The 72,089-nt window shown below is 30.1% G+C and overlaps 2 protein-coding genes across 3 annotated transcripts; both read left to right on the forward strand.

Moving 5' to 3' along the window:
- Positions 1-14,768: 14,768 nt before the first annotated feature.
- LOC126842869 (uncharacterized) lies at positions 14,769-52,140 on the forward strand. 2 transcript variants are annotated; one of them, XM_050580083.1, is made up of 10 exons: positions 14,769-14,899; positions 41,193-41,355; positions 44,008-44,125; positions 44,562-44,659; positions 46,795-46,926; positions 49,105-49,312; positions 49,974-50,121; positions 50,188-50,326; positions 50,591-50,789; positions 51,729-52,140. In XM_050580083.1, exons 1-10 carry the CDS (start codon positions 14,874-14,876, stop codon positions 51,878-51,880), a joined length of 1,383 nt encoding a protein of 460 aa, XP_050436040.1. In that variant the 5' UTR covers positions 14,769-14,873; the 3' UTR covers positions 51,881-52,140. The 2 variants fall into 2 exon arrangements, with proteins under 2 accessions (XP_050436040.1, XP_050436031.1); XM_050580074.1 differs by lacking the exon at positions 14,769-14,899 and adding an exon at positions 34,821-35,283 and having other exon boundaries at positions 51,729-52,138.
- A 4,733-nt stretch (positions 52,141-56,873) lies between these two features.
- On the forward strand, positions 56,874-59,294 carry LOC126841220 (farnesol dehydrogenase-like). Its single transcript, XM_050577555.1, has 6 exons — positions 56,874-56,962; positions 57,043-57,066; positions 58,163-58,303; positions 58,545-58,725; positions 58,945-59,074; positions 59,156-59,294. Exons 1-6 carry the CDS (start codon positions 56,927-56,929, stop codon positions 59,292-59,294), a joined length of 651 nt encoding a protein of 216 aa, XP_050433512.1. The 5' UTR covers positions 56,874-56,926.
- Positions 59,295-72,089: the final 12,795 nt, after the last annotated feature.

The following is a 72,089-nucleotide window of genomic DNA, read 5'->3' on the forward strand; positions in this document are numbered from 1 at the left end:
ATATTTAACTTGGTTACATATTCGTCCATTTTAAAGCAACAAAATGTGTATCTATATACACATGTGTATCTATATAGCTCTTTTGAATATCGAAAATCGTTAACGCGCCCAAACTCTGATCAAAAAGGTAGTGAGTAAAGCATCGGTGTACTTTGAAAACTTCAGATATATTACTAGAACTTTTAGCATTTATCTGTGCAGTTAAAGTTTATAGTTCTCTGATGTAAACTGTCGAAAAAGTTTAATAATTATTCTCATAGCATTTTTTGTTCAACTAAATAAAAATGTATGAGCTCAAAATTTTAAATACTATCACCCTGTATACTTATTTAGAAAAAATAGTTTTTTTTTTTAATAAAAGAATTCGGTAGCTAAAGCATTTGTACAAATAAGAAAAATTACATCGACAACAGTAGCAGAAAGGAAAAAAACACAAAAACTATTTCGTTTATCAACTTGCATAAAATTTCTGTTTATAGATAGGGTAGACTTTTTTTCTCCATTTCTTTGTTCTTTGTGTTTTGAGCAGATTTTTAATCTGAAAATTAAATTGAAGATAGATCTACAATAACGGGTCTTAGTCACTCATCGGGCTTTGCAGTCTGCAGTTGTATCAATCAAGTTGTTAAGAATGTAAACACATTGAATTTAATAAGTGGTACTACATACTATTATTACTTAACCCCCCCCCCCCCCCAATGATAAAATGGTTTTAAACGAATTCGCTATTCAGACTAATGTCACGTCATGGAAACGTATCTAATAAACGCGAGTATTGTATTCATAAGTTGGTCTTTTAAATAAAAAAAACATCCTATCGGTTAAACAAAAATGTAGAAACAATTTTATGAAATTAATTTTTAAGTCTTCTTGTGTTTGCTGTACAGAGCAAACGTCGAAAGTACAATGTAGGAAACTGTTATCTTCTTCGGTAAACTCGGCCACTAGGACCATCCCGACATACATCCTTGCCTCCAATTTTCCCTATCCGATGCCTGTATCTTCCAATCTACCCCTCCTCCTAACGCTTTCACATCATTTCTTACTACGTCCTCCCATCTCAGACGTGGTCTTCCCAGCGGTCTTTTCCCAGTAGGGTTTTCTTCTAGTACTATGCGTATGAGTGGGTTTTGGCTACGCCAAGCATGCCCAGCCCACAGCAATCTTTTGTACTTTATTGTTTCGAGTATACTGGGTTTATGGAAGAGCGTTTCTAATTCATCGTTTTTTCTTATTCTCCACTCACCACTTAGCATGTCCTTTACTGGTCCAAAAATCTTTCTCAGTATTTTTCTTTCCAGAACTAAGAGTTTTCTTTCATCACTTTTCTTTAATGGCCATGTCTCAGCTCCATAGGTAATTACAGATCGTATTAATGTGATGTATAATTGTACTTTTAAATCCCTTGAAAGTGATCTTGATCCCAGTAATTTCGCAAGACCATAGAGGCATTTATTTCCTGACTGAATTCTTGCCCCTATTTCTATTTCAATTTCATTTCTCTCTGAAAGTTTAGACCCTAGGTACTTGAATTGCTTAGTTCTATTGAAATTTCGGTTGTTAATGTTAAGAGTTGGATATAGTCTTATGGTGTCTCGTCTTCCTACTACCATATATTCCGTTTTGTCCTCATTAATATGAAGTCCAACTTTCAGTGCTGCTTTCTCCAGCCGATTTAATAAAGATTTTAGTCCGTCTTGTGATTCCTCCATGATCACCAGATCATCTGCATAAGCCAGTAGTCCTATGGACGATTTCTGAAATTTGACTCCCTCTTGCGGTGTAATATTCATCTCCCTTATTACTTTCTCTACTACTATATTAAATAAGATTGGTGACATAGCGTCTCCCTGTCTTAAACCTGATTTAACTGGTATTGGGTCTATAGTTATGTTTCCAACCTTAACTTTGACAAATGTTTCCAAAATGCTTATCTCAACCAGTTTTATAAGCTTGTCCTGAAAGTGGAATTTCCTCAAGATATTGATTAGGCTTTCTCTGTGTATACTATCATATGCCTTCTTAAAATCTATGAAAAGGACATGTATTTCTCTATCGAACTCCCAGGTTTATTGATATATTTGTCTTAAAATAAATATCTGGTCTGTGGTCGACCTTCCTGGCCTGAAACCACATTGGTAATTGCCAATAACTTGTTCCGACTTTTCTTTTATCTTTGATAATAGGCAATTGGAGAACATTTTATAAGCCACATTTAAGAGGGCTATCCCACGATAGTTGTTGCAGTCTTGTTTACTTCCTTTTTTATGTATTGGACAAATCACCGCTGTCTTCCACTCGTCAGGCATTTTTTCTGTTGTCCAAACCTCATGAATTACCTTCCATAACCATAATACCATTTCTTCTCCCCCTTTCTTTAGAAGCTCTGACTGAATGTTATCTTCCCTGGGAGATTTATTGTTTTTTAGTATATTTATCTGTGACTTTATTTCCTCCAGGGTAGGTTCTTCACATCCCTGTTCTTCTCGGATTTCCTGATTAAAATAGAAGATTTCATTCGGTTCTTCACAGTTCAATAGCTTTTCAAAGTACTCACCCCATTTCTTTGCCAGCTCTTCACTTGTAGTTATCAGGGAGCCATCATCATCCCTTAGAAATCTTTCTTTCTTTTTGTATCCACCTCTGAGGTCATTCACTCGCTTATACATATCCCTAGTTCTATGAGCTTTATAGTCGAGTTCTGCCGTTTCTAATATATTTTGAACGTATTTTCTCTTTTCACATCTCAGTATCTTGCTGGCTTCCTTTTGGCGAGTTCTAAACCTTCTCAACATTACTTCGTCGTTGGTGTCCATTAACCATTCTTGTCTTGCCCGTTTTCTTCTTTGCACTGCTTCTTCACATATCCTATTGAACCACGGTTTTACCTTTGACACTTTTTTTCCTAACACCTTCGTTGCTGCTTCACTTACACGGAAACTGTTATACAAAATATAAAAGATTTTATACTTTTGACAAGCACATTAATTGAATGCTCATAAAGGTACAAAGATAATGTTAAAATCAAATCTTGTATATATTTTAAAACAAATGCAACTAATTACAGAATTAATAGTTGAGACTACGATTATTTTGTATAGTCTTTAGTTTACTAATGGTTTTCATAAGCATACCTGTAAGGTATTACCTAATCTTGGTTATTAGGCTTAAGGGTACCTATATTTATTATTTGTATTGATCCCTCCGTGTTACCATAATACTTAATTAATTTCCAGAAAATCCGGATGAAGATACCGGTATGTATTCGTTAAGATAAATGAGTAATTTAAAATTTAAGCTATGTTCTTGATTATTAATGCGTATGTTTCTAATAGTTGGATAAATTAATTCATTTAATTTTACTGCTTTATAGATAGTGATGACAATCCCTACACAGATGACTGGATGGAGGGACGTATGTACACGATTAGATAAATAAACAAATAATAATTCATGTGGGCACAATTATTGCCAAATTTTATTTTTTATATAATTATTTTCTCTAAACGATTAGCCTAAGTCCGCGCTATGGTTTCTTCATATTATTGTCTTGTTTATTATTGATTTCATTGCACGATTATTTATTGTACTGTGGTCCCTTTGTATTACAATATCTTCAATCATTTTCAGGAGCCACAGATCATGATGCCGGTATGTACAAGTTACCATAAATTATTAAGAAACAATTATACGAAATGAGTGTATTATCCTTAATGATTAACCCTATCTAAGGTAAAAGATAGAATAATTTACCTAGTTAATGAGGACCACGTTCAGACTGTCTATTTTTTGTATATTTTGACTAATAGTTTCTATAATCATGCCTATAATTAATTCATTATTTTGTACTACAATAACCTTATATTCATTTTATTGTTTTCAAAAATACGAAGTGGATGAAGGTTCAGCATACGTAGGTCTTCTAGCTGGTATGTATACGTTTGAAATTATAAATAAAAAATTACTTATACAAAATATGTACAAAATATATGTCAACAATTCATATTTTTTTTTAATAATATAATTATATATTTTAATATATTAATTTATAATAATATGATAAAATGATATAAATTTTTTAAATAATAACCTTTTATGAATTGTATTATTTTCTAGGCCACGTAGTGGAGAGAAGTGGTTTCCACATATGTAGTCCTTCAAGTTCATCTACCGTTCGTTTATATTTTGACTAAAATTTATCACCATCAATCATCATAGGCGCAACGGGGGGGGGGGTGCTAGAGGGAGTTAAATACCCCCAGACTCAAAATAGCACCTCCTAAAAATTCAAACCCCAATTCTAGATTTGCACACATCAAATTTTAATAATACTAATATTAACAATACTCAGTTAAAATTGTTTATTTTAGAATATTTTTCTTCTCAGATATATTATCTAATGGTTTGAAGATAATAATTATGTTTAGTTAGGTACACATATAATTGTAGCAACCCTTAAAATGTAGGCCTAGTTAGCCTATGATCATCATGTATCTATTATGTACCTAAACATGTTGATTGGGCTCAACTGTACATTTATTTTTGTATTGGTCTCTTTTGCTTATTATAACATTATTAATTTACAGTATACTTAAATGGTACGTATGTACATATACGTTTACAAAATAATATATAACATTTTCCATAGTATTTGTATTCTTTTAATAGTATTTGTATTTCTATAATTTATAACATTAACATATACATATTATATATAATAAATAATAATATTATAATATAATATATTATATAATTTTCTAGACGATTCTCCTCATTCTTCTTCTGGTGTGTGTAATAAAATTCTCATTTTTTACATTACATAATAATTATACAATGATCTATCCAAAATTAATTTCATTAATCACTGTTTCTTTATTATTTTTACGTATAGCTCCAGTACCTTCAACTTCTGGTATGTATATCTACGTTTATGTAGCTAAGCAAATTTTAATTTTTGTTCATTTTTTTCAATTTTTGACAATATATATTTGTAGGGGTAATAAAAATTAATTTAAATTTTGTTTTTTTTTAATTTTATTATAAATATGTAGATAACTATACATTATTGTATCCAAAAATAGTTTGAATTTATTACTATTTCTTTCTTATTTTTATAGCTGCAGTACATTCTACTTCTGGTATATTTGTGCATTTTTTTTCAATTTTTGACAATATATAATAATAATGTTATTTTAATTATGCAATAATGTATCCAAAATTAGATCAATTAATTTTTATAAATTTAATATTTTTTAGCATTCCAAATAGAAAATGACGGTATGTATACGTTTACGTGGATAAGTAAATAATAATTTTCTTGAATTTTGTATTTTTTATATTATATAATTATTATACAATAACGTATCCAAAATTAGTTTTAATTTATTACTATTTCTTTCTTATTTTTATAGCTGCAGCACCTACTACTTCTGGTAAATAATCAAATAGTGTAATTACTAATTTTGGTGAATGTTTCATATTTTACTGTTTATAATTATACAAAAGTGTTTCCAAAATTAATTTCATTAATCACTATTTCTTTATTGCTTTATGGCAGCAGAACATACTACTTCTGGTATGAATACTCAAGTTCTCACTGGCTGAGGTTTTCTATTAGCTAAAGTATAGATTACTCTTTTTTAAAAATTGTTTTTGGATATTTTTATTAGGTGTTCATTGAGTAAATCTGACCTGGAAAATAAATTGAAAACTAATAAATAAATGTTTTTTCCAGGTTGCTGTAGTATTTGTAAAGGTAATAAAAATTAATTGAAATTTTGTTTTGTTTTTGTTTAATTATATTATAAATATATAAATAAACGACTATTAATTAACAATTTTAAGTCAATCCATGTTTTCCATGTAACAAGTAGAATAACTATTTTCGAATTCTGTTAGTTATCTCTTATTTTTTCCATTTAATTCCGTTTATGATTAAATAATATTAATAAATATTTATTGCATTATTGGGCTTATTTTTTTCTGACTTTTACAGCGTCATTGACGGCAATTTTAAATATTTTTTTTATATAAACATAGCCAAGCAGAATACTATTTAAACCGAACTATTTTTAAAAGAAAAGTTTTATCATTATCTGCAAAACATTATTTTCTTATGTTTTTATGTTGAATGATATTGCTCCAAAATCATCATGGGCCGAGTAAAACAAATTCGGTGTAGTCAGGTATTACGTTAGAATTTTGGGGCTATAACAACCTCTTCAATGCATGGCGATGCATTATTTCAATGGAAAACTAATCTCTTTGTTTATGACCGTCATCATCAGTTATTAAAACAAAATATATTGGTTTTAATTTCAGGTTGTCCAAAATGTGAGTATAATAAAAATAGTTTTTAAAATATGTATTGTACTTTTATCAAGTAAAATCATTTAATTTTTAAAAAAATATTAAAAGTCACATTAGTCGCTATAGATAAAGCTTAAAAATGATTACTAATAATGTAATAACTACATAAATGTCTGAGTATAGTCATAGAAGGTAGTTAGGGAATTCACTTTTTTCTATTGAAAATATTTTTTTAATGGTAGTTGATAAAAAAAAAAAAGAAAAAGCGATGGAACTTGGAACTAAATTGATTCAATATTTTTTTTTAGGCGCCATATTGTAAAAGATGTGAGTAATTAGTACAAATCTTTTTTCGTTAATATTTTTTTGTGTTTAATTTCATAGTTTTTAAATACAGAATGCTGGTCGGTAATTTATCTTCACTCAATTTTAAAATTAAAAATGTTTTTCTTAAATAAACAATTCGTAATATTATGACTATTTCATTTGTAGGGTATCCTCTATTTTTTTTTGCTTGTTAAGAGTTAAAATTATGTTTTTAATTTAATACAAATTATTTATGTTATAAAAAATGTATTATGAACTAACAGTATAAAATCAATTTTAACATCTTCCTTATGTAAAACATTTTATAAGATTACATTTGCATTAAAGTGTATTTGCGCTTAATATTGTAAAAAACGTCCTTGTTTATAATATTAAATTGTTGACTTAACATAATATCATACAATATTCATTCAATTGTGTTTTGATTCCTATTCAAGTTCAGAAAATTTTAGTGTTCAAGAGTGTTACCACTTTATAGTTCAAAACAGGATTTTCAGATATACTAATCTGAAGTAAAGTGTGATAATCTGTCGCAACAAGGCCTTCTTTTTAAAATATAATCCATCTACCTATACCTCACCTTAGGCAAAAATGAAATACTTTTACTTCTTCTCTTTAATTACTATTGAAACACTCTGAGAATTACAACATTTGATAAGAATTAATGGTACGATATTATATTTCCTTAAATATAAGTGGATTTTATATAACTATATTTCCTAAATGTAGAGAAAAACGTTTTTTTTTTATGTAAAGACATAAAGTATACGTACATAAATTAGAGATTAAATCTATTACATAACAAGAACCAAATCAATCAACTCACACACACACATCTAAAGCTTACAACCGTTTATTTCCTAGTTAAACGACAGTAGTCGTTGACAACACATAAAAAAAAAATTGTCTACGATATACTCTAATTATAGTGATATCAATAAATCCTGGAAACTTCCAAAAAAATTATAAAAAATCCAATCCCCAAGTGAGAAAGACATTTTTGGAGTTTTAGGACTATTAATCTGCTACATTTATATTATAAAACGCTGCACAAGGGTAAACATGATATTGTCAATTCACACTTTTAATTTATTTTAAAACGGTTCACTGTAATAACAAGGTGTCGCCATAAGATATTTGCCATTCACGCTTCGTCCAGATTATAAAAATAATTTTTAGTGTAGTACAAATTATTTACGTTTTAAAAAATATGAAAATTGCCTATACCTAACGCCTTAATAATACTACGAATAATACAAAATACTATAAGCCATAATTTATGTACTTTTATATTTTATAGTATCATAATATTGTTTCAATTCTAAACTCTTAAAAAACTACATATTTACAACAAATTTTGGTCGATTTATAAAACATAATATAATTGTTATTGGCAATATTGTGGATGCAAAATAGTCTTGTAAAATAGATTTTAATATTTAACTTTATAGTATAATTATAAGAACGTAAATAAAATATGTGATGGGCTACCTAACAATTTATAAATTAATAACAATGATTTTCAAAAACGTTTTTGACTTTTGATTAGTTTGTTTCTGTTGAATCTAAATCAGACGTTACTGTTGGTATATCTTTATTAATAGATTTGGGCACTGTGTCTGAGGTTTGGAGAGTCGTCGTTACAACTATTCTTTTGGCTTGACCAAAATTATTCGTTGAAGTCTTTGCTGTTACTCGTATTATGTAAGTTGATCCGGGTTTCATGTCGTTGATCTGTAAGTACATTTAACCGACTTCGTTTAAATAATACATTAAAATAAAAAAAAACTGTTGATTAGGTACAGTAACATCAAACTAGATGTTACAAGACGACAACAATTAGTGATCATTGCAAGTTTAATTTTATGTATATATTTTTTTATGGTTTACCGAGTAACTGTAAGTGTGGTTCTCTTCAGTGGCCGGTACTTCCATGACTGGTAAACTTGTACAACACGAACCGCCATCTACAGTGGATACTTCCTCGGCATTAATTACAAAGGAGTTTAGAACGCCGTTCAAAATATAAGGGATGTCCCATTGAAGCGTTACGGTTTGAGCTCCGACACGGGTTGTCCTAAGATTTCCTGGCTCGTTTGGAGCTATTTGGATTTAGGAGGAAAAAAGTGTGTAAAACTTAATATATACAGTACTCAAGTGTTAGAAGCCGTTAATATAATATACATACATCCGTCGATTGTATTAAAGTAAACCGGCGATGACGGTAATCCACCGGTCGGATAGTCCGTCGATTTTGCCCATAACTACAAAAATAATTTATCAACGGTCTTACATATTTTATACACTAATTTCCACCTAATATCAGCCGAGTACAATTATTATCATTACTTTGATTGTATATTCGGTATTTGGTGTCAAGTTGTCGACGGCTGAACAGTACAACGTGGCCCACGCTTTACATTTAAACGGTGCTGTTGTCGTTTGTCTTATATTATTCGGGTTTTGATCGATATCGTTGACTTGAATAGTAAATCCGTTTACTTCGGAATCGTTCGAGTACCTCCATCGTATACCGATTTCGTTGGATTTGTAGTTTTTCTTGAACACGGTTAGTTCTTCAACTGCCGGCAACACTGGAAAACCAGCAAGTGAATTACATTTACTACCTGGTAATACACAATATGTTCAACTGCGGAGAAACATACATTTCGGCTTGGTTTTAAATGGAACTGAAAGCATACAGTTCACGTTGAACCCTTTATTTGTTTTAATGAACACTTGGAGTTCATACGTTGTGTGGGGAATCAGATTAGTCAATTCAATAGAGGCATCTTTCGTCTCTTGAACTGTTTCAGTGGAATCCTTTAAATTCTAAGTATTTAAATTAAAATAAAATAATATATTCTAAAGAGTATAAGCAATTTTTTTTTTTATTGTTGAACGAAAATTGTAGAATAAGGGAAATTTTTAAAACATTGTAGCACCTACTTAACACTAAGAAGTATAAAAAACAATTTAAAAAAAGATACAAAAACAAATTTATTATACACTACTATAATTGATTTATTCTTTTTGGTTCAATGGCATATACACACTGCATCTACCATTTATTTATTTTTCAGACCTCAAGTATAACAATTTTAATTTGCGAATCCAGTTAAAAAAAACTATAATACCTTCAATATTAAATGGAAACCTGTTGGAAATCCGTTTAATTTATCACAGTTTTCATTGTCCACATACCATTGAATCAATGCTGTTTCATTAGTAACATATATGGAATGGCTGGTGTGAAGAGTGGGTGCTAAATTCGGTGCTGTATTTTTAAAAATAAAAAATAAGACAAGAATTAGGATAGACATTAGTTTATTTATATTTATCAAATAGATATATTTTTTTAATAAAGTTCTTGTATGTTCAAAAATAATATTACTTACTCGAAGATGCGGTTTTCACGAAGATTACATTTTCGTCATCGCCGTAAGTGTAACCTTCAGTAATCGGATGCACTTGTATAATGTACTGGGTATACGGTATTAAGTCCAATATAGTTTATTCCGTTTTATTGCTTATGACTACTGTGGTCCAATTGCTATTTATCGTATCGAGAGAACAACTATAATATCTATTGATCTGTAAATTAATTATTCCAGTACAATACTCGAAGGCGTGCCGCATAAGAAAATATTGAAATATTGTCGTTTAAAAGGCCTACTTTATAATTGAATGAGTAACTTATGGAAGCGTTTCTGTAGGCATCGTTTAATTCCCATGTCAAATGTACAATCGTGTCGGTATCGAGTAATTTAGCAGCCAGGTTTCGGATATGGATATACCCTGCAAATAAATATCACATTAAGAATATATGCAATATTTTGCATTCAAGTATACTGCAATCATACCGACCATGCACGTTTAATGTTTCATAGATTAGGTTTGACGGTTGAGCTGGTCCTTGGATTGTCATTGCCGTCACTTGAACAGCGTATGTATGCGCCGGCATTAGGTAGTTAAACAAGTATTCAAAGTTTTTTGTATACACCACTTCGGATTCGTTGTCGTACATTAATAATTTCACCATATATTCGTTGATTTCGCATTCATAAGTTTTGTTGGTATTAGGCTGTAATTGGTATTAAGTATTAACACACACACACACACATTGTTTGTTTCTGGGTCTTAATTAGTTATATTTTTCACATACACCGTTAAGTAATATTTACTACACCCACTAAACAAAAGTCTTATTGAAACTAACACTAAATAAACATTACTTTTATCCAAGTGACATTGATACAATCGGCACCTTTTGAAAGTTTTATTCCATAGTCCACGGTAATGGGAACTAAAACGAAATAAATACATAATATTATGATTCCATATCATATTCGGTTGTACGTGTGGTTTTCTTATGACATATAGCTTATATTGACAACGGTAAAACAGTCTAGGTTACTCGCTGTGTAAACATCTACACGACCTTTCACTAAATAATTACCGCATATTATTTGAGAAATAAAAGGAATAACCTAACCTTGACATTGTGGAGTTGTGTAGTCGATCATGCTTATATCCTCGACGTTAATATTACCGTCTTCCGTCATAACAACCACTCCAAAAGTGTACTTTGTTCCCAACAATAAACTGCCTATTCGGCGCACTGAGAAAGCAGACTGTCCGACTTCTTTGAACTCGGTGTACTTGAATCCCGACCAAACGTTATTTGTTGATTGCTTGTATTGAAGAAAAAAAAATTTAAGTAATTTTACTAGAAGTTTTTCATTATAAACCTCACTTCATATTTGCAATTTGTTGGGTTTTAAATTTTATTTTACATATAGCCAAGTACTTTATTACCTTGTAGACTATTTGGTACGACGAAACCATGCGTTTTTTACTGCCGCCTATATTGTCGCTTGCAAAACTTGTATTTAATTTAACAGACCGATAATCAGATGATACCAGCTGTGGTGGTTTTATTAGCCACGGATACTCTGTAAAAAACAATTGTCCATTATTTAATATATACTCCTACCTCTATTGGCAGCAAGTACAAGACTTACTTTCGGTACAGTCGGGTGGAATAAAATTTCTTTTGCAGTTGCCCGCACAAATCCCCGTATTTTGGCCGAGAATTGAGGTATGAGAATTGTTTTAATGATATAAAACATTACACTACAACGAAAGATTGAATGATAACAATCAAGCTGATTAATTATCGCAGGTATAACGTTATATTTATCGGAACACAAGTTTTTTTTACTATCGATCTGTATCAACATTGAACTCAATTATTAATCCATGAATGTTTAATTTAATGTCTAACATTTATTAAAATCACCGAAGGCTGATAACGGACTTTGAAATTAGCCCACTACGTTAGCTCCAGACTAAACACCTGCATTATTCTGCTAAAACAAATTAAATAGGTACTTCTAAATTCCATGAGTGCCATAAGACAACTGTATGTTCAAAAAATCGTACCAAACAAGATGGATTATAACTGACCAATAACAAATAAGATATTTAATAGGTACCTAAAATCGTTATAATAGACTTATTAAGAAACCTAGTTAACAGTTTGTGTATCGTATATAATATTATATTATGAAACGTTTACTTATGTGTTTATGGTTAATGGTAATTTTTTTGATTTATGTAAAATCATTTATGTTATAATTATTTGTACATTCTCATCTGAAACAGTTAAGTTATCTTAATAAATTCTTAAACATGCCTTTAAAAATGAAAATTCTCTCCATATTATACAGTAAAAAAAGTATACCCTAAAGCTTACACAAATCGACCGGAAAATAAATTGTAATGGTCGAAATTTACTAAAACCCATTTTTTTAAAAATATTGCCTATATAAAACCCCTTAAAACCGTCGGTGATCTTACAATAATAATGCTGACCGTTGTTTTGCCTAACCGTTCGTTTTTAAGGCGTTTATTTTTCTAACCAATGCCGCGCCGTTAAATGATTTAGATAACAAACGCTGGTTTCAAGACGCTGGCTTTAAAAAAACTATTAGAAAATTAACATTTTTGAACTTTAACACTCTCATCGTTGTCTTGTAATAGTCGGTTTTCGGTGACACATTTGTAAAATAAAATACATTTTGTAGATTTTATTTCTGAAAACATTTGTGTTTACGTTATTATAAAATTAATAAATATTTACTTGCATTTTTACTAATACTTATATAGTTATATGTATTTATGATGTTCCAGAGCTGTATCAACTTTTGAAACTTATACGGTAACTTTTTAGATTAAGATTAATTTGCTGAACATTTTGGTTGGTCTGTAACCCGTTTTGGATAAATACTTTTAAAGCTATTAAAAGTTATAACTCAAAACAAATTATCGGCCAGTAGAAATTTTCAGCAAATTTGTCTTAACTGAAAATGTTAAGCTAATAAATACGTTACCGTTAAAAAATCTTAAGTTTATATAGTTTTAACGCGTCATAACACATATGCGTTTATAATGTTGAAAAATATATCAAATTTGGACTAACTTATAATTTTGAAAGTATAATATAAAACATTTTCAAAAAAAGTCATATATCTTTTAAGATATTGACTTGGTCATATATAACCATGCCATTGTGTATTGTAGTTGGCACGCGTGATGTAAAAAAATCTTTTAAAAAAAACAATACAACCCTACTTGTGAAGGGGAGTTTCATTCGTCGGGTCGGGCAAGTTATGTAAGGGAATTTCAGTAGCGAAGGGGATAAAGTCATTTGGGAGATTCTGAAATACCCTTACAAGCATACCATAGTGATGCCAAACCAGGGTTTCCCAAAAATAACTCATTGGTACAAATTATGTACAGTATTACTAATAACGATTGTGATTTTTATATAGACATACCGTAGAACTTTTGATACTTGTTAAGTATAATATATTTAATAAATAAATTCAGTTATTAAAAAAAAAAAAACAATACATATTTATACTGTTTTATAATTCCAAGTAACAAGTTGTTGTTTGAAAAATATATGGAAAAACGTTACAATTTTGCAGTCGTTGGTGACGTTTGCGAATAAAATATTTTAGAAACAACTTTAAAATATGTTACCTGAATTAAGTTTATCAATAACATTAGTTTTACAGTATGAGAAATATTTGTTTTATAAAGCATTCGTGCTCAAATAAATATGACTGTCGCGTCGATTGCAAACAAAAACTTTAAAAAACAAATTTGTTTTTTGATTTTGTTTTTTTTGTCGGTTGCATATTCTAGAAAATACTGTCAAATGTATTTTGTTGATTTTTCAATTGAATATTGATACATTGAGTACATTCAGTTTAGATTCTATAATACTATTTTATTCGGTTGTAGTATTCGCCCACTTAACAGAACACTTTCACACGGTTGAAATGCATCTCTTTGTTGAGGAACAAAACGAGTAAACGAGTAAAATAATAAACATATCAAATGAACGAGTAAACATATCGAGTAGGCTAGTCGATAAAATGAGTAAACGAGTAGATAACTTTATTGAATAAGTCGAGTAAACCATACGTTAAAATGAGTAACCAAATCGAGTAAATTAAGCTAACAAAACGATTAGACAAGCAAACAAATAGAGTGAACATAACAATTATTCGAGTAAACAAATAGATCAAATGAGTAAACAAATTGACAAAAGAATAGACCAAAATATGAATAAAATACAAAGCAACGTTTTGCAATGGTAAGATTTTTGTCATATAAATGTAAATAAATGGATAAAACTATAAAAAAGGATGTAGATATCTCACTAAAAAAGCGTTATGCGCATTTTAAATCAACCCCCAAGGCATAAACCAAATTCACAATGAAAAAAATGGTTTTATTTCGTTTTTTTTTTGTTTTTTTTTTGTTTTATAAAAATCGTTAAAATCGCGGACATTGCGTGGTCAACGTTCAGGCATTTCATAAATAACACGATTAGTAATAATATTAGTCGTTTCGCGTGACTAATATAGCGTTACTATCGCCGGCCATGTAAACTTTAAGCGCTTTGGAAACCCTCTGGGCTTTGCTCCTACACCGAGGGCTTGCCATTGCCATAGCAACCCCGACCGCGTCTCCTTGCACATGCGTCTCGTGGCCGCTGCCGCCGTTTGCATTCAAAGGGCATAACCTATGCACGTTGTCAGTGCTGTGAAAAAACTCAAACGACAAGTTATGTAAAGCCCATAAGCCGGTTAAAAGTCCCCGATGAAGTGATTCAGTCAAGTTGTCACGAGGCGAAACGGTCGTGTACAAGTCTATCCGACATGTCGAACGGTCCGGCCAACATTCCGTAAGTACACTGGACCTTTTATTAAATGTATTATTACCGGACCGGTTAAAGTAAAGATGGAAATTTTAAATATTATTCCAAAGTTAACTTCAACAAGAGATCCTTATTCAATTTTCGTGTGTTTATTGTTGAATTGAAAATCGATCGCAGAACTGGGGTGTAGGATTTTTAGTTTTTCTTAAACACCATAGAAAAATAGACAACTCTGATTGGGGTTTTACAATTAGCATAGGGCTTTGTAGGCGATTTAAAAAAAAACCATTTTGACTTACTGGAGTTAAACCTATGGGCATATTAGGATTTAACCAAATTAAAAAAAAATGTTTTTACAAAGTAATAATTACTTATGTCCTGTTTTTTTTTTTATTATATCTAATTGCTCACCAATCATGTCGTTGTCAATTGATAAATGTCACCAATAAAAGCATAATGATAATGATTGAATGAGACAGATTTTGATCTTATTTGAAATTGTAAAGCTAATTTTAAACTGATTTCCAGCCATAAAACATTATGTTGAAATACAGAGTTTTAATTTCAAACGTGTGTTGTATTTGGAAGATATGAATAAGTGATTAAATGGGTCTAATAATTATAATATATTAATGATAGCTGTGCAGACAATTTACTTTACATGAAACGGTTGTCCAACCTATTTTGATTATTTTTAACAAGACCTAATCAAGGAACAACATTGGGCACCTGTCTATAATTTAATACGAAAATTGTACAAGTACTAGAATATACAAAAACAAAAATATTATACTTGACATTGGCTGTTTGTTTTTAAACGTTTCTAATTAGTTCCTATTTTTTAACGGCGATTGTCACAAAATTAATAATTATTATGACCGTCGAGACACGGTTGTATATACTGTTGTTGTACATTTTGCATCGTTGTTGGTTTTTTTTTTAATTGTACATTTTTTTTTAACAAATTAGCCTTTGGATTATCCTCTGCGTAGTTATAGCGTTGGCATGTCAAAGTTTCAAAATTTAGACTATCGAACACTCAAAAAAACTTTAAGACTAATTTCACACAAACATTCCGCGTTGAACAATTTAAAAACTGAATATTTGATAATCCATTTACAGTTCTCAAATCAATATTACAATGATAAAACTGACAGCCTGACAGCTCTGACGACTGACAACTTAATCTGTTTTATCAATTTTCATTTATCTGTTACATGTAATCGGTTTGTGTATGATCTCTTTACTTTGGACCCTAATTTTCCAAATGTATTCAATACAGTAATTTAATAAAGAAATTAAAGGCAACTTACGGGGCCCCGCATAAGTAAAAATTATTAAATTAGTCTTCTAACATTTATTTCAAGTGCAGTTTTTCAATGTTTATTTAAAAAAAAAACAAGGATGATATGAGGAGTGTATGTTTTTTATCTCATCGAGTTCCTTCATGTGCGTTTTGTAATTATTGTTTACCACGTTTCTAATCATTTATAAATAGGGGTTTTACGATGCTAAAAAACAACACAATAACTAAATAAAAAAACACATTAAAAAAATACAGTTTTGAGCAATAATTGTGTACATAAATTGTTAGTAAAATGTTTAAATTAGGAAAAATGAATCAGAATTGTAAACATATGAAACTATGGCTTAATTTACATAAGTGTTTTATTTTTCAGAAACATGTATCATTTTGTTGTATCATAAAAAAACATTGCCTTTTGCGTCATACTGGGATAAACCTATTTAAACATTCTGAATAACACTTGCTAAATAATTCTACGTGATCGGTTATTATTGATTTAGTTATAAGTTTTCATAAAAGATAAAAAAATAACACGTGTATCTTGGATTTTGGTAGAAAATTAAATTCAGAAATATAATAGAGGAATCGGTTTTGTTGACAATAATAATATCAAACACATAATTATTTTGATCCACTGCAATTCAGATCCGCATAAAGTCAATACCTAATGGCAGATATAATATGTAAACGGTATAAACAATCATTGATGTTTATTTATATTACACACTGTAAATTTGAAATCTTAACTCGTGAATAGGAGCACATATATTAACAGAAAACAACAAGGTAGAAGGTAGTTTATCATACCTTGAAAGTTCTGACGAACCAACAATACAATAACACACTTTTGAAATGCAATCGACATAAACTTTATTAATTTCGAATTGAGTAAATACTAATGCTTTAAACTGTTATCTTATAATTAAGTACAAGTATTGTTTTTTAGTAAAAATGGCAAACTAGAGTTACGACACCATGGGAAAAGTTATAATCTTAAAATCGTTTGTAAATAGCTATGAACGTAACAAAATATAATTAAAACGAGTTACACTATTTTTGTGTTATGTTCATATATTTCCAAAGTTTTACGCGAATGCGTCAAAACAGGAAAATCGAATGAATGGACACTCACGTGGACGTCGGAAAATATTGTTGAGATTTTTTCGACAAAAGCGTTTATGTATTTCCAGTTTTTTGTTTTATTCGCTATTGTCGTACGGGTTGCCGTCATACGGGTACCGTCGATCAGTAGCCGATAGTAAGCAGTAATGTATGGATCATCAGTAATGTACAGCCGTCTTACATCCTCTATAGCCTCCTTGACCGCCATGTAGACATTTCTATTCTGCGAACGGTCTTCGAATATTTTTACAAAGATGTCTGTCGTTTGACTATCGACACACTGGCAGAATTTCTTTAAGACTGAAACCATGTATTTGTCCTGCTCAACCGTGGACACGTTCAGATTGACTTCGAAATACTTCTCGATAAACGTTACCAATATCAGTCTGAGTATTTTCTTTATGCCGTTTTTAACATGCCACAGGTGTGTAATCTGTGAGCTTATCGTCGCGTCCAGTGCCATCGCGGTACCGTACATGCCAGTCAAATTTTTTTTTACAATGTTCCAATACGTTTCGCCAAAATATTCGGCAACGACATTTCGATTTTATCTAACTTGTCGAAATGAGTTAAAGATTCACAAGATATACGTTCCTTACCGTGGGTCGAAACTCCACGCTCTTTGTTGAAAGCCATTTGAAAACTCAGCAACTGTTTGTTTGCCGACACCAACACAAGCCGGTCTGCTTCCCTTAGGATTTGCACTTTGTTTATGTTGTTTAATTTTGCTGGCACGTCGTTAAATTCACCCATATTAGATTTCACAAACCACCGTAGGTACTCCTTAACGGCCTGATGGGCTCTGAACATGAAATGAGTATCTAGCGAATCGGCGTTACCTTCAGAGCGTGCGTCCAACAGCCTGTGCACTCTTTCCGTGTAAAACCACAACACCAATGGCATTTCCCTCAAGAGTTTACACAGTACCGGACACGAGGACGCACTATGAACGGTTGCTAACATTGAAAGGGCTTCGGCATCGAACAATATGTAGTCGTACACAGAAGTATGCTGAAGTTCATTGTTGGACCCGTACAGTAATGGTTCGGTTAGCTGCAAGTGTTGTAACGCAGACAAAGCATAGCTGCATTGGAGTCGTTTTTCTGAACTAATTACCGACTGGACTTCATGTTTCATACCCAACTTAAGATGTTGACGGGTTTCCAAAATACCCATATGGAGGTCGGTCGTTGGCATTTCGAGATTATGTACAAGTGTACAAAATAATATTATAGTTAGCATTGCGCGAGTGAGACCACTCCACGACGGTAAGTTTGACTGCAACATTTTTCTGCGCTCTTCTTCTAGAACTCAACTAAAGTCAACTGTATCGGCGAAGTGAAGTTCCCCAAATAACTGAAAATCACTTTAAAACAATCTTGGTAGGCAAGTCGCGTACGCAATAGGTTAAGCGATTTGTTTATTTAGTTGTTCATGTTATAAACAACTGTACTGCGTACCTGGTGTTTTAACGTTTAATAAAATACTATTTAATGGTATTATTAATTTTTATGAACCATATTATAATACTGAAAATAATAAATATATTATATAGTTTATTGTATAAAACTAAACAATAGTCCGATAATAAAAAACAGTTGAACGCACAAAAACATATTTTTTTCGACATTTGTTTGTTGTTATTGAGTTAGAGTACAGTATACTGCTGTTCAATGTTTTTCAGCACTAGTTTAAATAAATTATTTTACGGATTATGGCAAGAAACGAATGTACAACAACATGTTTTTCGACGCTCGTGTCGCTCTTCTCGATACAGGGTGTCCCGTCAGGATTTAACAATACCTTCTTGAATTTCTAGCATTCAGAACACTCTGGCCTCTGTGTGCACACAAATATATATTTATATTGAACAAATTTATGACGGTCATTGTCACTATATATAGTTCATAGTCTTGCAACTGAACTTCCAAATCTAAGTACACTGTAGAGTTGTATACAGTAAAATAAATTAATACATTAAAAACTTTATTAAAAACATGCTTTTCTAAAAAATAGTAAAAAAGTGATTTAAAAATTATAAAATAAATGTATCAGATAAAATTTCAGATAATGTTTTATACCTATTGTAAGTTTTTCTGTAATTTAAATTCGGTTCAATATTAGTGTGTGACATATTATACATTTCATAATATTTAACTAAATGAATTTGGACTTTGTTGAATAGGGCCCACGTTTTTATTTTTAGTCAAAAATTAAAGATGTTTAACATTATTTAAAATTGTGGTTAATTTTCGGTTGTTTTCAAAGTAATTGACATTTTAAATAAAATGTGCTACAATTCAATGGTAAATTGTTCTTGCAGTAAAATTAATTTTTAATTCACTTTTTTTACTATTTTTTAGAAAAGCATGGTTTTAAAGTTTTTTTATTATTTATTAAATTTTTTACTATTTAGTCCTAATTAAGGTATTTAATAATTGTGAATAGATTACTATTTTGGAATATGACATTTTAGTGAATTGACCCTTACATATTATGACCCTGTTGAACTCTGAAAATGGCCTCTGGATTATGGCTTCTGCGCCATATACATGAGAAACTATCTACTTAAAATAAAATTACGAGAATATGATACTTCAGCTATTAAAATATATTGATGGAGTACCCCGTATCGATAAAAGCGTAATCATAATCGAAAAAATATGTTGTTGTGCATCTAGTATACCAAATGTAGGTATGTACACTGCTGTGAGGTATACAGTAAAAAAACAACTGAACAACACCGATAAACAAGTATGAAAATCAGGTCATATACTAAATTTCAAGTCTTGAAACACATTTTGGGGGTTTTTATTATAATAATATAATTTTGCTACAGATATTATTGTACAGACTGATTTTTTTACAGTTATTATAATGATATGTTAGACCTATCCTTAGACTAAATTTCTAATTGTTAAAACTATGTATATTTTGTATTGTATTGTTGCAATAAAGTTGTTATTAAAATGCGCCTAAAAAATTAAAAATTGTCTAACCTTTCCCAGGGGGCGGTGGGATGTCAAAATTTGGGATTGGTGGCATGTGAAGATAGAGGCGTGCTTAATTTATGTTTTAAAAATATGTCAAATTGATTCGACTGTTATAGTAAATCAAAGTTTTCAATTGAAACCCGGTCCATTGATTTTTCGGTTTTTGTGATGGAGTAGTTGATTTTTTTACTTTTGACCATTTAAAGCACTATCGGCATACGAATTATGTTGTAATATTTATTTAATGTTAATTATGATTTCAATCATTTACTAAATATGTAAAATAACTAGGTAATCAATTTTACACATTACTCAGAGACATAAAATGTGTTATGCGGAACACACTGTGGGAACTATATCATACATAATATACTTAATAAGCTAAGGCAAAAATTAATATAACTTAAAATGAATAAGTAGTAGGAAATCAGGTCTCGGACAAAGTCAAGTTCTAATTTTGTTAATCCCTCTAATACGTCACTAAGGGTAAGAGGATATTCATTAATATGAATTCTGTTTAACTAAATTATACAGTTTTTGTTTTCTAATGTAATTAAATCATAAATTAAAGTAAAAAATAATTTAAATTGATTGGCCGTAGAGAATAGGTCGTTATTCTTTAATATATTTCCAAAAATACCTCGGAATAGAAATTAGTTAATAAGTTATAAGTATCACTGGTAGCTAACTTTTGTAAAATGTTTTCATTTGCTTCTAGCAACAAAAAAATATAACAAATATATACTACTCCATTACAGGAGCAAAGTATAGGCAAGCAACAATTGTTACACCAAGCAAACCACGGCCTCTCCGTGTATCAATCTGTATAATTATCCATCATACGATTAGGGGATGCCCGTCTGGTAAGTCTGACCGACTCACTCACAGAGTTACAGAGTTCTTGTATGTTTGCTGTATTTTTTGTGCAATAATAAAATATACTCTTTTCCAAACCACCTTTGAGGTAGAGTATCAGCTGGTTTTTTTTGGCATGGTTTCCTCTCATAGAACAGTTCATTTTTCAGAAACATGTATCATTTTGTTGTATTACAAAAAAACATTGTCTTTTGCGTCATACTTGGATAAATCTATTTTAACATAGTGTCTGGATAACACTTGCTAAATAATGTATAATCTACGTGAACGGTTATTTTGCTCTAGTTATAAGTTTAAATTTCAATTTAAGTTTGCCAGTCGACACAGATTACTAACTAATCGGTACACATGTACCTTGGATTTTGGTAGAAAAATAAAATTCAGAATCATGATAGAGGAATCGGTTTTGTTGTCAATAAAAATATCAAACACATAATTATTGTGTTCCATTGCATTTCAGGTCCACATGAAGTCAAGACCTAATAGCAGGTATATTTAGTAAACGGTATAAACAATAATTAATGTTTTTCTATGTTACACTGTAAATTTGAAATCTTAATTCATGAATAGGAAAACACATATTAACAGGAAACAACAAGGTAGAATAGTTTATTCTACCTTGAAAGCTCTGATGAACTAACAATACAATAACACACATACAAATAATTTTGAAATGCAATCTACATAAACTTTATTAATTTCGAACTGAGTAAATAATGCTTTAAACTGTTATCTTATAATTAGGTACAATTATTGGTTTTTGAAAAAATGTCGCAAACTAGTTACGACTCAATGGGAAAAGTTATAATGTTAAATCGGTTATAAACGATGAACGTAACAAAATATAATTACACTATTTTTGGTGTTATGGATATATGTTCATTGTTCAGATCTATACAAATTTTGAAGTGATTGCAACATAAGGTGAAAATCAAATGAATGGACATTCACGTGGACGTCGGAAAATATTAGTACGATTTTTTCGACAAAAGCTTTTATGTTTTTCCAGTCTTTTGTTTCATTCGATAATGTCATGTTGGTATTGTCGATCAGTATGTTATAGTAAGCAGAAATGTATAGATCATTATCAATGTATGGCCGTCTTACATCTTCAATAGCATTCGTGACCCTATTGTAGTAATTATCAAACCGATAACGGTCTTCGAATACTAATACAAAGGTATCTGGTGGACTACCGACACACTCGCAGTATTTCTTTAAGAGTGAAGACAAGTCTTTGTCCTGTTCAAAGATTTTATCGCTATCACGTTCATACTGACTGGCTTTTAAATATAACTCGATAAATGTTATCAATATCAGCTTAAGTATTCTCATTATGCCGTTTTTAACATGCCACAGGTGTGTAATCTGATAGTATATCGTCACGTCCAGTTTCATCGCGGTACCGTACATTTCGGTCAATTTGTTTTTTACAATGTTCCAATACGTTTCGCCAAAATATTCGGCAACGACATTTCCGATTTTATCTAACTTGTCGAAATGAGTTAAAGATTCACAAGATATACGTTCCTTACCGTCGGTCGAAACTCCACGCTCTTTGTTGAACGCCATTTGAAAACTCAGCAACTTTTTGTTTTCCGACATGTCTTTGAACCGGTATTTTTTACTTAGGCTTTGCACTTGGTTTATGTCATTTAATCTTTTTGGCACGTCGTCGAATCTTCCCTTATAAGATAGCACAAACCACCGTAGATAATCCTTGACGGCCTGATGGGCTCCGAACATGAAATGAGTGTCTAGCGAATTCTCCATACACTGTAGTACACGGTCCATACATTTAGGGCGTGCAGCCAATAATCTGTGCACTCTATCCGTGTAAAACCACAACACCAATGGCATTTCCCTCAAGCGTTTACACAATACCGGACACAAGGGCGCACTATGAACGGTTGCTAACATTGAAAGGGCTTCGGCATCGAACAACATTGAGTCGTAGTCAGAAGGATATTGAAATTTATTTTTGGAATCGTACAGTAATGGTTCGGTTAGCTGCAAGTGATGTAACGCAGACAAAGCATAGCTGCATTGGAGTCGTTGATAATGTTCGGGATTACTTTGTTGAAAGCTTTGTCCCGACTGGACTTGTTGTTTCATACCCAACTTAAGATGTTGACGGGTTTCCAAAATACCCATATGAAGGTCTGTCATTTGCATTTCGACATTATGTGCAAGTACGCAAAATAATATTATAGTTAGCATTGCACGAGTGAGACCAAACCGCGACAGTAAGTTTGACTGCAACATTTGTCTGCCTTCTTCTTCTAAAACTCAACTAAAGTCAACTGTATCGGCGAAGTGAAGTTCCCCAAATAACTGAAAATCACTTTAAAACAATCTTGGTAGGCAAGTCGCGTACGCAATAGGTTAAGCGATTTGTTTATTTAGTTGTTCATGTTATAAACGACCGTACTGCCTACAAAGTTTTGAGTATTTTACCGTTTATAAAAACGATATTATGTTTTACGAACCATAAAATACTGAAAATGATAAATATATTATATATTACATAGTATAAAACTAAAAAATAGTCGGATAATAAAAAACAGTTGGACGCACAAAAACATATTTTTTTCGACATTTGTTTGTTGTTATTGAGTTTAAGTACAGTATACTGCTGTTCAATGTTTTTCAGCACTAGTTTAAATAAACTATTTTATGGGTTGTGGCAAGAAACGAATGTACAACAACATGTTTTTCGACGCTCGTGTCGCTCTTCTCGATACAGGGTGTCCCGTCAGGATTTAACAATACCTTCTTGAATTTAGATACAGAACACTCTGGCCTGTGTGCACAAAATATATTTTATCGAACAAATTTATTCTGAAGGTCATTGTAAGAATAACAACAATTAAACATAGATGAGATTTTAATTTTTCTCACAACAAAATAAGTGTACTAGTTATTAATTTAATACGCTTTGTTCAACGCGAGTATGAAGTGTTTCCGAAAAAAAAATAGGGTAATTACCCTAAAAATAGGGTAAAAATCTTCATTATTTATTTATTTTTATAAATATTGTATTTATAAAAATACAATTCTCACGCAATACTAAATTGCTAAAGAGAGACGACATTTTCTTTGTACATTTTAAACAACTTTTAAACTTTACATAAAGTAGTGTCGACCGGATTTAGATAAACATCGGCATTCAGCAACACTGAAAATAGCTATTTATCATATTTTATAAATAATGTCAAATTATTTCGAGTTGATAAGTACAAATCCAGAATATACAAATATTTTTAACATAATAACAAATTCAATAAACCTACAATATCTTATCGCCTACCAAAATTGGGTTTTTTTTTGCAAATATCAGAAGAAGATCTACAATCTCAAACGGTGTCATTTATGTTCATTTCTGGTATTTGATTCAATAATGCAAGACGTAATGAATCTCAATAATAATCTCTATGCTAGTTTTGTGCAAAGGCTCAATATCAAGTGTAGCAGCATAGACGGTAAACTACAATAATATTATTATGCTCGTGGCGACGCGGGTCGCATCTACAGTTGCCCTACTTTGCAAAAGAAAAACTACTGCAAAATGTTTTATTTATTTTTCTTGGTTCATCTTGTGCATTTAGATTAATTAGATTACTGTTTAGACCTACTGCAACCGCTACATGCGTTTATGTGCGACAAAAGAAAGTTCTCATTTAGCTAATCCTGTTGTTTATGGGTTGTTTTTTTTTCCTGATCTGTATTACTTTTTTTTATGTAATATATACTCGTATATACCAATTTGGCGCATCGTTTGACAACCTGATCGACGTACACAGATAATCTATTGTACTTTCACCGGATCATCCCTAGGTCGTCGCTGTGAAACCGGTTGTTCAAGATAAAAAAGTACACAAAGAGTATGGGGAAAAAAATCCAGTCGATTTTGAAGTCTAGATTTTTTGCCCATATCTAATTGTCATACATAAGTAGTTGAAGTGGTGGAAATCAAAACTATACAAGTAGTTTTTAAAAAATTTCATAGCGAGCAAAATAAAAAAATATATAATATGATTAAATGCAAAGTAATATGGTAGATGATTTTTATAGTTTTTTTTACCCAAATATATCTAACTCATTTTCTAGTATCAAAATACAAAAATGGACTATTTAGCTCACTTAGAAAAAGTAATAAGCTTTCCATTAAAAAAAAATATTGAAATTTTTCCTAAATATAAGTCAGAAAGTGACTCCTACAAAACAAATCTCTTATCAAACTTTTGCCATAACTAAAGAAAAATTATCTTTAAAAGCCTCTTTCCGTTTCCCTTTGAAGAAGTTACAAAATAAGTAAATGTAAAAAAATGATGATTGATAAATAATATATAAACAATTTTTTTAGTTCCCATCACTTCAGTTATAACAAAAAATTATGTAAACATTTTATATAGAGACAAAGTCGTTTTGCATATTTATTAGGATTGTATTGAGAGGACTTTATTGGTAGTTTTTTTTTTATAAAACTTTCTTATCCTTCATTAAAAAGGATTTTCTCAACAAAAAAAAAACAGTTTTTCACTTTCTCGGTAGAACGTTTTCACGAAAATTCAGATAGACAGTGTTGTTCTTGTTGGTTTTTCAAAAAAAGGTAACTTAGACTGTGTGCTGTCGAAGAGTTTTTGTTTTTTTTAAATAGTTAACTACTATTATTATATTTCATTGGCGGTTTCGTCATTTCCGTCATTACCTACTGCATTCATTATGGGTTTTTGCAAAGTTTTCCAAGGCTGAGAATTGCACACACAATGCACAATTGAAAAATACAATTTATACTTAATTATTATTGTTTCGGTTTTTGGCGTACAATTTTCCCCGTCCGTGACGTCCGCTCGTTTAATTTGTTTCTATAGCAAACAAATAAGAAGATGATAATATCATTGTCTTTTTCGCGTTTGTTTTTACCAGCCTAACTTGGGACGGGTACTTAAATGGCATCGTCTGCCTCCCGTATATCGAAAATGTCAGGTATTTTAGATAATTAAATAATTTTGAAATCCGTAAAACGCACAAAAAGCTTTCTGCTGTCAATACATTGAGATTCTTTAAGACTTATAAAACACTAATTTTCTCTTAAAATCATAGTTGCAATTTTGTAGTGTTTATTTTTGAAAACATCTTACTTATGTTATTTTACAATATTATAACTAAATTTTTACTTTTAATATAGTATTTTCCACAGCGCTGACAGCTTATGAAACTCTGATATCAACATCTTTAAATCTTTATTAACTTTTTAAATTAAGAACAGTTTGGATTATTCTACAGCACTCCACCTTCCGCCTTAGACCTTGAACTCAAATGACTTTAAAAGTAATTATTCAATATTGGCTGTCAACATTTTCAACAAAGTATTCTTAATTTAAAAATCAATCAAATATCATCTTAAGATTCAACACCTCCTATTTAACCTAATGACAGCCTTATCGCGTTGACAGTATTTCTTAAAAAAAGCCTATTATTGGTTCAATTGCATACACAAACTGATGGTCTCAAAATATTATTTAAAAATGGTGACATCAATATATATTAGTTTTAAAATTTTAAAATTTTTACATTATTATGCTTTAAATATGTTATTGGTCAATTACTATCTATTATTTATTATCTTAATTAAAGTTTGCCCGATTCTGACATTGTACATAGTCAGACGCAACATGTACCCAAGATGTTAAACTTCTTTATGTGTGTTTCCCACAAGTTTCAACTGCAATGCGCATTACGTTTACCGCAACTTGAACAGACATTTGGTATTGGTTTTTATTTTGGTTTGCACAATAACCAGTGAGACCGCAAATTTCATGGCGGCGCTGCAGTAGGTAAATGAAATATTATTATGTGTGCAGTCAAGAGAAGACCGAGAAAGAGATTATAGATAGTTGGCGGTGCAATATTTTTCTGGCCAATTGATTCCATTGTTCTTGTAATTGCAATATAAACTCTGTGAACAGTACTGGTTTTCCAAAGAGGACGATCAGTCGTGCATACGCGTCGGGTAACCCATTTTTTTATTCACCGCTCAATGTTTCCTTGCCGACTTTCTCGAAGACACATTGTATGATAACAACTAGCAAAACAAAAATGTTAAATAACATAAACACCTCACCCGGACAATCGGCAATGATAAAAATTAAATAAAAACAAAATACAAGCCTCATAACATGCGTACCTATTATATAAAATATACAGAGCGATTAATTTAAGGCAAGACACTGGTTTTCTCTGCAAAACAATTACAATTGTATAGGTTTTCTTTTTGGAGACATTTTATTCAACAATATTAGACAACATTTAAAACTTAAAAGGCAACGCATACGATACCTAACTTTTTGGATTAAGAGTAATTTAATGAAAACTTTGGCTAGTCGATTACCAGTTTTGGATAATTACTGTTAAAGTTATTTAAGTTTGGGGTGAGTGTGGTATAGATATAGAATACTACATTCTAAACCTCTTCCCGTCTTAAGTTTTAAACTTTTAACTTTAAAAGGTCGACTGCCACGGTTAAAAATATATAAGACTTGATATTTTTGCTCTGTTTCAAACCCTACATCATTAAATTTATTTCTATAGTAATTATTTAATTCTTAAAAGTTACTGTAAGGTCAAATAAACCCCACATGGCAGTCAGCCTGTTAAAAGTACCTAAATATCTAAAACTAGTTATCGACCAGTCAAAGTTTTCAGTAAATTATTCTTAATCCAAAACGTTGCCTTTTAAGTTTTAAAAGTTAAAGAGGTTGGAAAAAAAAATGTAAAAAGTAAACAACTAGTAATTTTATTATATTGTAAAATTATATAAACAAAATTGTTTATCTATTATGTTATATTATTATCTATTATATCGAATTGAATAATATATTAAAAAAAAATATATAATAAAACAATAGATAGTAATTTTCTATGGACTTATGCTTATGGTAACATAGTAATAATTATTGTTATTTAGCTAGGTGCGCCTTATTGGAGGAATCTTCACTGTTGCATATTAAAAAATTGAATTTTAGTCAACACGCGAGGTTTAAATTTATTTTTTAAATTTGTAACAAATAAAACGCGTTTAAACATACTTTTGAATCATCAATCATATTATGTTCCTATAACAAAGAGTACCTGTTGAATATTGACAGCTGATGAGTATCATTTTTGTTTGTACTTATTCTATTACAATAGCATAACTATTACTCAATTTTTAAAATATATTGACACGAAAAACATAATTAATAAATAATAGTCTTACGGAGAACTCCAAACACAGTTTTCTCAATTTTACACCGAAATTGAATAACAAAAAAACAATATAAGTCACTGAATAATTGTTGTTTTTGTTCTTTATACTTCATTATAATTATTATTACCTTTTGTTTGTTTTTTTAATTATTATTCAATGCAATATTATTGTTATAGTTTCTACTTATAAAGTAGTGTACAGGCAATGTTTTATCATCAAAGATAAGCTTGATAATATAAAATTATAATATATTATATATCGTTCCGTTCACCGTGAAAATTTGCATACTTTTAATGGGAAACTTTTTCCGCTGTTCATAATGTAGATAAAGTTTATTATGTTCAATACTTACACACAACGTGTGTCGGAATAGGCTTTTACGTTCAATTGTTTTTAAATTATTTAGACAAAAGCGAAGCATCTCAAACAGAATATATTTTAAACAAATTCATTGACTGCTTTACTTTCCTTTTAAACGTCGTCTACTGTACCTATGGGTACCTAAGAACACTTGTGTCAAGGCAAAGAAAATGCAATTTAGATGCAATATATAAACAAACAAAAGGGTTATATAAACAAAGGGTTGTATAACAAAAGGATTTTTTAAAATTAAATTAAAAATAATAATCCGGCTTCTTTGTATTGTTTTCAAGAGATATCCTATTTGTTCTGATCTTAACGGTGGCAAATAAACTTTACATAAGAACCGCTCGGGTGCATATGGTTTACTTGATAAAAAAACAATCAGCTATCCTTAAAATGTTTAGTTAAGATAAGTAAAAAGTGACGCATTGGCTATTACAGTTTACGGTGTACTTAAATCGTTTGTTTTGGCACTGCAAACCTTGTAACTTAATGGCATTGGACTATTTTTTTTTATACTCTTATTATTATTATTTGAATAATATTTTGTCAGCTAGAACTTGGAAGGCTTTTCGTTCGAATATCCGATGTAAACAGCACATTTCGGTGATCTTAAAAAACATATACTTATTATTCAGTCGCACGGGAAAAAAACACACACACACACTTTTACGTTGATGGCATTAAAAACCAGTTGACAAATAAATGCGCGTTTATGGACTTGTAAATCATCGCTTACCGTTATGCTTGACACTTGCACATTTAATATTATTATATTTTATTGATTTCTCTCCTATTCGTGTTTACACCGGATTTGACATTTATTTATTACCATCGAAACCGGCTTTACTATAAAACAGTACCGGCGAATGGCTAAACAATTTTAAATTATAATATTTCCCAAACAATTTACGAAACCGTTTTGAATAATTAACTACGCGATACGAATAGAGATTGTTTTTAATTATTGATTTTCTTTCTATGTGATATCAGTATGACTGTGATTTACTTTCTGATTGAGGTTTCCTGTCGAACAAACTCAACAACGTTGCAACTATATACAAATCGGTGGATAGTTAGTTTGCAAATTTAAAAACACTAAACTTTAGAAATGGTGTTCCCTGTAAAACTAAATGTTTTTATTTTTTAAATTAAATAGCCAACATTCGCCAATAATCAATGGCTTAATAGGTATGATGGGTACATGCGTGTTGGTCGACAGTAGCGGCGCCTTCGTGCAAGACTTTATTGCACGTTCGGCGACTGCAGTAATTGCTATAGAACACAATACTATACTTATTATATACCTACATATACCCACTATATATTGGACACTATTATCAAACCGCATTATGTGCGTTCCACTCGCAGAATGGTCTTATTTTATGTCGTCTGAAAAGAGTTAACGCAGTTGTTGTCCAAATCAAATCTCCGTTGGTCAATTATTAGCAACAGGTAGTAGGTAGGCATTATAATTATTGTCTCTTTGGAAGGAACACGGTGTTGACCATTATATATATATAGGTAATATAATATCATAAGAATAGGTATACCTATACAGGGTGATTCATTAAGGAGGATACACTCATTTTCTATTTAAAAAATATTGGAATTTTGTAGTTTTTCGTTTTTGACACACTTTAGTTTACAATATTCAAATATCTTTTTTATGTATTTTTTTCTGCAATTAAGAACAATTGACCGAAAAAGTTGCCAGGCCGATAACCAGCTTTGGATAACTGATTTAAAGTTTAAAATTTAGATTTTCGGCCAGCCAACATATTAGCATTTAATGGCTACAACAATTCGTCGGAGCTCTGGAAAATACTAATAAAAGTAAATATTTAGTAGTATTAAAGTATTATTATATATACGATTATTGTTAAAAGAAAAACTACTAAATTGCAAATGTTTCAAAAGAAAACGGCTGTATCTTATCCTTAATGAATCCTGTATCACCCTGTATGTACGCTTTCCTATGCGATTCGACATGGAGTTTCGAAGTGGACCGTCGACGAATAGATTATAGATTTTCAAGTGTATTTATAAAATATAAGAACAGTAATAGGTTCTACACAGTACGAGTACAGAGATGTGTAGAATAATAATGCAATCTCCGACTTATGTATCATATTATTATTGAGTATAATGATTAGATTTGCTATATTATTACTATATTGGCGTCCAATACTTGCTGTGTTAATAGGGTGAAAGATTTTTTCCTTTACAATTTCTACCTGGGCACAGTACCCTGCGCTTGCCATGGTTTAAAAATGTGCAAACCGAGCAGAGTATTAATAAAAATTTCTTTTAAAAAGTAAGCGAATAAGAGTTTATTCATTACAGAGGTTATTTGAATAATTATTCGGTTAGGGTTTCAATAAGAATAACGTCTAATTTGCACGTCATGTCATGTTGGTTGACGAACATCGTACCTAATAAATAAATAATTTCCGGTGCATCTTGAAGAGAACAAACGAAGCGCATTAATTAAGCCGTCGGTGTATGGCGCATTCGTTTTAATGTTCAAGGATTACCGTACTACGTGCTAGTTATAAACAATTAGATCCAATTTACAAAATTTATTAAGTTCCACTGTGCCACTGACCACAGCGGCTGTGCACTCTGGTTAAGTCGGTTCGACACACATATTGTTGAACTGTTCCGGTACAGGACGCGTACGATTGCTGTAAGTGGGCGGTAAGTCAATTATTAATCTACTCATTAAATTTGTTTATTTCCTTTTCTACAACGTGGACTCCAACGGTTTGGTAGGCTATGGTTTTGTAATGCCGTCTCACCGAAAACTAAGAAATTAATGGAAAGAGGTAGACAAGAACATAACAGTACATGATGATTCCGATTAACTTTAACATATATATTCTGGTTAACTTTTACATTTTAGTAGTAATTTACTCAAAACTATGACTGATCGACAACCGATTTTTGATAATTTTTTTAGAAGCAATTAAAGTTTAAAATTTGTGATAAAAATACTGCACTCCATCCTTCTACCCGTCTTAAATTTAAATAACTTTAAAAGTAATTATTCAAAACTGGTTAACGACCGGTCAAGATTTTCAGCAAATTATTCTTAATTAAAACACATTTGGTAAAAAAATGTTCAATAATGTCTAATATTGTATAATAAGTAATAACATAAACTAACATGTCTCAAAAAATTGAAATTATATTTTGTATTGTTTGTGATTTTTCTATTCTAAATGTTTGCATAACACTAAAAACCAGTAAGACTTGTCAGTTGTCAGCAGAAGAGAGTAAATTCAAGACGGCCGGCAAGTTGATGTGGTTAGTTTGGTCGTGTGACGCGATTCAATTTTTCTTTTATACATTTTAAATATGTTTATATAATTATTATCTTAAAACCAATATTAAGTCTGTTAACACCGCATCGGTTGGTATTAACTTTTCATTGTTATTTTTATTTTTCGTCCACTCAAAACCGCATGTTTTTTTCTTCAGCATTTGTAATTACATTACATTTTAAAGTTGAATAATATCACCATTGGACCATTCATTCGGGTGTAGTAATGGAACTTTCGAAAAATATGTTATTACAGTGTATTATATTTTTAATGTGTAATCAAGATAAAAAATTAATTCAAGTTAAATAGTATTATTTGGGAGCAAAAAGATGGTCAATATTATACTTAATTACAATAATTAAAATCCCACAATCTCTGTTACATTTTGAATAATAATCAAAATGTATAATATTATGTTAGGTCTTATACCTAGATTTTTGCCAAAATGTGAGATTGACCTTGTTTAGACCCAAGTCACAGATATACATAACATACATTAATTATTATACTATACTTGTTTTAATAACAATTGGATTTTATTTATCGTCGAGTCATTTTTTTCTCAATATTCTTCTACTCTATCCTGTGTTATATAATATATTTTTAATGCTGTAAACTTAATGAGCTTCTCGTCAACCACAATCAAAGTATAGTCGCCGACGATAAGGCTGTGGGTTTAGCTAATAGCGCAGCCAAGATAAGATAACAGCTTTATCGGATTTATTTTTAGTTGCTTTTTTTGTCAGAGTTGTATTTACACTTGCAACAAACACCGTTTTTGCTGAACACGTCTTCATATATATTTTTTTCAAGCAAAATTGAATATTGACACTTTGGAAGTCCTCTCTAAATGAGTACTTTATTAAACTAAAATTTAGTGAGTCCTAACCATTAGCTGTGATTGATTTTCACAAATACTTGTATTAATATATTATGTTGTGCACTGCGTTATTATAACTATTCCAGGTTATTGCTTTTGTTGATCAATTACTACAATTAACGGTGATTATATTATATTAACATTTGGATTTATATCTAATAGTTATTATGTAGTCTCGGGTCCGGGTATAAAATAAGAGAAAATCATATTTTTCGAATAAAACAAATTTCCCGGTCAGATCACCAACTTGGAAGCACCGTTTGTTTTTAATTGCCTTGTTTTGTAAGAACTATATCTCGTTAAAAATATCATACGATCAAACCGGCTTCAAGGACGCCAGTAATAATTATGAATTATGATTTATGATATTAGAAATTTCTAGTTGTAGTTGCTTGTAAATTACAATTTAAAATACAAACGAAAAGCCCTTTGAAGTGTCTGTTGTTCCATTAGGAACCGTATAGGTATAGGTATGTTTATGATATTTTACTTTAGAATGTCTCGAAATAGTTTGATTTTATATTCAACACATTAATACTAACCAAAACATACATATACAAATTTTTTTGTTGATATTCGATAAACAAATATCTTTTTAAATAATATATATAAATTATAAATATGAACGCTGCTGTTGTCATTGACTGGTTAATGAGTGTATTTTTTTCATTTTTGTACACAACGCTGTTTTATAATAACGCACATCACATTTTGTAAGTTAATATTATTTTTTTTTTTTAATATACCTAATATATATGTTTTTGGTATCATGCACATGTTTTAGTGTTAACGCAATACGATTTACAAGGTAATTTCACTTGCGTTTTAAACGTTTGGACGATTTAATTTTTTTAATTGACTGCAATTATTAGAAGGCTACAAAATCGGTGTATCATTATCTACTACTTAAGTCTGACTGACTTAGCGTTAAAAGACAATTGTTTATATTTGGGCGGATGTATAACAGTTGCAAGATAAAAATCTTTAAGTAACTATTAGTATACAAATTCAAAAAAAAAACAAAGGCCGGGGAAAACGCGCGTTTATTGTTTTAAAAACAATAAGAGGTTGCAATACCAGCCAGTCGATATCTTTAAAGATGTTGGACTTTTTAAAATAATTTTTTTTCCCTATTATAGTTAATAGTTCGGCTGATTTTGATACATTTTTCAAAACTACAACCTACTATCAACTAAAGATTTTAACTAAGAAAAAAAATCTTAAGCCCTTTCCTCTGGAAGGGATGGACATTTTTTCTTTATTGTGCCTTTTTTAGCTGAAGTTTTAGGGTTTAAGGCCGGCAAATTAGATTGAAGGTAAATTTAGAATGTACCTATCACATTTACAATTATTTTTTTACTAAGGGAAAAATTACACTTGGACAGTAGTGAATTTCTATGGTCGCTACGTGTGAGTGAAACAACAGTCAACAGGTATTTAAAGTATTTTCATTATAATATAGTTAACTACAATATATATATATATATATATATATATATTGTATATAGTAAACTACGGCAATAAAATATGATATGATTATAGACGGACGGTCAACCCTAATCGTATCCGACCTAATAGAACTAAAAAAATACATTTTTAAGCACATCGCTGTCATTAGGTACAATTTTTTACTGTAATGATCTAGTAGTCTCGAGTATTGGGTTGTAGTCTCAGATATTATAAAAGAAATGAGAGATTTTAGCTATAAAAAAAAAGTAAAAACATTTTTTTATATTATATTGTCTCACCGAAGAGCATGCGCACAGGTGCGTGACGGTCGGCGGTGGCGGCGGCGACGGCGGCAGGTACGGTGCCTAACCCGCGCTGGTCTGGCCGTCAGTAATCGCATCATAGTCGTTCGGTCGAAATGCGGTCCGTCCAAGTCCGTTGCAGGTTTTGCGGCCGTTTTTTCGCCATCATCTCCGGGACGATTCGATACGGGACTCGCCATTAGATAAAAATATACAATCGTTTATCGCACTACAGCTACAGGGGACACGTTAATATCGCATCTGCTGTATAATAGTATTTAAAAAAATAATAAACACTAGTATACACCTATTGCAGTGCGATGATCGCCAAAGACACCTCCTCAGTCGGGTACTTGTGAAATAGGCGAAACCCTCCAGTGACATAATAATACAATAAATACAATTATTATTACAATAATAGTTGTCTTATTTTTTACATATTTGCTCGCTTAAACGTTGGTTATAATAATAATAATAATAATCGTTTTCCGGAACACCGACACCATGGTCGTAGAAGATCCGTCCAAGGCCCGAATCGACAGGTAACATACAACATTATATTTTCATAATATCATAGCAATATTATTTATATTGTTCCTATTTCCTAACACACCCTATGGTCAACGACACTCGCGAAACGACCTAGTGCAATCGTTTGGATGGTCAAAAATTTACGGATTTTTTCAATAATAATCATATAAATAAAAAAAACCCACAATTGCCAACCCCACCCCTTTGTTGGTCACTAATAATATAATTTATTGCCTATAGGTACAGGGTGATTCATTAAGAAAATAATAAAACACTCGTTATTTTGCAATATTGTAGTTTTTTCTTTTTGAAAACTTTTTCGATTATGTCGTTTTACAATAACATAAAATTTCTAAATATCTGCCTTTCTTTAGTATTTTCCAGAGCATTATTAAAAAAAATAATTTAATCAAATATATATTACGTTGCCAATTAAGTTGTAAACATGTACATACTTTAAAATAACAAAAATAAAACATTGTAACGAGTGTTTTTCGCTATTTTGATCACTCTGTACAAATATGTGGACAATAATAGCAGAAGAAGTACAGAAGAAAGTAAAAATATTCATTTAAAAGTTTCAGTTACGCTTTGCTACACATATCTGATGATTGTATCTAAATAATTTGTGACATTCAAACGTTGACTTGTTTTATTATGTAATATAACATTATTGCAATTAAAAAGCAGTAGGTAAATTAAAAATGCACGATAATTAGCGCTCTTAATTACCAATGACGTTTTAAAATCAAGTATGTGAACTTGGCGGTCATCGTGTAACAGAAGATCTGATCTAAACCTGAAAACCGGCAAATTGTTATATTATTTGAAAAAGTTGTACCAAAATGCTCGCTTGAGAAATAATAAAAATTTTAATATTATACTTTCAACAGCGTCTAATACTTAACGAATGGCTTTGCTTATGTAACTTACGAGTCAATTCTGGTTTATTGGTCCTTCTTGATCTTAATTTTGACATCTTCAAAAATACATTAGGCCAGTTTTTCATAAGACTATTGTCCAATTTTTTTTTTTTCAGACTTTACGCGGGGTTGAGAGTTTTACTTTTTTTCATTTGTAAACACACGGCCAGAAATTAGATCAATGATTGTAAATTGCGCCCAAACAATCTTTATTTTAAAATTTTTTTTTAAACCCGGATTTTACCGACCGTAAAAAAAATTAAAGTAATTGTGTACTGCTGCACCTCTTAACGGCATACACGGCCACTTGAGATCATCAGAATATAAAGCGCGCTTTGTTTTCTGGTTTTAATGCTTTGATTTCGAGTCCCTGAATTTAAGTCACCTGCCGGAATTTTTTTGTAAAAGTCAAGAAGATTAAAAAAAATATATGGCAGGGTGCAATATACAAGTTTAAACCGAACTATAAACTCAAAAAGTATAAAAAACAATAACTTTGAAAGTCTAATGTCTTTTAAGATATCGACTGGGCCGTAGTTAACTAATCAACTGGTATTGTAATCTCATAATGGGGTTTCAAAAATGTTTTAATTTCATTTAAATTCAAGATCCAAAATAATAACCATACTCTAATTATTATTAGTCAATCAGACATAAGTAGTCGTTAATGATATACTTATTTTGTAGGCTTCTAACAATTGCAGACAATTAAAAAAGTAAAATCGTCCAAACGTTTAAAAAAACAAACGAAATTATCTTATAAATCGTATTGTATATAATATATTAAACAAATAATAATAACTTACAAAATATAATGTGCATTACTATAAAACAGCATTGTGTACAAAAGTGAAAAAAATAATTATACACTCATTAACTAGTTAATGACAACAGCAGCGTTCATACTTAAGTATATTATTTTAACTGATTTTTTCGTTTATCGAATCTCAGCAACTAATTTGTTTATTTAAAAAAATATATAGTTGGTATTTAAGAGTTAATTTAAAAATCAAACGGTTTCCTTTTGGAACAACACTAAATTTAAGGGCTTTTATTTTTTAAGTATAATCTGCATGCATTTACAACTAGGTGTTTCTAATATCATAATTATTATATTGATGCCGTTAATGTCGGCTTATATTTTTAATGGTTTATCTTTTACTAAACAAGGCAATTAAAAACGAACATTATTTAAAAGTTTGTGCGATTTGACAGGGAAACTGTGATTTTTTTTTATTTGACAAATATGATTTTCTCTTATTTAAAATATCTGGACTCACGATGTCATTTTAATTATTAGATATAAATGTTAATGTTAATATAATAATTTAATGGATATTTAATTTATTTATTATAAAAAAAAAATCAACGAATCGGGCTAGTTAAAAACGCAGTACGCAACATAATTAATATCAGCATGTGTTTTTTTGTAAGTTAATAAAAACTAATATTAATATCAAGCAAGGAAAAGTACCGGGCCTAACGGTTGAATTTCGTTTTAGCTAAAGATTATAGTTGGAAATCAATCAATGCTAATATTTATTACATCATAAAAACATGTAAATATAAGGAGGGAAAGAGGCAAGACTTCATCTGCTCCGGGTCCGGATCAACAGACTTCTCGGTATTGCTTTTTTCCTAAATTAATTATTATTATATTATAACTTTTTGATTTTTTTAAATAATCGCATTAGTTCCAAATTTGTTAGGAATATTGTTTGGATAAACGTTGATGAACCAAAAAGGTATCAAAAACCCTTACCCCCAAAAGGGGTGGAATTTAGACCGAAGTTACATCCAAAGCGGGCTATGACGTCATTTCTGTCATTTCTGGACAACCATTCCTGGCAACCCTCAAAAAAGATTAAGAAGGTGGTGTGTCGTGACCTGTTAATTCAATAGAAAAAAAAACGTTCCTTCACTGCGATGCCTCTTCACTCTGTCAATCTGCCCTTTAGTGAATGTTACATCTATTATAAGTATTGTTCTACAGATTGCACATAAATACGAGTATCACATCGCAACGGTATTCTTAATAAATAATACAACAATTTAAACCACAAAACGATGATTAAAAAAAAATCCGAGAAAATTAAAAACAAAACAAGAATGTACATATGGGTTTTTTTTTTATTATGTAAATAAGAGAAACTTAAATGCATGAACAAAAAAAACAAAACCAAACGTTATGCTTTGTGCATTTCTATGCACCGCGGTCAAGTCCGAGCCAGTACACTTAGAACTTGTAATTTTTTAATAATACAATCGTTTTAATCGAGTACGACCGCCGCCACTGCACAGCGGAAGAGAACGCAGCAAAGCCAAATAGACACGTTACGCGTTTCCGGATAATACACTTTGCGGACGAACCATAATATTATTTATTATACCTACACGCGTTTATTGTAAATGATTAGAACAACTTGCTTCGGAGACTTTCTAGACGGTCTATTCTTGTCTCAGAATAGACAACTACTGGTGTGTGCACTGTGCAGCCATCGTGGTCACGAGTACAATATATATATATATATATATATATATATTTAATAATTCCAGAAGAAAACATCAGCTTTTACACGGCATAATAATTCTGCGATTAACAAGACCGGAACACGAACATTAGTATGTGTTAGCCTATAATAATATTGTAATGATGCTGAATAGTAACTCGATAACAGTAAATCCGTCGGTGTAGGTACAACATCATTTGTTTGCCATTAGTGTTTGCGTTGAAAGAGTACAGGGTTTGGTTTGGTTAACCATATTAGTTGGTCTCTAAACTCTCCCATACGTGGCCCAAGATGGCCCTGCTTAAAACGCACTAGAGTTCTTAAAAAATGATTTACCTACATTACACTGTTAACCAATCACCGTTAGTCTCACGAGCCCAGTTTTGATGTACGACCAAATGGAATAGAAATATAATTGAATTAATTCAAATTTGTATTATTTTTTTTAAGAGTTATTATTTGAATAAGTCCCAGCAGTCGTATTTTCCATATTAAAACATATTCAATGTTTAAATTAGCAATTCAATTAAATATCTAGTTGAAGTAAAAAGATAACACGACATTCGAATAATGCCCAATGTGGTGTTAATATGTATTGGATTATAGGATTTTTTTTTTAATTGTTGATTTAATTATTGATGGTAAAAAACAATATCCTTCGAGTAACAGTATTTTGTAATCGTTTTGAATTTTTATCAGTAACAAAAAACATTGTAATATTGTCAACCACACACCACACTCGATGGGCGGTAATCCTTTGACGGGTTTACCTATTAATATAATTTATCTTGACAGAATTATGGATATTAAATACCTTATCGCAGCTCTACGACGAAAAGCCTATAAAATAATTGTTATACATGCGTACACACCGTCAATTAAATTAGATAACAAACAAATGTACCTATAGTAAGTTAATTAAATAATTATATACTTTACCGTTCGAATAGCTTAAGTTCTTAAGGTCTTAACACATAAAAGAAGGTGTTATACATTTTGGAAAATATATTGAAATTGGGCCCATTATATTAACTATAAAATGATAAAAAAATGTGTAATTTAAAAAAAAGTGTAATAAGCTCTACGATATCGACTGAGTCATAGTCAACCAGTCAGCCCTGTATTATACTCAAGATTACTTGACAGAACCGACAATACTGTATCGAATAGATTGAAATGTAAACAGATCTTTTGTATTGTTTATGAATGTTAATAAAGTCATCAGTCATTGAAAAATAAAAAAACTAGTTAGGGATTGTACCGTGCCTTTTTCGTTGTCGGCGGACTTATAGGAAATATGGGTTAGGGATGCCAAGCACATAATAATAACATTATTATTATAGGTACTGCGGGTATCTGATTATGGTTAGCTCTTGGTCAAGGATGAACAGCGACACAAACGACAGGTTGTATTTCACACGGTTTGAAATAATTAAAATAGTAAAATGGAAACTTGTTGAAACAATATACTAATGTTGGACGTTATTCGAATAGTTTTTTTTAATCTAGATAAAAATATGTGTGTTATTTATTATTATTCTTTGACACGATTATATCTAGTAGGTGTATTATATTTTATGTTCGTTATTTAATAGTCTGTATCGGGTTTAAATAAAAAAAAATGATTTACATATTATTACATCAAATTTCAAACTAAATCACGGACAATATATCATGTTATTATTTACAATGTATGTAATAAGATATCGTTTTCAAAGTCATAATTAACAGTAACAATATGTTTTCCGGTATTGCGATATTGCCAAAACAATAGATATTTAGATGTTTACTATTCGTTCGATGCATTCAAACGAAGAATTTCCATTACCCAAACAATTGAATTAAACCTGAAATCGTTTAGACCGATCCGGACGTGTTGCCGTTGATGTTATACTTAGAAATGTAATTTAAATAATTCAATTTGTTTGTGCGAACTTAACCAAAGCGAACGTCGTGATCGTGATGCGTGACAAGCGGCCGTGTTACTGTTTTAATACCAGCACATTAATTATTATCATTATCGTTTTAAAGAAGAAACAAAAACGCCATTCCGACAATAATTATACCGGTTGATCAATTCAACGTAAGACGTAATTCATTTATTTAGTATTTTTTATTTTTAAATATTTACCTTTTTTTTAGTATTTTCCATAGCTCTATCAACATTTCAAACTTATACGATAAAGCGTGGTTAAATTTCTTAACTAGTAATCGAATAAAACAAAACTGATTATAGGCCAGTGAAAATTTTCAGCAAATTATTCTTAATCTACAGAGTTAATAAGAAATAGATAGTCTCCAAAAAAAAAAAAAAACCTAAAAACATTCCAATTATTCTAAGAGAAAACCAATGACTTACGTTAAATCGACCTAACCGTGTAGCCAAGTTGTACCGATAGCGAAGACAATGTGAATCCGATAAGTGGCCGGTGTAATTGATTTTTTTTTTAAATTTTAATATAGTCGTTTTGTTCGTTGTTGTTTCAGGTTACGGTATCTGCCTAGACAAAGGTATCCGAGCAGTTCCATAGACCTGTCGTCTTTTCGGGACTCCACCCACGGGCATGACTTCAATCAAGGCCACAGCCGGGTAGTCATGACCAGGAAGACGGAACGCCGGATATACGTGGCACCGACGAAATCCGGACAGGTGCGTTATTATTATTTATCTACACGTGCACGTTTGTTGTGCAGAAGAAAATGTAGCTACCCATTATAAGTAAGTCAGGTAGGTCATGATTACCCGTGCACATCGCGCCCGTGCACTCCTCCCAGCAACGCAATATTAATGTTACACCTATAACGACCGACCTGCGCTGTATCCATTATACAGCGCACAGATTACTTGTCAAGATTACTTTTATGACAGCGAGCTAATAGACAAACGGCAGCAGCTGCTATCAGTCGGTTGGGCTGATAACAGTTGATTTAAAAGTCAATACACAGTAGGTAATTGAACAAGCATAAGATACCTCGGTACTCGGTTTCCTCTTGAAATATTTGCAATTTTATAGTTTACCCTTTTGGCGAGCCGCTTAAGTAAAATAAAACATACTAATTGTCTAGATAAGATAAAGATAATTTCATAAAAATGTGTCTAGATACAGATAAAGATAATTTATCCGGTTAAGATAATTCTAGAGCATTAATCTAGTGAAAAAAAAATTCATACAAGATCATAAATTTACAAAGTGTATTTCACTTTTTTTAGAATTTCCTAGGTATCTACTTTTCAACTATGAACTTTTTAAACTTGAATGAAAACATATCTATTTAATTGCCATTTTATATGATGAATAACTTGCTAACCATTTCGATTGGTCGATAACCATTTTTAATAATTACTTTTTAAAGTTATTAAAGCTTAAAATTTAGGTGCAGTGCGGTTGTTGTGTAATGCGCCCAAATAAATATAATACTTAACTCCAAGTGTGACTTAAGACACGTTTCTTCATACTTTAATAGTTCTGATACTTTTACTGCTCCTGTTAAAAGTGTACGGAACATTCCTCGGTTATAAATTGATTTTTTTTTTGTCTAAATGCAATTTGAAATTATTACATTCCACAAATGAAAACATTAAAATAACATATATTACGTTTTACGTTTTATTGTGCGTGTGCTTATGTGTTTCTGTATAATTTATACACACATGCGCATTTTTTTTGTGAAGAAAACAAAAGAAAACTGAAACACATATTGTGTTTATTGCACATAAAAATAGGTACAACATGATACTTCTGACATGCGAGTCATTTGCTCGGTAGATGTGTATTGCCAATCGCATAAACCAAACGTTCTTTTGGTATTAATGGAAATACGACGATAGCTGTATATCTACTGACGATTCAATTATTACAATAGTATAACAAGTACAAAATATTATGTTACATAAACGTTTTTCCTAATTTTAAGTCGTCAGTTTTAACATAGTTGTTGCTTTATATGGCTGAAAATATGGTTTTATATGGTTTGAAAATTACACAACACTTTTCAGTGAGATCAAAACGTGTCCCATTAAAACAATGTTTTAAGGTTTACTGATTGATTTTATTTGATGCTTTTAACGGTTTATTTACTCGATTTTCTTACATGTTTATTAGCTGATTTATTTTCCAGCGACTCGACTTTATTTACTCGATTACTTGATTCTTCAATGGTTTGTTCTATTTGCTTACTCGTTTAATCGTTTAACTTTCTTGATTTGTTCACTCATTTATCAGATGTATTTACTCGTTGACTCCATTTATTTACGTGATAACTTAATTTTTTTTATTGGTTTATTCTATTTTATTACTCGTTTACTCGATTTATTTGATTGAGTAGTTTACTCGTTCAGTCTATTAACGTACACGGTTTTTTTAATACTCATTTACTCGATTTATTTACTAGATTACTCAATTTTTCAATGGTTGTTCTATTTATTTACTCGATTAATTTTCTTGATTTGTTTACTCATTTATCAGATGTATGTACTCGTTGACTCTATTTATTTACGTGATAACTCAATCGATTAACTGGTTTATTCTATTGTTTAACTCGTTTACTCGATTTATTTGATTTATTAGTTAACTCGTTCAATCTATTAATGTACTCGTTTTTTTACTCATTTACTTGATTTATTTACTAGATTACTCAATTTTTCAATGGTTTGCCCTATTTACTCACTCGATTAATTTACTTGATTTTATTTACTTGTTTAATCCATTACTCGATTCGTTCACTCATTTATCTGATGTATTTACTCATTTGTTCGGGTTTTTCACTCATTTACTCCGTTTATTTACTCGATAACTAAATTTGTTAACTGGTTTATTCAATTTGTTTTACTTTTTTAATCGATTAATGTACCAATTTGTTTATTAATTTACTCGATTACCCGATTTATTTACTCGTTTTCTCGACTATTTTTTTCAACAAGAAGAAGCATTTGAACAGTGTAAAATGTTCAGTTAAGATGCGGAGTGGTACGAAACATAATACATTTTTTTATATTCATTAAATATCATATTAACATGCTTCTCCCCGAGGAGAAAGACATTTTGTCTAAGAAATAAATAAATAATTAAGAAATTCGTCAAAACGGTGTACGAGAATATAATTTTTTTGAATTTATAATTGAGTAGTCTTACTCCATGCAGAGTATAAATGTCAATAGTGTGTAAGTGCATAGGAAACCCACATAAAATGTGCTATTAAAGGGAAGGGATGGGAATATTTGAAGTGAATCGACTAGTGGTGAACTCTTCGATATGTTAATTACTTAAAATAAGTAAAAAAATAATTTGCCTTTTTTTTTTAGCAACCCAAATTCGAGACGCTCACCAAAGAAACCGTGCAGACGTTCCGAGGTAACAAAACGGAACGGAAGATAACGTCCGAAACGAAAAACGTCGAAGACACCGTCGACAACAAGTTGGGTGTGTATACTTACAGAATATATATTATAATAACATTATGCACGATAATAATGTACTTGATTTTTTTTTCTTCTACTTACGCGCCGTGTTTGAAAAATAATCGTGTTAACCGTTGCTGCGGTTGTTGCCAAATAGTTGATGTAATAACAATATCCGTTATCCCACACGGTAATGACATTGAAAAGACGGGTAGTTGTTATTGTTATTGTTATTATTATTATAACTTTTTTTTGATCTTTTCACGCAACGGTTGATTTCCCGTTTTCGTTCCAGAAAATATAATAACCTCTGTCGAACGCGCCACGGTGTCTACAACACTTTAAAAACGTTGACCAAAAAAAAAATAAACGAGTCGATATTTTTTTTCACCGCCATCGTTGTGTTTCGTGAAATAACTTTTAATTTTAGTTGATTTTTTGTTTTGTTTTTTTCTTAGACGGTTCATCCGACGATTTCCGGTCGTCGTTGTCGTCCCGGTCTTCGCGGTCGTCCACGTCTTCACCCGAACTGAAATCTTCCACCTACAAACAACAGGCAAGTTTCACGCACTTACATATATTATTTACTACTTAGGTTTGTATCCGACAATGGCGCATTAGCGGTGGGGGGCTTGGGATACTAAAAACAGGACACAACACTATCCAAAACCGCCTTTAAAATTGCCTTAGCAAGTTCCTGAGAAAAAAGAAAATATGTTGGTCTTTGCAACGTGCACGGGGTAAACGTTGGCAGCAACACTCCTGGGGTAATTTCACATCTGGATTCTACAACATTGGACATTGTTGATTTGTGCCTTTGAACAGAAGCCACCAGAATTTCTTTGTAAGACTGTGTAATTTTCAAAATTATAACCGTATAATAATTTTTGCAGCGCACGGGATTCGGTTTTTCGGTTTCGAAATTGAATATTTCTATTAATTTTTCTACACGGTTTACACCCGCCTATAATAAACGACAGTGGAAATTGCAGCAGTGCGCTACCATATAAGAATTATGTCCGCTATTATATTAGCTACGGTGCACGCATGCTGCATGTGTGTGAAAACCGTCGTTCAGCTCTCAACAACACTCTCGCTTTTCCGCGGCCTCGTTGTGTTTACACCTCACTCTGTTGGCCGGTAAATAATAATAACAATAATAATAATAATAAAGATAATTGTATACAAGTGTGTGTTACGATGCACACATACATACTGCTGGAATGTGTCAATTATTATAGCCTGGATTGACAGCGGCTATCAGCTGTTGTTGTACAGTAACCGCAGAAAGTGTCGAGCCGTGCGAAAGTGACGTGTGTTATTGTATTAAAATCAAAATAATAATAATAACAGCAATATTGTTTAGCATGTGCGTTTCGATGCCATTGAGCTACAAGACACATGATATCATGTTGGACAGAGACACTTGGTTGCGCAATGCCACCGGCCGGAACCGCTTTTGTGATTGCCTCGAACGGCCCCCAAGGACAAACCGATTTGGCCGAGCTGCGGTTTTCTTAACGGACACAGTAAAAAATATATCCGACAATGATTTCGGTCGGTCAGGGGTTGCAGGGGTCGGCAACCTTTTGTACGATCAACGACCAAAACAGCAACCCACCGGAATTCGTTAAGGATAAGACGCGTCTATGCATATAGTTTTCTCCAAAGACAAACGGCAATTTTGTATTACTTTCTACAACAAAGTATATGTTGGGTAATTGAAATGGGGAAAACAATTTATGGTGAAGACTTTAAGAGCTTATAAATGGGGAAAAAAAACAAAATGGCACACGCTAATAGTGAGGAGATAGATAGATTTTGTGGCTGTATGTAAACTGCGACAAAAATGATAAGATACATTCTACAAAACTGGAACATCTTATTTTATACCTATACCTACTATATAATATACTATACTTATGTACAATAATACATACCGATACGACAACATATACTCGTATAGGTACAGAAATCATAATATATAGATGCTATACAGGATGTTCAAGTTGACACATAAATAAAAATTAGAGTTGCAGAAGAAGGTGTAATACAACAACGAAGTAAAATAACAACGCAAAACTACAAATTTATTAACGAAAAGTGACAAAAAAAGAAGATAAACAGATTTCAAGTTACGAATTTTTGAAAATAATAGGTTTTAAGAATAAACAACAAAATATTAAATAAATTAGATTAAGTAAATGTAAACAATAATTGTATTATTATTTCAATTTTTAATTTTCTTAGACATTATGAGCCTATTAGATGTACAATAATTTTTAATGTTAGTTAAATAATAATATTTTTCAATTTCATATTATATATATAAGTATGTAAATTAAATTATCGCAGTTTGTATAGTGTTAACATTTATATGCCGTAGTTAACATATCAGCTTATAGAAAAAGGGTAATTTTGGCGCAGTTTACCATCTCCCGAGTTTGTCTTGGCTTTAATGTACGGTAATATACAGGTAGATCGGATTTCATAATATGCAAGACACTCGTTTCCTGTTGACATAATTGCAATTTTGTAGTTTTTCTCTTTGGAGATACTCAATTTTAAGGATGTCGTTTAAGAGGGGGGTGCAAATAGACTTTTGAACTCGGACCGCTAAAATTGACAACCGATTTATGAGCTAAAATATAGCATTGCGTCTGATGATAGTTTTTTTTTGTTTGTTTTCAGAAATACGCTATACTGACGAAGCCTCAAAAAAAGATACTCTATGACGAAAACACATTCGTCCAAGAATGTCTGGACGCGCACAACCAATACAGAGACAAACACTCGGTCCCCCCGATGACCATAAGTAAAAAAGTGAGTACACATCAAAATATTAATTTGCAAATCTTAACCCTACAACGTTGCATTACTTCACCATCAAATTAGTTAGGTCTGAGTGGGACTTAAGTAAATGTAGTACCGCTCGTTATATACATCATGCATTAATAGTTGTTAAATAATGATTTACTTCCACCTTACTGTTCGAATATTTAGCAACATATTAAAATAAATTAGATTTTTTATTATTTTATTTCCAAACTATAACGAGTAATCATACTTCTTATAACATTTTAATAATGATAACTTAAATATTCACAATTGTGCTTTTTACTTAGTCGTTCGACAATGCCTTTAAAGTGTATCATAGGTGATACTTATTTGTGTGTGCTTGTTGCATACAATATCACTTTAAAAAAAAACTTCTTTCTGTTCTATTTACTACAACTTTGAACGATAAAGTTGCTGAAAAATATTTTTTTCCAAGTGTCAAACGTTTTTTTTTCTATTTACTTTTTTTTTTTTTTATAAAAATATGGCTTCGACTACTAGGTCATTAGCCTTTAGTTTACATTTACATTTACATTTTTTAGTACAATATTGAATTTTACAGTTTATTACATAAGTTTATTTACTTTTGTTTATAGGCATTTAATTAATTATTTTGTTCTATACCCATACACAGTCTATAGATATTGTGTTAACTTTTTTTTTTGTATTATTTTCTAACCATGACGCCGGTGATTTGCATTAGGTCGACGGGGATTATATTTTATTACTGGGGCCGTTATTCTGGATAGGTCTTATTCGTTTTCGGGTCGGCGTTCAAATAATATAATGTGGTGTTAAGCATGTTATTACTATTATATTATAGTAAAACAGTCCACGAGCCGCCTGTGCCATTGTGCTAAAAATAAGCATAATATATAAAAAATGGGCAAAGGAAATCTCACGTTTTTCGTCTCGAAAAAATCAAGTTTTCCCTCGACAACAATACGCTGTCAGAGTGGCAAAAAAACCTAAAGAAATCATGCGGTTTTTGGCTTGTTTCTCTACTATGTTATACTGCGGTTTTTCGGGCCCAGTGAGTGGATTTCAAAAGAAGCCATATAACAATCCAGTCGTTTATAGGGGAGAGATTAGCTCAAGTCCACTGTGAACGCACAGAAATAAAGCGCACACGAAAATAGTGTCGGACGGAATTAGGCAAAAATGTGCTCGAAATTGTATTTGACTAGTAGAAGACTTAGAAGACGTTTAAAGAGGAAAGGGTAATTTTTTTAAATATCTTTTGCCCAACTTAAGTATCCTACTTGTATTATGCTATTTGATGCAGTCGGTTCAGCAGTTTGGAAGATAATATCATTGTAAAAATAATATCTTCTCAGCTTACCCCAACCCTGAATGGCTCGATTCGAGGGTTCATGAACTTCTTAATGTGGGTCATTCGCCAACGTTTATCTTTTGTATTCAAACTGCTTTCAATTCCACCTCACCCTGACCGTTTCGGGACAATATTGCATTTACTCTTCTGGTACAAGTTTTATCGTGGCCTTCTGCTTTTCCATCGAGACAGCAGCTGGTGCCGTGTGTATCCTTCCGGACCGATAGGCTAGGGTTGATCAGAAGTAGAAGACCTGTACTCAGTTAAATGATATTAAAATTGATATAAAAAAAAAACGCAACATTGCTCGGGATTCTCTATGATGGATAAAAAAACCACATAAACGTAACAGCAATGTTTTCACCTCATCGCGCCCGACACGACTATAATATAAAATATATAAATATATTATTATTATACGTCGTTTTATTTTTTTTTCGTCAACATTTTTCCATACATAGTGTTTCCTAAATGATTTTAACACCGTCGAAGGCCCATTGTTGTTGGTTGTCGACAAAAAAAGTATATTAGACTTCAAAAGTAGGTGATTTAGCTGGTTGCATAACGGCATTATGACAATGGGGGAAGGTGGCAGATGAGTCATCTATTATTGCGTTTGAATAATATTTCTCATTTTTCTTGTTTGGGTTTGGAAGTTTTTTTGGCGATTTTTAGCAGTAATTACAGACACATTTATTTGAAAATTAGTCAAAATGTAAGGCTCATATCCATAACATTCATATTGAACATGGTCAACTAAATTATAACAGTACAACTAACTATAATGTTACTAAACGGACGCTTTGTGTTGTATTATGTTTGTATTGTAGCTGTGCAAGTACGCCGAAGAATGGGCAAAGTATTTGAGCATCAAAGGCATTTTGGATCATAGACCATCGTCGCCTTATGGTGAAAATTTATTTTGCTGTTGGACATCGTTGCCCAACCATAGGATCGACGGTCGAGAGCCCGTGGATAGTTGGTACGAAGAAATCAAATTTCACCCGTTCGGCCGAGAACCTACCACCCTTAAATCAGGTAAATTTTCAAATCGAAAACGACCGGTACACCAATAATTCTATCTCGTGAACGACAAACAATATGGCGGCAGCAGAAGAAAATAATAGTGGGGGTGTATATAAATAATTAGCGCGGATACGATGGCTTCAGTCTACAGGTAGCACCGGAGTCAACAACACATAACACTCCTAAAGATGGGCCATTAAAGGCTTCTGAAACGTTGGCAAAGCTAATTGGCAATTATAGTTGTATAAACCATTTAAATTTACAAAAACGTGGTTTAGGGTATTTTAAATACTTTATTCGTTTATTTGTTGTACCAGTTAATACTAATTGTAAGTTTTTACTACATCAACCTTAGTTTGAGCCTTGCCGACTAGACTAAGATTGTCCGTTACAGTTTGAGACGTTGTGTTTTAACAGAGATAGACAAGACGCTTTAAAAAAAAGTTATTTTAATGAACAATTAGTTGTATTTAAAAATTCCAAAGTTACTAGTTAAATGTTTTGCCTTTTAGATAAAACAACTAAACCTGATTAAAAATAAAATAAAAATATTATAATTTAAAAATTCTCATTTTTTATTTTAACGTACTTAAATATACTTTATTTCGAATCGGAAAAACTGATTTAGAATAAAATGTGCTTAAAAAAGCTTCGATTTTTTTTATTATTTTAGGCCATTTTTCGCAAGTGATCTGGGCGAGCAGCAAAGAGGTCGGCATAGGCGTGGCGTCCAGTCGTTCCGGTCAAGTGTTTGTGGTCGCTTGTTATGATCCTGCCGGGAATTTCTTGGGACAATTTAGAGACAACGTTCCGCCAGTGGGGTAAAGTGCATGTGGTTAATAAAAAAAACAACCAAATTAATTATTTTCCATTTAACGTGCGATTAGCGGTTTCAAAAACGCCCTACACGTGCCAAAGGTGTTGCAGCCTGCTTACACGGACGAGCAATTGTACAAAGACAGTTTAAAATTACACAATGACTACCGATCAAAACACGGTTGTGGCCCGTTGACTTTAAACAAAATGGTTAGTAGAACACGGTAAACGATATTAGTCTTTGATTACGATTTGTAATAAATCATATAAGTTATAGATTCCTATTCTGCATCTGTTTTCAGTCTAATTTCCAAACCTCAAGTCATAAAACTGTACAAAAAAAAAATTCTCTTAGTCACTTTTATTATGGTTTCTGTCCACTGCAGTACTTTATATTATCTTTCACGCCAAGTTGACCGTTTTGTTTTGTACTAACCAAAACGTGTATTGATCGTTGATTTGGATTCATTTCAGTTGTGCCGGAACGCACTGACTTGGGCCAAGACGCTGGCCAAAGACGACAAGTTTATGCACCAGCCCGACAACCCTTTTGGTGAAAATTTGTTTAGCATGTGGTCGTCGAACCAAGTGACCGCCAAGGACGCCATCGTTAATTGGTACAAAGAGAGCAAGAACTACGATTACACCAGAGAACCCAGAGTATTAAAGTCTGGTAGGTATACAGGGCGAAGGGTTTAACGGAAGACACTCATTGTCTCAAGGTTTCCAACAATTTTGCTTAGGTTGGTTATTTTACAACACTATAAAAATTACTGAACATTTAGCTTTTTCAGTATTCTTCAGAGCTCTATCAACTTTTGAACTCGAACGGTAACGTTCTACGAATTTTTTAAGTCAAAAATAATTATCTGAAAAGTTTGTCTGGTCGATAGTTTACAAGATATAATTGTTCTTACTTTAAACAATTGAGTTTCAAAAGTTGATAGAACTCTGGAAAATACCGAAACAGGTAAATATTTAGACGTTTTATAATATTGTAAAATAACATAAAATATAAAAATGTTTTCAAATGGTAAAACAATGTTTACACGAAACAGATAAAAGTACCCTTTAAAGTGATTTTAGAGACACAACCCCTCTAATGCAAAAAAATTAGAGGACAGAATTTCACCATATGCTTTTTTTCAAAATAACAGTCAGAAAAAAAAGTTACAAGTTTAAAAAAATGTATTTTTGCAGTCATCATACTGACCCATGCTTTATAGATAATGCAAATCGCATAATATGAAGTTTATTCGGAAATCTTATCTACTATCTTTATCTTTATCTATCCTCTATCTTTTTTAGTTTAGATTATTTATCTGTAAAATCACTTTGAATTGTAACTTTTTGTGTGCTTCGATGAAAAAACGTTTTAATTGGCTGTCGACGATGCTGAATGAAAAATAACTCAACCATCAACAAATAGTCTTAACCTAACTTAACTGATAACTACACACCAAACTATAAGTAGCTTTGTATTAAGATTATGCAAAAAATTGCCTATACCTAACTCCTTAATAAACACAGAGGTTATGATGTCCTCTTAAACAGTTTTGCCGCTGTTGTCTCAATGTTAACGCGATTTTAATGATTTTTTTTTGTTTATTAGGACATTTTACACAACTCGTTTGGAAGAGCACCAAGTCAATGGGCATCGCCATGGCACAAGGAAAATCCGGCAGAATCGTTATCGTGGCCAACTATGATCCGCCGGGTAACATAATGGGACAATTCACCGAGAACGTTCTGAAGCCAATTTAATTTAGATTTCCATATTTATTATTATTATTATTATTATTTATACGATACTCGAACATTCTCAATAGAAGAGACATTTATTTTCCCTTTTCTATCTATAATTCTTTCTTGCTCGTTACTGTTTTCGATGTCTTTTGTGAAAAGTTTACTTAAAAAAAAAAACAAATGAGTGTTATTATTTAATATTTATACATAAAAAATATTAAGTAACATAAAACGTTTTTGTGTTGTATGTATTATCAGTTGTACGATATTTATTTGTGATACCAATTAATTAAAAATATGTGCGATTCAATCAAAAACAATTATATAATAAAATACACAACAAAAATGTGTAACTAAAAATAAAACGATTTTTTTTTTTAAATTAAAACCCTTTTTTTGTTGTATTTTATTATTACCATATTAATATTGCATCATATTTAATCTTTCCATTAGTTAATGTGTGTGTTCATAAAAACATGCAAAAAATAATTCTGATATGAAGCTAAGTGAATATCTACTTGTTTGACAGTTTGATGGGTGGAAATAATAATATCTTACAAATCTTAAGGAAATTTTTTAATTAATCAAAGAATACATTTTGTATAAAAAAATAAAGTCCACCACTTTTCTTATAAACAAAAACCATGTACAACAATAATTATATTACATTTTAAATTATAAATTATCTGATTTTTTTTTTTTATATCATTATTATTTGTTATTAAAATAAAACTATAATCATTATTAGATCATTTTTTTAAAGTAATGCTATTTTACAATGCGGTACAATTTTTTAGTAACTCATCTATTGTACATTTTTCTGATATCTGGATATTTTCTTAAGCGATGGGATAGGTGAAGTGAAATAGGCATTATATGTCAAGAAATGTTATGACTTTAAACGCAATTATCCAACACTGGTTAGTTTACACCGACAGTTTAACATTTTCATCAAATTATTCCAATTTAAAAAGTTATTTAAATATACTACAAGATAGATGAATATTTAGTTTTTTTTCTAAACAATGAAAGTGATTAAATAACTTTCTATTGTAATAATTCCTGTAAACCTGTGACTTCCCCGTCGTTTTACATTAATATTGTATCAAATATCGCACTTTGGGAAATTCACTTAGTTAATTACAAATGTAAATACATTTTTTTTTTAGAAAAAAAAACAGCGTTCGTATTTTGTTTTATTTTATGGTATACTAACATCTTATAGTTAATAGTATGGAATTGAAATTGAAAACTGTTGATGATTTAGTAAATGCAGTAAACGAAAATTAAAAAAAATTATGGTATTTCATAAACCGGATAATTTTTCTTAATTTCTCGTTTTTTTATTTCTAAGGTGAAAAGCAGTAAATCTAAAAATAGAAATGTTAAAGGAGTTAATTTTTTCAACTGACATTCCTTCCCAAGTACCAACTAGATATAATGTGTGATTTGTAGAGTTGCTACTCAAAAGGAGTTGGTCCAGTATTAGAAAAGTTACAGTGTACACAGACAGAAAGAAGCACACACATCATAGTAAAATCAATAGCGTCTCACAATCAGCTAAAATTACAAAACGGAAATTATCTTAAGCAAAAACGAGTGTCTTGTCCAGAGTAAAGGGTAGGGTGAATATTGTGGAAGATACATTGAAAAATGGTATGTAAAAAATGTAGTGTTGTAATGGTAGCTTTTGGTCGTTTGTAGAAAATATAGTTGATAGGCGCTGATGAAAAACTAAGAGATGTGATCACAGGTGTTTTATGATTTTGCTAGTAGGTCATATTAGCAATGCGACAAATAGTTCACAAAACGGTTGTTTTGAGATTTTCAGGCTCTGTCGCAAAATGTATTATCTATGTCAAAGGATCAAACGGATTTTGTTCGTTTTAAGAAAAAAAAATAGCAATACAATTCGCATTCGATAAAACCCGTCGGCCACATAGTGTTGCCGAAAAACTATATAAAATCTGTGTCATTATTTTATTGACTTGTTTTTGTTGGTAGTATTTGCATATGCGAAAAAAGGTCACATTTTAAAATGGGCCATAATTCTTTAAAGGTTTTAGATTTTAGAGATACAGCTGCCCCTATTTTTGGTTTTACATTATCCCTACATATTATACTTAGCAGGAGTGGGTACATGGAATATAATATAAAATAATAATAATAGTAATACATTTAAGAATGTATATTGTATATTATAGACATAGTGTCTGTTGGTTTACTGTTGGTAAACACGGCAACGAATTATTAGGAAACATCGACGACCAACCCTAATCGTAGCCACCCTAATAGATACCAAAAAATATTATTTAAAGTCTTCTAATGGTCAAATAATTAATACTTATAATAAATATTAGTAGACAGAATAAAAGATAGATAAGTTTACATAAATTTATTTATTTTCATTTTATCGATTTAAAAAATATAATAACACTACAATGTAAAGTATAATATAAATAATATAATACAGCGAATGTCTTCGTAAGCTTATTGGTTATTGATAAGGCCCATAAGGGTAATAGTACAATTCTCAAATAATAATTTTCATAAATAACTAATTTAAATAAAACAAATGTATACTAATACATTTTTTTAGTATAATTTTGTAACATACTAAAAAAAATTGCATTGTGACTGAATAACTTTAAATAAAATAAAATATATTGGCCTGTATGCAACCAGTCAAAATATTAAGACTAATAAAGCAATTATTTATTTTGATTTAAATGCATAAGCGTGCAGGAAGTAATGAAATTTAAAAATTAAAGAGTTCATAAAAAGGAATATTCTTCAGATAAAGTACTGTCTATTTAATTTGAAAACCAATAACACTTTTCCCAAGAACGGTGTAAACTTTATCGTTATTTCTCTTTTTCTAGTAAACTTTTAGGACTTGAGGTTGACTGTTGAATCAACAGTCAACAGGTTTCTGTAAAATTTTAAATCAAGAACAATTTACTCAAAAATATATTGACTATAATATAGTTAGTATGTGCCTATAGATATTACCTACTTATAAAAAGGGATAATACGTTGATATAGTATTAGGTACGGTTTTGTATAATAATATCTTATAGAATGGTTTAATATATTTGAAAAAAAAAATGTTCATTACATAAAAAAATAGACATAAATCTCGGCCCATTACCGTCATTAGATGAAAATATTTGACTTCAGTCTCTGATTTTATGATAAAAATTTCAGAATTTTAAAACTGGTAGAAATCGATTTTTTGTGAAAAACCACTATTTTAGGAGTAAATATGAGTGAAATTTCAAACATTTTTGTGGAGGTCGGGCCGATGACCGCGTTTGACTCGGAATGCTCATTATAAATTATTACTATATTAAGTAGAGTCGGGTACTATAGGCCACAGACTATATGAAAACATATAGCTTATATATTTTATAAATTTAATTTTGATAATACCTAAGTACTGATATATACTACATTGAATTGCATTTTAAATTATGCATATTTGTTTTGAAAAATAGTGGAATTAATTAATATTCTTTCCTAAAAGTGGCGGAAAAATTGTCTTTATTTGTTTTTTAGCCATAGAATTCAAATTAGTCAAAGTAGATGTAACTAAGGTATAGTGTAAATCTACTACATGTCAAATTATTTTTATATATTTTATTCTAACGAAAAAAATATTTTTAAGGGACAAAAAATACATTTACTTGAAAACAACAATAATATGCATAATGTGATAAAAACAAATAGTAGTATATGGAACAAAAAAAATAAGTTGTTTTTCAGTGAACTATTTTGGTATTCGAAACATTTGTACAAAGTAGAACAACTACAACGACAACAACAGCAGAAAAAACAAAAAAAACAATATCTTTTTAACGGCGAATGGTTAAAGTTTGAATTCAAACTTACTCGTCCATGTCTGTTTAATATACTTCATATTGTAAACTGATAAAAATGTATAATAATACCGGCTATAATATACGGTTTTGATAATAAAATCGAAAATAGTATAAACAGCATGGTACATTGTAACGTGTAACACATTGGTTGTATATTGTACACAAAATTTATTAAAAATATTTAATGTATTGTCTTTTATGGATAATCAAATGATTTAACGCACTACAACAAAAATTAATATTATCACTTTCAGCTGTAATAATTCCTGTAAGCCCTGTGACTTCCCCGGCACAAATATGCCCCGACCTTACTGTACTGGTCGCTTTACATAAAAAATTAGTAGTAGCACCTGCTCGCTAATTAGCATGTATAAGTCCAAAATAAAAGTTCTTATTTTTTATTTTATTAACTGAATATGTAATTGAAAGGTTTAATTCCAAAAAAATGGTCAATGATACTTAAGTAGTAAGTTGTGTTTTTGTAAAAATATTTCTTAAAATAATATACCATTACAAAATTATTATTAATAAACATGTGTCTTAATCGAAAGATTATAACTTAATTCGTTTTGGAATACCTTACAAACATCTATTAAGGATAAATGGTGTTGGAAAAGTATTACAGCTTAATACAAATCGTTATTAGTGTTTAATTAATATTTAACAGTATGATAATGGACTAATTTTCAGATTTTAAATTAGGTCTTATCTTATGTTGGTCGTTTTAACAATTTTAAATTTTACATTAATTAGGTATAACTCTATTTATAAGTGATGAGGTCCCTAACTTGACTTATAATTTTGTATGGTTATTAATTTCTTTGGTTAAAAGTGACCATTTTTGTTTTTTTAACAAAGTCCTTTGACTAATTACTACATTATTAAAAACACAGTTAGATGATGTACAATATGACCTATATTTTGTTTTTGAAAACAACTTGTTTTCGTCTTAAATAAATATTTTTCGTCTAAAAAACATGAAAGTATGTCATCAAAGTATGTCATTTTAATCAGATTTTTGTTGTGCTCGAAATTTGTTTTTATGTATTATTTACAAGAACGGTTGTCAGTCATTGCTATACTATATAAAACCAAATTTCAAATACAATTTTTTTAGTCTAACTTTATACTTTATACATCGTACTTGTCATTAATATTGTTCCAGAACGTCCATAGCTAAACAATGTTCTTCAAGGCCGTAGTAATCGTCTTATTCTTAGTATGTATTATATAATATTTCTAATAACTATGGTGTAACTAATTGTATTAATGAACGAATTTACATTATTTATTTTTCAGCTGGCTCTTGAAATAAACTCAAAGGTATGTATTAACATCACTTCCTTTATTTAATACCAGATGGTGTATTTCTGAGCTAAATAGAACGGGATAAGTGATTTAATATATTCATTTTTAACGTTTCCTAGAGTAGCTATTTTTCAATACGATTTAAAAATGAATGGGGAGAAAAAAGTATAAAGTAACAGTCCTATTAAAAATTTAACCTAATCTGACAACTTTTATTTTTTTGCAAATGTTTACTATCTAAATGTAATTTGTAGTATTTTTATCGATATTTAATTGGCTATAATATAATATAAGCGCTGCCCAAATTTTTAATTGTAGCACTAAGATAAATATATTTTATTTCAATACTTTACTTTATTTTTCAATTCAATGTATTTAACTAATATTTATTATGCATTTTCCACAATAATATATTTAACTTCTAGTTGGTTTTTTTAAATTAACCTAAAAATTCCCTTTTTATTTCTATTTTATCGTTGTTTAAAAAAAAAAATATCTTATAGCTCTTAAGTGCTAAAATTATATCTTAATACAAAAATTCCTTACTTCCTTGTGAGGTAGGAATTGACAAGAAACAATGCCGTTTAAATTTTATATTCCATCCGAAGTTTTCTTTTAAATTATAACTTTTCTAATCGAAAACAGTGTTATATTGTAATTTAAAAGCAATGTCTATTATCTTTTCGTTAATATTTAACATCATTTTTTAATGAAAAAAAAAAAATCTATATTAACGAACAGCTTGTTACTTAACGTCAAAGTAGGTATGTCTAATTTATGTACTATTTTCGAACCAAAATATTTAATAAATATTTCTTTAAAAACGGTCAACCTTTATTTTTTTTTAATTTTATTTGCTTACATAAAAGTCATACGTAAAATGACAAGTGTACAACATGTTTAGGGTTTATAATCCAAGTTGCCTTTAAACAAATTGTCTTTAATATAATAATATGTTCCATTCAAATGTCGACTCGATTCGGCCGTTTTTTGGTGAATTTATAGCAGTAGTGTTATTAAAAAAACAAATAAGGATATCAAAAAAAAAAAAAAATTATTACAGATATAATGTAATAATAAATATTTAGAACATACATCTTTTTTTTTTTAGCCTCCCGAATTAGAACGTTACAGAGGCAAAGTGGCTATGGTAACCGGAGCTAGCATGGGAATAGGTTTTGCTACGACTATTGCATTGCTCCAAGCCGGTATAGATGTAGTGGGTGTAGCTAGGCGAGGAGGGTATGAACAGGTAATATGCATAATATGAGTTGTATAAGTTGGATATAGCTAAGTAATAGAAAGTTCTACATTAGTACTTTTAAGTAGAAACGATGACAAGTATGTTGTGTTTGTTATGGCCGTTTAAGCCATAATAAACTGTCCTCTAGAATTATTATATTCTTCAAATTATGTTAAATAATGCAACACAAAATCTTATTCGGTCAAAAAAATGCTGAACTGTAATATTACAGTGTGTGTACAATTTTCAGTCTATAACAAGGGCGTTACCGATTGAAAACAGCGACAATTTTGGTAAATTTTATCCAGTACAATGTGACATAACGGATGAAAAAAAGTTATTGGAGATATTCAGATGGATAGACGCCAAATTGGGAGGTGTTAGTATAATGATCAATAACGCAGGCGTCATAGAACGGGCTACACTTATAGGTAAATTAATAGTTAATTGTGAAGGGTACTTACAGGTAAAAAGCCTAGAAAAAAAACCATTTCATTAATCTAAAAAATCAAGTTTTTAATAATCCGGCTTTAATTATACCGGAGTCAAAACTTCTTATTTTTTGAGATAAAATTCATTTAATTTAAGAATTATTAGCAACTTTTGAAACCTAAATGGTAAATAAACATTATTTTTGTTTTCACTTTTAGGAGGTGAGTCGGCAGCCTGGAGAAAAGTTTGGGAGCTTAATGTCCTTGCCCTGACAGTGTGCACGAAAGCAGCGATCTCATCCATGAACAGACATATGTCTTTGAACGGTCACATTATTCACATGAGCAGGTAATAATTACTGAGTACATATTTTTGATAGATTGAAACAGCTTTGCTGTGTGATATTTTTGTGTACCTGCAAATACTTAGTATCGCCGCATATTCAATGGTAACTGCGATGGGCCATAAAATGTATAACGCGTCCAAAGTGGCTGTAAGAGTGCTGGCTGATGGCTTGAGACATGAATTACAACTGTACGATTCTAAAATCAAAGTTTCGGTAAAATAACATTGTTGCCAATGACCAACACCTTTCACATTGGCTTACACGCTGTTGTATAATATGTTTCAGTGTATCTGCCCGGGTCTGGTCGACACTGACTTACTTAATGCGGAATCGCATTTAAAAGATTTTTATCCACAACATTTTTTTTTAAAAGCCGAAACCGTTGCTAAGGCAGTGTTGTATGTGCTGGATACACCTCGGGACGTTCTAGTATGTCTTATTGTACTTACAATTACATAGATTTCATGTTTTCATTAAAATTAAAACATACAAAATTGTCACTTTCTTAAGAAAAAATGAACGTATTTTTCTTACTAAATCATCACCTATGTATATTATTAATAAATGATGATTTTCAGGTTGCAGAGCTTATGCTAGTTGCAGCCGGTATGACCATACAAGATCATAGCGTCGCTCCTGGGCCTCATACAATATAAAAAGTTTCTGAATACAATTTTTAGAATATTATACAAGTTATTAGATTATTGTTTTAATGTCTATGAGAACTTCAGTTAAGATTGATTATGTCACACACAATATATATATTATTAAATAGAATTCTACTCCATACCATTTATCAATTGCATGTTAATACTAATGTATTCAAAGTAATTTAAGTATAAAATCTCGAGTAATAAACATAGGTTTACATGGATTTTTTTTTTCATTTTATAAAAATTAAAATAAAATAATATTAAAATCTAATGTATAATATAAACCATATTTTTAACGAAAGTATCCGTTAGCTAAGCTTGTTGTGAAGACAAGAATTCTGGTATATAATAATCGTGTATATTATACATATTACGTTAAAGGCATGATGTAAATGAAGTTTTAAATTTAAAATTAAATATTAGCTACATATTTTTTTTAAATAGTTTTTTTTTTACAATTTAACCCTTCACTGCATGTAAGTGCACAAATACATTGTAAATTATGTTATGATGACTAATGCTTACATAAAAGACTAGTAATGTTATGTTCATTTTTTATACATTTATTTGTGTTTTGTTTTACTTAGTTCAAATATAAAAAGATTAATTAAATTTAATTGAATAGTACAGTTTACGAATAATAATTTGCATATATAACTAATATAAATAAAACAAATGTATGGTAATACATTTTTTTAATATAATTATCAAACATACTAAAGAAAAATGCATTGTGATTGAATAACATTAGTTTAAATAAAATATATTGACCTACTTGCAACCAGTCAGAATATTAAGGCTAATATAGCAGTTATTTATTTTGATTTATATGACATTAGCATGCAGAAAGTAATGGAATTCCAAAATTTAGTAGTTCATAAATACTATTTTTGAATAGATACTTGAAAAATAATTTACAAATAATTAGTAGTGAAAAATGTAGGGTATATATATGGAAAATTAAGAGCTGGAAATTAATCTGAAGCTAGGTCTAACATATATCTATAACAAGTGTGAAAAAAAAATCTAGTCAAAATTGAAAAACCTAAAAAGTGACTTAAACCCTACTGACTTAAACGTGGTGATGTATCTTTTATTTTTTACATATTATTCATATTTTGTACAATGTTATTTTATTAAATTATCCAAATGTAAATATTTATAATTATTACTTATAATATTACATTTACATAATTCTGAATGTATAGAATAAGTACAAAAATACTATGTTCTTAACTGTGACAAATTAAAGAATAGAGAGGAATTCAATTTATATAATAAGAGATCGGAAAATATGGATACAATAATAAAAGTTTGTTTATTAGATAAGACTAATTTGTTACTACCTATGACGTAGGGGAAAAAAACATTTTTTTTTGGTAGTATTTATACAAAATTGTTTCGTTATATAGTTGTAAAAATATGGTGCTATCATGCAAGCAAATTCAAACGTTCAAAAACATAGTACAGTAAACAAATAATACAACAAGACATAGCCAAAAAACAACAGCTTGTTCATCATAAAAAAAAATAGTAAAATAATAACAACTGTATTTTTATGATACAAAACGTATCGTTGGTTTTTGTACAATACAGAAAATTTAACTAGAACTAATAGTAGAATAATGTTTTAAAATGGAAAAAACAAGAAATAACGAACTGTTTCTTAAAGTTATAAAAAATAATATTAATAATAATAACAATAAATGTGTACATAAATATTATGTTTAAGTAATTGCAATTAAAAATAGACCCTATTGAAATACCACATAGATGATTTTTAGATATATCCGTGTCAGTGGTTATTAACCGGCAGCGGAACAGTCGTGACAACCCTGAGGATGGACTCTGCAAAAAGTCCGAATAGTCGGTTAACAACCACTAACACGGATATATCTAAAAATAATTCATGTGATAGTGAAATTTAATTAGGTGTCATTATTTTATTATTCGGTATATTTAAAAACACTGTATATTATTATGGTATATTTGTCTTATAAAAATGAAATGAATATCCGAAACTATCCGGATTTCGGATATCCGTATCCAAATTATCCGGATAATTCGGGTATACGAATATCCGGATAGGCCCAACCATAGTGCATTCTCGAAGAATAACATGCTAATAATGAAAATAAAATTTTATCATACAACAGTATGTTTTTAAGAATTTTAGTTAAAGTTTGCTGTAAAACGCTTTTGCCATTTTGTAAACAATACTATAGCGTAAAGTAAACGTATATTTCACCAGCCCCCCCCCCCATATCGATAATGGACATTTTTTTTATACCAATAATTAGTACTCAATTTGTATAAAATTGTCGTAAAAATTTATACGAATTGAGTACTAAATATTTGAACAAGAAAATTGGAAAAATAACCATTTTCACAGTCCCGGGGGGGGGGGGGCTAGGGAAATGAGAAATCAGTATATGGTTTTTGTCTCGTGGTAGGAGATAAGTACAAATGTTTAAAATGGTCATACAAATTTATACAAATTGAGTACTAATTTTTGGCATAAAAAAAAATGTAATTATCTCGTTATTTGTACTGAGGGGGGGCTGAGAAACATTTCTCTAGCCCCCCCACAGTTTTTTCGTTTTTCCTTGTAAACTAAAGTTGCACAAATTTTGAAAATTGTCGTACAAATTTATACAAATTGAGTACTAATTATTGGTATAAAAAAATGTCCATTAAAAATGTTAAATGGTTGATAACCAGTTTTTAAAACTATTATTAATGTTATAAGAGTTCAAAAGGTAGGATGGAAAGGAAAGTGCGCGCAGATAAAAAATGTAAACACTACACTCGACCTTTCCTAATTATTTTAATGATTTTATAATTATAACTATCCTAAAGCACATCATTGCTAATGATTTTATATTCAGAGTGTTTCAAAACGTTGTCATATCATTTGTTGAAATGGATTTTGTTTTAGTGAATTTTTTTAAGATTTTTTTTATCAAGTTGTACTTTTTTGCGCTATATACACCATGGTATTTATTGTACATGACTGTTACACTGTTTTTTTATTGAAGATAGCAATTTTATTAGAATATTTGCTGAGTATTTTGACTAGCCGATAATACCAGGTTTGGATAATTACTATTATTTATTATAAACCCTAGAAAAAATTCTTTGAAACTTAAATGACGACGCATAAAATTCATTAACATTTTTATTGAGAATAATGTACTAAAAATTATGACTGGTCGATGAACCAGTTTTTGATAATTATTTTTAAAGTCATAAAAGTTTAAAAGTAAGGATTGGAGGGGAAGTGCGATTTGGGAAATGCGCATAGATCAAAATAATACTACACTCCACCTTTCCTCCTGCCCTGAACTTGAGACTTTAATAACTTCAAAAATAGTCATCCAAAACTGGTTATCGACCAGTCAAAATATTTAGTACATTATTCTCAATTAATAAAAAGTTAATCAATTATATGCGAAACCATTTATATTTTAAAAGTTGCTATCAAAAAACTAAGCAGGGGGGGAGGTGTTAAAAACTTAAAGAAATGGTGAAAAAAAGAGATCCCATTGCATAAAAACAATAATTAAAGAAGTAATAAAATTTCTTATTTAACCCAAGTACACGCAGCACCCTTATAAGTTTAATCATTAATATAATATGCATTAAACTTGCGTTTTAAAGTTAATTGCAACCTTATGTTTACAAATTGTTAAAGATTTATTTTCTTACATTATAATATACAATACATTTTCAACTATTTCTATAATTTTATTTTCTATCTTATCAAAAACGAGTCGTTTTTCACAAAAACCGCTGTTATATAATTTAATGACTAACAACAGCTGTAGGTATCATACATTATTACATTTTAATATTATACATTACAAAAAAAACTGTTACAGAAATATTATAGTTTTTTTCGCGAGCAATAAATTTTAAAAGTATTTTGTTATGTTATTTGTGTACTTAAATGTTTGAACTATTTATTTTCTTGCATTGTAGAACCACGTATCATAGTAAAACAGTCAAAATACCAAAAAAAAACTTGAAAATACAACGCAAAAATATCACAGCACCCATTTATAATATAAAAATAATTATAATTTCGATTTTGTACATTATTGTACATAGATAAAATTGGAATTACAATCTAATTCGTAACGTATACAACTATTCGAATATTCCAATCTTTAAAAATAATACATATATAATTATTGAAACATCAAGATGCTACCGTGCAAGAAATAAAATAGGTCAAACATTTAAATACAAAAACAACTGAAAAACAACATATGTTAAGAAAATTACCTCTTTTTCGATAAAAAAAAAAAATCAAACCATACAAACTGGTTTTATAGAATACGAAGATTCTTATAATATTCATAGTTTGTGATACCTATAGGAGCATACCATTTGTTTACATTACAACAGTTGCTGTGGAAAACAGCTTGGTTTCGATAAACAATAATACAATAATAGACTACAATTTACACGATTAATGATTTTAAAAAAAACTCCTTGTAATGAGATACCTAATTATAAAACATTTTTGATTTAGGGAAACGCAATACATTAACTGTATGTAAATTAAAAAAAAAATAGGTATATTATTCTCGCATTTAAGAACCTTGATGTTACCCTGATGTTGCCATAATAAATTTTTAAATTTGCATTTTATACTTATTAAAAATAACAAACATTATACTACCGTTTTTCTTAAACATCTTGAAATAATTAACAAATAATTACAAATAAAGTCTTTACTGATTTAGGAAATATGTATTTCTTCAAACAGTGATTTAAAATTAGTAGGACCCTGTTATGGTGTATGATAATTTAGAGATAATAGAGGTGCTACTCGAAGGAATTGGTCCAGTATTAAAAAAGTTTACAGACACAAAAAAATCCTACACCATAGTAAACCAATACTTTCTCCGCTTTGCATCGAAGCTAAAATGGCATATCAATTTATACGTATTACATATTTGCACAATGGGGAGGTATTAAATTGAGGTGCAGTGTTCACAGATTAGCATCGAAACGATTATTTCAAAGTGATTTGATCACTTTCAGTTTGGTGTAGTAATTATTGAAGACCTGTGACCTCTTGGAAGGTTACATACGTTTTAACGTAAATTATTCAGTTGTTTTTTTGTTCGTTGTTATTTGTTTTATAATACATAGGCTGTTTTTCTAATACATAGCTGTTTAAAAAATAGTTTACTGAAGAACTTGATTTCTAATAAACTTGTCATAGGGTCACGCATTCAGATAATTCAGTTTAATTAAAAAAAGTCGTTTAAGAAAACGGGGATGCTCGACCTAGAATGTTACAATTAAATATTACTCAATTTATTATTCCTAATTAAACCTATTTGTTTATACATTTATTGTTAATATTATTTATTATAATTTTCCGAGAAGTACTTTATTTCTTGTTTTTTTTCGCTTTTTTATGTGTAGTACGTGACTAAAGTTTGAAAATAAATACTAAATGAACATAAGCTGTGAGCTTATTACAATAACAAGTTCTTCAGAAATCGTAAACAATTTTTTGAACAGCTATGTTCAATAATAACGAACAAGAAAACAACTGAATATTCTACATAAAAACGTACATACCTTCTAAACAAAGCGATAAACTAAAATGAAAAAAACAAGAAAATGTGTTATTATGATTCACACCTAGCATATAAAATAGAATATTTAAGATGTAATTAGAAAATGAAGAGTAGTTATTATAAGAAAATATTATTAACGATGGCTGTAATAGTCTAATAAAAAAAGGAACTACCGTTAATGAATCCATAAAACATTATCAACAGACATACAACCAAATTATAACATTAAACCACATAATTTAAATTATAATCGCTTATAATCAATAAAAATAATATTTATGTATTAAATACTTCCATTAGAGCAATCTCGCACTAATTATTTAAACTTCATAGATTACATTCTTTCATAGCTCTATTATACTTCCAGTTTACTAGATTGACAATGTACAAAACAAAATTTGTGATTTATAGAGTAGCTACTCGAAGGATATGGTCCAGTATTAAAGAAGATACAGTGTATACAGGCAAAAAAAAAAGCACACATCATGGTAGAACCAACACCTTCGGTTTGCATAGAAGCTAAAAAAATAAAATGCCACCCATAGATAATGTTAGATTTTAATTTTGAAAATATGTATGCATTTGTTGACCAATTTTCTAGGTTTCTTAGAAAGCCGGTTTTCTATTTAGAATTTTTATGCCTAAAATAAATTGTATAGTAATTTTTATTATAAAGTGCAATTTGGGAATGGAACAAATTCGACCTATTTGCTACAAATAAATGATTCATCGCACACAGCAGTACATCTTTGTTTAATGGTAATGTTTAACGGTATAATACTAAACGAATAACAATCAGTTGGAACATTTCAGTAGTCTAAAACTTTGCGTTTGTGCATATGCCTATGAACCTACTACCTAACTAGGTGCTTGTAATATTACTAAATATTATTGTGTTATCCGTAGCGAATAGTTTATTTGGTATAATATATATACTTTTCGAAAAGATTTTTATAATGAACCGTGCATCGTGTTTGATCATTTTTTTATTTCCTGTGTGCGTTTATCAACCGTTATGCGTTTCGTGTGCACCAGACAACGTCGAAAAAATTGTAGAAAACCTAAATCAGATAACGGACGAAAAAAACACTGGATGGAAAAACATTACCAACGTCAACTTCAGGGGGAAAACAAAAACAGGTTATTCTAAAACTTTTACCGCAGACGACCTATCCTACACTGGGCTGGTAACTATAGAAAACGTTGAAGAAAAATACTATATGATTACCATGTTGCTCGGTTGTGAGTATTTAGACGTGCTGTTGAAGTACATTATTCCGGTAAAGCTCGGTTTAAAGCAGTGTAAAAGTTTAGGAGCTCAGGTGGTATTTACCAACAATCCACATTTAAAAAAACAATTCTTGGACTGCTATAAATCCATGTTGAAACACATGGCAGATTCGGTGGATATGTTTGACCACATGCTCAAAGCTCTGACCTGGCTCGAAGCTTTGTATCCTACCCACGAGGCACACGTCGGAGAATTTATTCAATATGTCAGTGCGCTCAAAGATTTTTCGGATACTGAATCCTTGACCGTAATTGTAGATAACTATAACCACATGTGCATCGAAGTGGACGATAATATAAGTTCTTTACAGAAGTTAAATGATGGTATAGGCAATGCTGCAGCAAATGAAAAGTGTGTTTTTCTTGATAACCCCGAACTGTATCCTAACGTACCAACAAATGCGATTCTTGCATATGTCAATGAACACATAACTAATCTTCGAAGTACGGTAATTGGTAACTACTATAATAACTTAGGGTTTTCTGCCGTAAGAACATGAAGAAATGTCCACACCAACGCTGTCTGAGAATTGCTAATACTTAAACAATGATCCGAGGAGAAAAAAATTACTCCAATTTAATAATATTTTAAACCTTTTAATTATTGCCTAAAAAGTAATGTTATTTAAAAATAAAAATCTACCGCTGTTCATTATTCTTATATAAAATATACATTTATCTTCAAATTATGTTGGTTTCTAATTTAATCACAACTCAAGATTGCTGATTAATATTTTTATTTAGATTATTAGATGATTGCAATTTAAATCACTTTTGGTAAGTAACATATTTCTGTAAAAGGAAAACTATTTAATAAAACTAAATAAATCACACTCCTAGAACAAGACTTACAGCTTTAAGCTCATTATTCGGAGCTAATGATTAATATATACATATCCATATACTAGTATTGTAAAAAGTATTAATTATAAAACAAGCAAAACGTTAACTTCTTTAAATAATATCCTATCGAATCCTAATAGCATTTTTCTTTCACCAATTAGTAAAGAAGAAATTTAAAAACATGTCTTAAATAGTAGACCGATTTCTACGTTCAATAGACATTATTCTTATACATTGTATTTTTAATTTTGTGCTTTCCACTGGTGTATTTTTTCCAAATGATTTCAAATGTCTATATGGTCAAATGTATCATTTTCATTATATAAAATCACAGTTTAATACTGTGCTTGGTTTTAATGTACACAGTTTAAATTGTCTAGTTTTCTACTTCGCTATTGTCCTTAACTAGTTCATTTATTGTGCTGGAATTTAATATAAAAAATAACGTAAACATCTGGTACTATATTGTAGTTTGGGAGTGAAGTGCACATTTACGCACAGCAGTATAAATAAACCTAACTATTTAGTCAAGCAAAAATCGTACATCATCACATTTAAAAATATGTGGCGAGAAGTAAATATGAGTGATAAAAATCTAAAAAAATAAAGGTTTAATATTGGACCATAATTAGTTTAAAATAAATTGTTGAGGAGGTCGGTCCAATGACCGCGTGGTTTAACTTAAAATGCCGCATATGTTTTATAAGTTCAATTTTGATAAAAACTATGTTCTGATATATATTATATTAAATTACATTTAAAATTATGCATATTTTTTTTTTGAAAAAGAATGGAATTAGTTAATTTATTAAGCGAAAAAGATAAAGAAAAGACAAATTAAAGAATAGAGAGGAATTAAATTAATATATTAAGAGATCGAAAAATATGGACACAATAATAAAAGTTTGTTTTTTAGATTAGACTAATTTTTTACTACCTACTCCATAGGTAAAAAAACCCTTTTTTTTTAGGTAGTATTATTGGATTTCATACAAAATTGTTTCGTTGTAATAGTTGTTGTAAAAAGTAATAATTAACAATACTTATTTAATTTAATAAATATAAATTTATTAAGTGAAAAAGTTAAACACATGCATGAAGGTTGAATGAGTTGTGTCATAAGTACAGTACAATAATTGTGAGGTTAAATTGATAACATAATATCTTATATCTCCTTCAACATTTTTTTTTTTTATATATTACATATTATATATTACATGTTATATATTTTTTTACAAATTACTACTTAATAGTACTTATTAATCGAAATTGAATTATATTTTTAATATACACATACATATATATTTTAATACTTAATACTAAAACATACAACATAAACCATAAATTACAACTACAACCATAAATTGTAGAAAATGTACAATATTCAGAACTTTTTTATCCAAAGGGATATGAAAAAATCCATCTTTCAAGTCAAGACAACTAAATATTTTTGATTTACCAAATCAACTCAGCTGATAAATCATTTAATGGTGGTATTGAAAAATATTCTTTTTTTATTGCATTATTTAAATCTTTTGGATCCAAACATAGTCTGAGTTATTTTAGATATAATCCCAAGATCACACAAACGGTTTAATTCTATTTTTAATTTTTCTTTAATTTTTATTCGAACCCTATGTGGTGGTTTTGATGTTGGTGTATGATTTTCTTTCAACTTAATTGAATAAGGGTTCTTAAAACAGCCTATACCTTTAAACACATCCTTATACTTATGCATAATTTCATTTTTTTCTTTTAAATTTGATTGTTGTAATTCATTTATAGTGGTTATATTTATTAATTTTAACCTAACACGGGTCTCTAAGCCTATTATAGATACTGCCTCATTTTTAGCGACAATAAATTCTTCATGAGACATGACATTTTTATTATTTAATAAATTTATTCTCAATTTAATTATTCCTAACACTTCAATGATTGTACCTCCATACGCTTCTACACTTATCTTTTTTATGTATTCTTATGTCTTTGTCAATTGATTTTACAATTTGATTATAAGTTTAATATGAAATTATATTTACATCAGATCCAGAATCTAATTTAAATCTTATTAATAGCCTATTTTTAACCAACACATTTTCTACCCAAGTAAACTGATTAATTTGTCTAATTCATTTTAGTTATTGAATCACAAAAATATTCTATTTCACTGTCACAAGACGCTAAATCCTCTACTTTATTTATTTAAGTTCTCTTACAATGTTTTTATTAAAATTTGTTCTACATACCTGAGAAAAATGATTATCCTTACCGCACCTTAGGCATTTCTTTCCTATTGCTGGTCAACTTTCTGGTTCTGTATGTTTCTTGCCACATTTCATACAGTTTATCCTTGAATCTTTGGACTCGTGCTTGTACCGATTGTCATAACTTTTCTTGAACTGCTGTTCTTGTCTTTCCGATTTTTTGTTTTTTCCATATGTTGTCCTTCCTTGAAATTGATTCTCTTTCTTCTGCTGTATTGCATCAACACTGGCTTCTACTTCAGATTGTATTTGTTTAGTTTGAACTTTTTTAATTTCAGCTATTCTTAAATGTTCTATAGCCTCATTAAAATTTAAATCACCCATTTTAATTTCTTTCTTGTGTCTCAATATCATTTGTCCACAGCACAATTTTATCACGAAGTAATTCTTCTTTATCTGTGAACTCACAATTTAGACTCAAAGTTCTTACTTCTGTTAAGAAATTGTCAAATGATTCACCATCTTTTTGTTTTCTATTGTAAAACAAAAAACGTGTATATAATATATTTTTCTTTGGATTACAATATGTTTCAAATGATTTTACTACATTATCATAAACTTTTGCTTTATTATCAGCAATATCAAATGTATTGTAAACTTCTAAAGCTTCTTCTCCAATTAAGTTTAATAAAATTGCTATTTTTCTTGCATTCTCACTTGCTAATTAATAAATGTCAAACGATTGTTGAAATCTTCTCCAGTTTTCACTTGAATTATATTCAAGTTTCAGTTGACTTGGCACATTGCAAACTATACTGCTGGCCATGTTAAAATTTGTTTTTTTTACAAAACCGACTACGCCATGTGAAGTAATAATTAACAATACTTATTTAATTTAATAAATTTCAATTTATTAAGTGAAAAAGTTAAACACATGCATGAAGGTTGAACGAGTCGTGTCATAAGTACAGTACAATAATTGTGAGGTTAAATTGATAACATAATATCTTACAGTTACAGTTGGTACCTACTATCATGCAAGCAAATTCAAACGTTCAAAAACATAGTACAGTAAACAAATAATACAACAAGACATAGCCAAAAAACAACAGCTTGTTCAACATAAAAAAAAAAAATAGTAAAATAATAACAACTGTATTTTTAAGATACAAAACCTATCGTTGGTTTTTGTACAATACAGAAAATTTAACTAGAATTAATAATGTTTTAAAATGGGAAAATCAAGATATAAAGAACTGTTTCTTAAAGTTATAAAACATAATATTAATAATAATAACAATAAATGTATACATAAATATTATGTTTAAGTAATTGAAATTAAAAATTGACCCTTTTGCCTTTTCGCCTTACATAATATAACTATGAATAATTTAATAGTTAGAAACTATCTAACCTATACAGTATGTTGGTTGTAGTATTATAGTTTGGTTTTCTGACGACTTATTAATTAAAAGGTCCTAAAATTAGGGCTGAAAAATACAAAATAACTACCACCCCCGTTAAGGGCGTGAGAAATAGGTAGAACTTAAATGTAAAACTATTGCCCATTTATGGTTGAATGCGCCGGCTATTACCTACTCATTAACATAGTGCTTGACAAGTAATGTAGGCTTTAAAATAATAAACTATGTATTATATTTTTTATTGCTAGAAATTAGAATAATATGTGCATTTGTTGTTGGATCACGTTAAAATTTTGGAGTGGTTAATTAATTTTACAAATACAATTAATCAGATCATGGTGGTAACTCAATTTAAAAACTACTGCCCGCTAGGTTTTTTTTATAGATAGGGGTAAGAGAAAGTAGGTAAGATATAGGGGGAAGGTTGTATGATAAAATATTATTTTCATTATTAGCATGTTATTCTTCGAAAATGCACTATAGTCTATAAATACAGCTTACCAATCGATAAGAAAATCACTTTTATCTTATTTAATTGAAATTTAAACACGTATTTTAAAGTACTAAAAAAGATTAAAAAAAACAGTACAGTGGTGACGGGGTATAGTGGGAAATACTCATTTCCCACTTTTTATCATCTTCTCCCATTTTTTATTTTATTAACTGAATATGTAATTGAAAGGTTTAATTCCAAAAAAACCAGTACAGTGGGGTCGGTGCATAGTGGGGACGGAGCATAGTTGGGTCGGGGAATAGTGGGGACGGGGAGGTCACAGTTTTACAGGAATTTTTAAATCTGAAAGTGATAAAACCACTTTCGAAAAAAAGCTTCGATGCAAATCGGTAGTTTGAGGTCACAGAATTATTATAAATAAAAGTGATAAAATTGAATAAAATCAATTTCAAATAAACGCTTTGATATTTGTAAAAGCAGCACCTTAATTTAATACTTTCTAACTTTGCTGGTTTATATACTGTGCTTAGTTTGGACTGTATTGGA

Source organism: Adelges cooleyi, unplaced genomic scaffold, assembly GCF_023614345.1.
Source record: "Adelges cooleyi isolate 19-005CV unplaced genomic scaffold, UGA_ACOO_1.1 ACOO_flye_CR_arks_rails_tigmint_CR_PRNA_108, whole genome shotgun sequence".
Classification (NCBI taxonomy): domain Eukaryota; kingdom Metazoa; phylum Arthropoda; class Insecta; order Hemiptera; family Adelgidae; genus Adelges; species Adelges cooleyi.

Bases quoted from the DNA above. Each gene is read 5' to 3' on its own strand.
- LOC126841220 (XM_050577555.1), top strand. From the start codon at position 56,927: ATGTTCTTCAAGGCCGTAGTAATCGTCTTATTCTTA. The intron at 56,963-57,042 runs GTATGTATTATA...TTTATTTTTCAG, and splicing joins TAGTAATCGTCTTATTCTTA to CTGGCTCTTGAAATAAACTC. The intron at 59,075-59,155 runs GTAATAATTACT...GCAAATACTTAG, and splicing joins CACATTATTCACATGAGCAG to TATCGCCGCATATTCAATGG.
- LOC126842869 (XM_050580074.1), top strand. From the start codon at position 35,246: ATGGTCGTAGAAGATCCGTCCAAGGCCCGAATCGACAG. The intron at 44,660-46,794 runs GCAAGTTTCACG...GTTTGTTTTCAG, and splicing joins CTTCCACCTACAAACAACAG to AAATACGCTATACTGACGAA. The intron at 50,327-50,590 runs GTTAGTAGAACA...GATTCATTTCAG, and splicing joins CGTTGACTTTAAACAAAATG to TTGTGCCGGAACGCACTGAC.